The following is a 70,060-nucleotide window of genomic DNA, read 5'->3' as shown; positions in this document are numbered from 1 at the left end:
ACAGCCACCCGGAGCCCATCCCTAGGGATGGAAGCCGGACAATGATCTGCAGAGTAAGAGCAAATGGAAACTTGCTGAAGTTCAGTATTGAGGGAGGGCTGCAAATACTCTTGTCAGTGGAAAGAATTTGTGAGTATGGGGAGGGCCCCTGAGGAAAGACCTCAGCATCTCACAGGGGCATGATAAGCTCGGGGGAATCCTTTGTGCCCTCTCAAGGAATTGTCAGGTGCTATGGAGTCTTCCCAAAGTGCGATAACTCTTTGTGGAGAGCCAGGAAGGTGACTACAGGTGCTGAGTTTGCCTCCTTCCTGTATGTGTATCTCTGTTCTCATAGTTGGCCAACATGTGCGCGCTCTCTCTTTCTGTCTCTCCTTGCATAGAACATGGGCAATGGTGGATGCTCACAGTCTAGGGCTGGAGAGCCTGCATCCCACTGGGGCATTGGGAGGGGGAAGAGAAGCATGATGGGTACTAGATCCTCCATTGGTAGTGGTGGGGGTGACTGTAGGAGTTGACTCTGACTCGGTTCATCAAGTGGGGCTGATGTACGGTGGGTGGGAGAGGGAGGGCGGCATCTCACACACCAATAGAACTTTGGGCAGTGACGGCCCCTGTGATGGGTTGGATCACAGACACCCCCCTGGGAGCTGCCAACTGATGTGCCAAGTTACCTCTGCCCCTGCTTTCCCTGCTAGCTCAGGACTCTAGCACCCTCTCTTGCTGAGCCAGATACTCCCATCTACTCCAACATAGACCCAGGGTCTGAATTACTTGCCCCAAAGCTGCAGGTTTACCTGAAAACAGCTCACAGAAGTGTGCTTGTCTTTAGCACTCAGATGCCCAGCTTTAGCACTCAGATGTACAAACACAAATAAGTCCGTTTTACCCTGCATAAAGCTTATACAGAGTAAACTCATAAATAGTTCATCCTCTATAACACTGATAGAGAGAGATGCACAGCTGTTTGCCCCCCCTCCAGATTAACTCTGGGTTAATTAATAAGTAAAAAGTGATTTTATCAATACGGAAAGTAGGATTTAAGTGGTTCCAAATAGTAACAGACAGAACAAAGTGAGTCACCAAGCGAATTAAAAAGCGCAAATCTATGTCTAATCAAACTGAACACAGATAATCTCACCCTCAGAGATGCTTCAGTAAGTTTTTTTTCCTCAGACTGGACCCCATCCAGGCTTGGGCACAATTCTTTCCCTGGTACAGCTCTTGTTCCAGCTCAGGTGGTAGCTAGGGGATTCTTCATGACTCCATGGAGCTATAAAGGTGTAATGGGAGATGGGAGAACAACCACCTACACAACACTGCAGATTCCGATGATAACTTCTGTTTTTCCCTCTTCTGTTGTGCTTAGTACCACGGAGAAAGAAGTGAAGGGTAAGAGCCCACCCCCGTTGTGAGATGGAAAGCACCAAGAGCCGGGAGACCACAAGCGTTGTCGATGCCAGCCTATGGCGATGCCGTCGATCTGGAAGTGGAGCAGCCGTCACCATCAGTGAGAAGTGTCTGGTTTGGGGAGGACTCCGGTAACGGCCCACCTGCCTCCAGGCTGAGACTTGTCATTAGCTGGGGCTCAGTTTGTAGGAAAAGATTCCTGACCTGCTGTGGTTACGAGGGAGACAAGGTCCCCATTTTCAGGGGCTGGTCTTTTCTCTGTCCACAAACAGTGTGTCCTACGCAGCAGAAGGTTGGATCGAGGAGGATGACTCCAGCTGTTGAATTTCTTGACTCCATCCCCCATTTTTCTCTCTCTCTCCCCTAATGTGTTGGCCAACACACTCTGTCTGTCTGTCTCCCTTCGTAGGACACGGGCAGGTGTGTTAGGTGTGCATCCCCACAGGCTAGGTCTTGTGAGCTATGAACAAGTAGGGGACCGAAATGATGCAGGGCAGTGGGCGCTAGAGTGAAGCGGTGACTGTGGGTGTTGACTGAGTCTCTGCTCTAGTGGGGCTGATGTGGATGGGATGGGAGAGGGAGGCAGGGATGAGGGCAAGATTTCACGCATCAATTGTATTTTGTGTAGCGATGGCTGTTGCTTGGCTTATTTGCTGCACTTGCAGAGAAATCTTCGGGAGCAGCAGCAGGAGGAGAAATTAGCAGACACGGACCTGAGCAGCCTGGACATCCTTCTAAGCACAGATTAACAGTCCTCAGCTTTCTGCCTTCCACGTAACTAGCTGTGAGTAAGCAGTCGGTGCTTCGAATTGCTCATCTTTTGTTGCTCCAGCTTTGTTCCTGGTTGGGTACATGGCTCTATGGGGTTAAGAGGAGAGAAAGGCACAGGTCTCCTGTGCAGAGTGGCTGTTTTGAGTGTACGTGCAACAGGCTGCTTTCTAGTGGTGGTCCTGAAGGTGTAACGGAAGAAGGGTTATGGGTGGAGGTCTGGGGTGCGGTAAATGGGAGAAGAACTTATGTGATGTTGCCAACTGAGATGCTAACTCGTTTGTTTCTCCTCCACCCCCTTGTGCTGGGTTCAGGACCAAGAGAAAAGAAGTGGAGGGTCAGCGTCGGCTCATCTCATGATATGGAAAGCGAGTGAGAGCAGCGAGCCTGTGAGCATTGTTCATGCCAGGCAAGAGCCGTCAAGCTGGGAGCGGAGCAGAGGCCACTGTCACTGAGATAAGTGTCTGGTTTGGTGATTGCTCTGCTCACGGCTCAGCTCCTGGTAGGGACGCCCCATTAGCAAGATCTGGGTTTGTAAGAAAAGGTTCCTAACTAGTGGTTATGAAGGAGACAAGGTCCCCATTTTCTGGGGCTGGTAATTTCTCTGGCCAGGAGGGGTGTGTCCTCTGCAGCAGAAGGTTGGATCCAGGGGGATGACTCCAGCTCGTGAGTTTCTTGACTCCCTCCCATGTTTTTTTCTCTCTCTCTCTCCTCTAATGTGTTGGCCAACACACACTCTGTCTGTCTGTCTCTCTCACTCTGTCTCTGTCCTTGCTTCTTCTTGTGCTGTCTTCCTTCATAGGACATGGATGGGAGTGCTAGGTATGCATCCCCACAGGCTAGATCTCAGGAGCTATGAACAAATAGGAGGAGATGAAAATCATGCGGGGCAGTGGGCGCTAGAGTGGAGCGGTGTCTGTGGATGTTGACTCAGTCTCTGTTCATGGAGTCGAGCGGATGTAGATGGGATGGGAGAGGGAGGCAGGGATGAGGGCAAGATTAAATGCACCAGTAGTGCTGTGTGTAGTGATGGTACTTGCTTGGCTTTATTAGTTTCCAGAGGAATCATCCAGGAGCCCTCGCTGGACGAGAATATGCAGAAGTGGATGTGAGCAGCCTGGGCATCCTTCTAAGGAGACATGAATAGTCCTCCGCTTCCTGCCTCCCGCTTAACTGGCTGTGAGTAAGAGGTCAGTGCTTTGAAATCCTCATCTGTACTCACTGTAGTATTCTTCACAGCACGTGTGCTTCCTCATTGGGTATGGGGCTCCGTGGTATTGAGGCTGGGGAGGGGCCAGAGTCTGCTGTGCAGAGTGACTATGTCGGGTGCCGTTGCAAGGGGTGCTTTTGGTTGCAATGCTAAAGGTATAACGGGAAGAGGGTTGAGGGCAGAGCCATGCCATGCGGGAGAGTTGAAAGGAAGAGCCTAGAAGACATTATGAACTAAGGTGGTAACTGATCTGTTTTCTCCCCTTGTGCTGGGTTTAGTACCAAGGGAAAATAAGTCACGTGCCAGAATCTACTGCCCTCATGCGATGGAAAGTGAAGGAGAGCGATGACACTGCGAGTATTGTCAATGCCACGCAAAAGCTGTCCAACTGGGAGCGGAACAGCTGCCACTCTCAATGCGATAAGTGTCTGTTTTGGTGATTGCTCTGCTCACGGCCCTCCCTGCTCCTGGTAGGGACACCACATTAGCTGGGGCTGGGTTTGTAAGAAAATGTTCTTGACTAGCTGTAGTTACGAAGGGCACAAGGTCCCCATTTTCAGAGGCTGCTCAGTTCTCTGGCCAGGAGCGGCGAGTTCTCTGCAGCAGAAGGTTGGATCCAGGAGGATGAGTGCAGGTGGTGAGTTGCTTGCCTTCATCCTGTGTTTTTCTCTTTCTCTTCTAATGTTTTGGCGAACTCTCTCTCCCTGTGTGTGTGTGTGTCTCTCTCTCTCTCTCTCTCTCTCTCTGTCCTTGCCTCTCCTTGTGCCGTTTCCCTTCATAGGACATGGGCAGTGGTGCTAGCTGTGCATCCCCGCAGGCTAGCTCTCAGGAACCATGAAGAAGTAGGAGGGGATGAAAATCATGCTGGACAGTGGGTGCAAGAGTGGAGCGGTGACTGTCAGTGTGTACTCGGTCTGTATTCATTGAGTGGATTTCACGCAGCAATAGAGCTGTATGTAGTGATGTCTCATGCTTGGCTTTTGCAGCTGCGCTTCTAGAGGAAGCATGGAGGAGCAGCAGCCGAAGGAGAAGGTGGCAGACGTGGACCTGAGCAGTTTGGGCATTCTTCTAAGCAGAGATTAACAGTCCTCAGCTTTCTGCCTTGCACATAACTGGCTGTGAGTAAGCGATACTGTATTCAAAGCACTGAACTCCTCACTTAAAGTCACCCCGGTTAACGTTGTTACGTTGCTGATCAATTAGGGAACATGCTCGTGTAACATTGGGCAATGCTCCCTTATAACGTTGCTTAGCCGCTGCCTGGTTTATCCAGTCCTTGCAGGAAGAGCAGCCCGTTTCAGCTAGCTGGTGGGGGCTTGGAACCAGGGTGGACCGGCAGCCCCCCATCAGCTCCCCGCCCTGCTAAGTTCCCTGTGCGGCAGCCACCCAGCAGGCTATCAATTGCCGGCAGTTCAGCTGTCCCTTCCCCCCCACTGCCATGTGCTGCTCCTGCCCTCTGCCTTGGAGCTTCTCCCCGGAGGCTCCTGCTTGCTGTGCAGGGGAGAGGAGAAAGGGGGGCTAATGTCAGGGTGTCCCCCTCCCCCTACTCCTGCCCCCCACTTACCCCTTCTCCATCTAGAGCAGGGTGGGGACAGGACAGGGCTCAGGGTGGAAAGAGTCTGTTGCCCGCAGCTGCTGTCTCAACTTCCTGACCTACTTAAAAAGGCAATGTCCTTAAAGTGGTGTCAGCGCACTTGAAGGGGCGATGTGCATCTCTCGCTCTCTCCCCCCCCCCCACACACACACAGGGTGTGTCTCTGTCTCTCTCTGCGATGCTGTCTGCCCTCCCTCCCTCCATTCGTGCTGCCTTGTAGAGTGTGAGGTTACATTAACAACAATGCGTTAATCCTTGAGGGCTCAGCTGAGTGCTAGTTCATCATTTAGCAGTAAGGCATTCTCTGGGAAATATCCCACCCTCTGACTGCACCACCTCAACCAAGCTTCACAATCATCATTACTGGTTACAGTATTAAATTGTTTGTTTAAAACTTACACTTTTATTTTCTCCTCTTTATTTGCTCTAGTATTGTTCACAGGCCGTGTGCTTCCTCGTTGGGTACAGGACTCTGTGGTATTAAGGCTGGGGAGTGGCCAGAGTCTGCTGTTCAGAGTGACTGTCGGATGCTGTTGCAAGGGCTGCTTTTTGGCTGAAATGCTAAAGGTGTCATGGGAAGAGGGTGGAGCGCTGCCGTGTGGGAGAGGTGAAAAGAAGAGCTAATGCGATGTTGCCCGCTTAGATGGTAAGTTATTTTTTCCCCTTGCGCTGGCTTTAGTACCAAGGGAAAAGAAATCAGGCATCAGAGTCTACTCCCTTCACACATTGGAAAGTGATCGGACCGCGAGAGCTATTGCTGCTATGGAAAAGCCGTCCAACTGGGAGTGGGAACAGCTGCTACTCTCAATGATAAGTGTCCGTTTTGGTGATTGCTCTGCTCATGGCCCCGTTGCTTCTGGTAGCGATGCTCCGTTAGCTGGGGCTGGGTTTGTAAGAAAAGGTTCCCGACTAGTGGTTATGAGGGAGACAAGGTCCCCATTTCCAGGGGCTGCTCAGTTCTCTGGCCAGGAGCAGTGTGTCCTCTGCAGCAGAAGGTTAGATCCAGGAGAATGGCTGGCTGCAGGTGGAGAGTTGCTTGCCTTCCTCCTGTGTCTCTCTCTCTCTCTCCCTCTCTCTGTTCTCTAGTATGTTGGCCAACACACACCCTGTCTATATCCTTACCTTTCCTTATGCTGTCTCCCTTCTTAGGACACAGGCAGGCCTGTGAGGTGTGCATCCCCACAGGTTAGGTCTTGGAAGCCGTGGAGTAGTAGGAAGGGATGAAAACCATGTTGGGCAGTAGGTGCTAAAGTGGAGCGGTGACTGTTGGTGTTAACTCGGTCTCTGTTCGTCAAGTGGGGCCGATGCAGATGGGATGGAAGAGGGAGGCAGGGATGAGGCCAAGATTTCAAGCACCAATAGAGCTGTGTGTAGTTATGGCTCATGCTTGGCTTTTGCAGCTGCGCTTGCAGAGGAATTGTCCAGGAGCCCCAGCCCAAGGAGAAACTGGCAGAAGTGGATCTGAGCAGCCTGGACATCCTTCTAAGGAGACATGAACAGTCCTCAGCTTTCTGCCTTCTGAACAACTGCCTGTGAGTAAGCGGTCAGTGCTTTCAATTCCTTATTTGTACTTGCTGTAGTTTTCTTCACAGGCCATGTGCTTCCTCGTTGGGTACCGGGCACAGTGGTATTAAGGCTGGGGAAGGGACAGGAGTCTCCTGAGGAAAGTGACCATTTTGGGTGCAGTTACAATGGGTCCCTTCTAGTTGCAGGTGTGAAGTAGTAACGGGAGATGGTTTGAGGGCGGAGCTGTGGGATACAGGAGATGTGAAATGAAGAGACTGTGCAACATTGCAGACCGAGATGCTGTTGTTGTTTTTCTTTTTCTCCCCTCTGCTGGGTTTAGTACCAAGGAAAAAGAAGTCACACGTCAGAGTCTACTGCCCTCATGCGATGGCAAGTGAGTGAGAGCAGCGAGCCTGTGAGCATTGTTCAGGCCAGGCAAGAGCCGTACATCTGGGAGCCGAGGAGATGCTACTGTCGGTGAGATAAGTGTCTGTTTTGCTGAGGGTTCTGCTCACGGCCTATCTGACTCCAGGTAGAGACACCCTGTTAGCTCGGGCTGGGTTTGTAAGAAAAGGTTCCTGACTAGCTGTGGATACGAGGGAGACAAGGTCCCCGTTTTCAGGGGCTGCTCATTTTTCCATCCACAAGCAGTGTGTCCTCCGCAAGAGAAGGTTGGATCCAGGGGGATGCCTCGAGCTGGCGAGTTCCTTCCCCTCCTCCTGCGTTTCTCTTTCTCTCTCTTTTCTGTACTGTGTTGGCCAACACACACTCTCTTTCTCTCTGTCTGTGCCCTTGCCTCTCCTGTGCTTTCTCCCTTTATAGGACACGGATAGGTGTGGATCCCCACAGGCTAGGTCTCGGGAGCCAGGAAGAAGTAGGAGGGGATGAAAATTATGTGGGGTTGTGGGTGCGAGAGTGGAGACAGATATTGTAAAATATCTAGCATGGTAGCATGTTGGACAGTGATGGCTCTTCCATAGGTGGTTTGCTGTTCTTGCAGAGGCCCGCTCAAGGCCAGTGGAGCCGCCCCAGACAGAGGAGAAGCATCTGGAGGAACCAGACCTGCACAATCTAGATGTTTTTCACTTGGCAGTGGAGCTAAGGAGTGCTCTCGTGATATTCGAGGAGCAGGTGTGTGTTTTTGTGAAATCTCTCTCTATCCAGTATCTGCTGTGATAGACCGAGGCCAGGGAACAGCAGAGTAGTAGAAGGGAGATAAACCTGCCTCTGGATAAGTAGTTTTCTGTTCCCTGAGTGACCAGAGCAGGGGCTGCTCCAGGCTAATGAGAACACCTGACTCCAATTAACCTGCTAAGAGTCAGGTGAGGCTGTTAAGCATGTGACTCTAATTAAGCAGTCAGTGTTTGGAATCCCTCATCTGTAGTCGCTTCAGTTTGTGCTAAAGCTGTAATTGGAGGAGGGTTGAGGATGGAGCCCTGGGGTGCAGTAGATGCGAGAAGAAGAAACTATGCGTGTTGCTGACTGAGATGGTAACTGATTTGTTTTCCCCCCTTGTGCTGGATTTAGTACCAAGGGAAAAGAAGTGGAGGGTCAGAGTCCGCTCCCCTCATGCGATGGAAAGCAAGTAAGACCGGAGAGACAGCGAACATTACTGATGCCAGGCAAGAGCCGTCCAGCTTGGAGCCGAGCAGCCGTCACCGTCAGTGAGATAAGTGTCTTGTTAGGTGAGGGCTCTGCTCACTTCCCACTTGGCTTCAGGTACGGATGCCCAGTTAGCTACGGCTGGGTGTGTAACAAAATGTTCTTGACGAGCTGTGGATATGTGGGAGACAAGGTCCCCATTTTCAGCATCAGCTCATTTCTCTGTTCACAAGCGGTGTGTCCTCTGCAGAAAAGCTTGGATCCAGGAGCATGATTCCAGGTGGCGAGTTGCTTGCCTTCCTCCCATGTTAATCTCTCTCTCTCTTCTCTAGTGTTGGCCAACACACTCTGTCAGTCTGTCCTTGCCTCTCCTTCTGCTGTCTCTCTTCATGGCACACAGGCAGGTGAGCTAGCTGTGCGTCCGCAGAGGCCAGGTTTCGGTAAGCCTGGCGAAGTAGGAGGGGATGAAAATAATGCAGGGCAGTGGGTGTGAGAGTGGAGCGGTGATTGTCGCTATTAACTCGGTCTCTGTTCATCAAGTGGGGCCGATGCAGACGGAATGGAAGAGGGAGGCAGGAATGAGGGCAAGATTTCAAGCATCAACAGAGCTTTGTGTAGTGATGGCTCATGCTTGGTATTTGCAGCTGCTCTTGCAGAGGAATTGTCCAGGAGCCCTAGCTGGAGGAGGAAGAGGCAGAAGTGGACCTGAGCAGCTTGGACATCCTTTTAAGCAGACACGAACAGTCCTCAGCTTTCTGTCTCCTGCATAACTGGCTGTGAGTACGTGGTCTGTACTTTGAATTCCTTCTCTGTAATTGCTGTCATAAGGCCATGTGCTTCCTCGTTGGGTACGTGACTATTTTAAGTGTAGGTGCAACAGGCTCATTTTTCGCTGTAGTGCTAAAGGTGTGATGGAAAAAGTTGAGGGCGGAGCAACAGGCTGCTTTCTAGTGGTGGTCCTGAAGGTGTAACGGAAGAAGGGTTATGGGTGGAGGTCTGGGGTGCGGTAAATGGGAGAAGAACTTATGTGATGTTGCCAACTGAGATGCTAACTCATTTGTTTCTCCTCCACCCCCTTGTGCTGGGTTCAGGACCAAGAGAAAAGAAGTGGAGGGTCAGCGTCGGCTCACCTCGCATTACGGAAAGCGAGTGAGAGCGACGAGATTGCAAGCATTTTGGATGCCAGGCAAGAGCCGTCCAGCTGGGAGTGGAGCAGCCGCCACTGTCAATGAGATAAGTATCTGTTTTGGTGATTGCTCTGCTCGCTGCCCACCTGAATCCAGATACAAATGCCCCATTAGCTGGGACTGGGTTTGTAACAAAATATTCCTGACTAGGTGTGGTTCTGAAGGAGACAAGGTCCCCATTTTTAGGGGCTGCTCATTTCTTTGTTCACAAGAGCTGTGTCCTCTGCAGAAAAAGTTGGATCCAGGAGGTTGATTCCAGGTGGCGAGTTGCTTGCCTTCCTCCTGTGTTTTTTTTTCTCTCTCCCTTCTCCAGTACGTTGGCCAACACACACCCTTTCTCTTTCTGTCCTTGCTTTTCCTTGTGCTGTCTCCGTTCGTACGACACGAGCACGTGTGCTCGGTGTGCACCCCCACAGGGTAGGTCTCGGGAGCCATGATGAAGTAGGAGGGGACGAAAATTGTGCAAGGTAGTGGGCGCGGGAGTGGAGGGGTGACTGTCAGTGTTAATTTGGTCTCTGTTCATCAAGTGGGGCAGATGTAGATGGGCTGGAAGAGGGAGGCAGGGATGAGGGCAAGATTTCAAGCATCAATAGAGATGTGTGTAGTGATGGCTCATGCTTGGCATTTGCAGATCCATTTCCAGAGGAATTTCCCAGGAGCCGTAGCCGGAGGAGAGGTTGGCAGATGTGGACATGAGGAAACTGAACATCCTTCTGAGCAGACACGAACAGTCCTTGGCTTTCTGCTTCCCACAGAACTGGCTGTGAGTTAGCTGTCGGTGCTTTGAATTCCTCATCTGTTCTTGCTGTACTTTTCTTCACATGCCATGTGCTTCCTCGTTGGGCATGAGGCTCTTTGGCATTAAGGTGGGGGAAGGGCCAAGAGTCTCCTGAGCAAAGTGACTATTTTGGGTGCAGTTACAATGGGTCCCTTCTTAGTTGCAAGTGTAAAGTAGTGATGGGAGATGGGTTGAGGGCAGAACCGTGGGATACAGGAGCTGTGAAATGAAGAGACTACGTGACATTGCAGACGGAGATGCTGTTTTCTTTTTTTGCTTTTCTCCCCTCTGCTGGGTTTAGTACCAAGGAAAAAAAGTCACACGTCGGAGTCTACTGCCCTCATGCGATGGACAGTGAGTGAGAGCAGCGAGCCTGTGAGCATTGTTCATGCCAGGCAAGAGCCGTCCATCTGGGAGCCGAGCAGAGGCCACTGTCACTGAGATAAGTGTCTGGTTTGGTGATTGCTCTGCTCACAGCTCAGCTCCTGGTAGGGACACCCCATTAGCAAGGTCTGGGTTTGTAAGAAAAGGTTCCTAACTAGTGGTTATGAAGGAGACAAGGTCCCCATTTTAAGGGACTGGTAATTTCTCTGGCCAGGAGGGGTGTGTCCTCTGCAGCAGAAGGTTGGATCCAGGGGGAAGACTCCAGCTCTTGAGTTTCTTGACTCCCTCCCATGTTTTTTTCTCTCTCTCTCTCCTCTAATGTGTTGGCCAACACACACTCTGTCTCTGTCTCTCACTCTCTCTGTCCTTGCTTCTTCTTGTGCTGTCTCCCTTCATAGGACACGGATAGGAGTGCTAGGTGTGCATCCCCACAGGCTAGATCTCGGGAGCTATGAACAAATAGGAGGAGATGAAAATCATGCAGGGTATTGGGCGCTAGAGTGGAGCGGTGTCTGTGGATGTTGACTCAGTCTCTGTTCATCGAGCGGATGTAGATGGGATGGGAGAGGGAAGCAGGGATGAGGGCAAGATTAAATGCACCAGTAGTGCTGTGTGTAGTGATGGTACTTACTTGACTTCATTAGTTTGCAGAGGAATCATCCAGGAGCCCTCACCGAACGAGAATATACAGAAGTGGATGTGAGCAGCCTGGACATCCTTCTGAGGAGACCTCAACAGTCCTCAGGCTTCTGCCTTCTGCCTAACTGGCTGTGAGTAAGCAGTGAGTGCTTGGAATTTTTTTACTCACTGTAATTTTCTTCATAGGCCATTTCCTTCCTTGTTTGGTATGGGGCACTGTGGGATTAAGGCAGCGGAAGAGACCAGAGTCATACTTGCCAACTTTCACTGGGTACATAAGAACCCTGAATTCACAATATTCCAAAAATCAAGCTAATCCTATTTCAAATAAGGCCAAAACAAGCCAATTCCTAAGAACCCCAGCACTCAATGACTAGATCTCTCCTGGCGTGCAGTCTGGGACTGTGGTGGGTCCGCTGTGCACCCCTGACTCTCTCTCCCCCCTTTGCCCCTGCTTGCCGGAAGTAGCAAGTTACAACGAGCAATAAGCTACAGGCCAAAACCAAGCCCGATTTGTATGTTTTATTTTCCCCCTTGAGATTTGGTGTGTGTGACCAGAGTCTGCTGTGCAAAGTGACTATTTCGGGTGTCGTTGCAAGGGGTGCTTTCTACTTGCAGTCCTACCCAGGGGTGGCTCTATAAAATATGGCGCCCCAAGCAGGGCGCCGCGCTGCGCCGCCCTTCCCCGGTCCCGTGGCCGGGGCAGAAGTGTCTGTGGCGGGTGTGGTGGTCCCACGGCTCCGGTGGAGCATCCGCAGTCATGCCTGCGGGAGCTCAAGCGGACCCGCCGGAAGAGGGGACCCGCTGCAGTCATGCCTGCGGCAGGTCTGCTCGTCCCGGGCTCCGGTGGACCTCCCGCCGGAGCCAAATGCCGCCCTGCCCCAACAACGCCGCCCTATGCGCCTGCTTGGCGCGCTGGGCTCTGGAGCCGGCCCTGGTCCTACCGGTGTAATGGGAATAGGGTTGAGGGCGGAGCCCCACTGTGTGTGCAGGAGGGGAAAATAAGAGCCTACCCAAAGTTTCTCTCTCTCTTCTCTAGTGTGTTGGCCAACACTCTTTCTCAATCTGTCCTTGCTTTTCCTTGTGCTGTCTCCCTTCTTAGGATACTGGCAGGCGAGCTAGGTGTGCACCCCCACAGGTTGTGTCTTGGGAGCCATAAAGAAGTAGGAGGGGATGAAAATCATGCGGGGCAGTCGGTGCGTGACTGGAGCGATGACTGTTGGTGTTGTGGGGCTAAGACAGATCGAAAGCGACGCAGGGAAGAGGGCCTTAATTGGGCTCTATGTAGTGCAGGAGTTCTCAAACTGGAATTTAGGTCCTGTCAGGGGGCTGCAAGGTTGTTATTTGGGGGGTTGTGAAATGTCATCCTCCATCCTAAACATCACTTTGCTTCCAGCATTTATAATGGTGTTGAATATACAAAAAGTGTTTTTAATTTATAAGGGGAGGGTCGCACTCAGAAGCTTGCTATGTAAAAGGGATCATCAGTACAAAAGGTTGAGAACCACTGGTGTAGTGATAGTTCTTGCTTGCCTTTATTAGTTTGCAGAGGAATTGTCCAGGAGTCTCAGCTGGAGAAGAAGCTGGCAGAAGTGGACCTGAACTGCCTGGACATCCTTCTAAGGAGACATGAACAGTCCTCAGCTTTCTGCATTCTGGATAACTGGCTATGAGTAAGAAGTCAGTGTTTTCAATTCCTTATCTGTACTCACTCTTGTTTCCTTATAGGCCGTGTGCTTCCTCGTTGGGTACGAGGCTCTTTGGGATTAAGGCTGGGGAAGGGACAAGAGTCTCCTGAGCAAAGTGACTATTTTGGGTGCAGTTAAAATGGGTCCCTTCTAATTGCAGCTGTAAAGTAGTAATGGGAGATGGGTTGAGGGCGGAGCTGTGGGATACGGGAGATGTGAAATGAAGAGACTACGTGATATTGCAGACGGAGATGGTAATTTTATTTTTTTTTCTTCCTTTTACTTCTTCCTTGGTACTAAACCCAGCAGTCACACATCAGAGTCTACTGCTGTCATGCGATGGAAAGTGAGTGAGAGCAGCGAGCCTGTGAGCATTGTTCATGCCAGGCAACAGCCGTCAATGTGGGGGTCGAGCAGACGCCACTGTCAGTGATATAAGTATCTGTTTTGCTGAGGGTTCTGCTCACGGCCCATATCAGTTTCTTGCCTTTCTCTGTGTTTCTCTTACTCTCTTCTCTAGTGTGTTGGCCAACACTCTCTGTCTCTGTCCTTGCCTCTCCTTGTGCTGTCTCCCTTCATAGGACACGGGCAGGAGTGCTAGGTGTGCATCCCCACAGGCTAGGTCTCAGGAGCTATGAAGAAGTAGGAGGGGATGAAAATCATGCAGGGTAGTGGGCGCTAGAGTGGAGCGGTGACCGTCAGTGTTGACTCAGTCTCTGTTCATCTAATCGGGCTGATGTAGATGAGATGGGAGAGGGAGGCAGGGATGAGGGCATTCATAGAGCTCTGTGTAGTGACAGTTCTTGCTTGGCTTTATTAGTTTGCAGAGGAATCGTCCAGGAGCCCCAGCCGGATGAGAATGTCAGAAGTGGACCTGAGCAGCCTGGACATCCTTCTAAGGAAACAAGAATAGTTCTCAGGTTTCTGCCTTCTGCATAACTGGCTGTGAGTAAGGGCTCAGTGCTTTGAACTCACAGAGTCATCTGTACTCACTGTAGTATTCTTCACTGACGGTGTGGTTTCTTGTTGGGTACAGGGCTCTGTGGGATTAAGGGTGAGGAGGGGCCAGAGTCTGCTGTGCAGAGTGACTCTGTTGGGTGTTGTTGTAAGAGGTGCTTTCTACTTGTAGTCCTAAAGGTGTAATGGGTAGAGGGCAGAACCCCGCCGTGCGTGAGAGGGGAAAAGAAGAGCCTAAGAGACATTTCTGACTGAGACGGTAGCTTATTTGTTTTATCCCCTGGTTTTAGTACCAAGCAAAAAGACGTCACATGTCAAAGTCTACTGCCCTTATGAGTGAGAGTGACGAGACTGCGAGCGTTGTTGGTGCCAGGCAGGAGCCGTCCATCTGGGAGCGGAACAACTGCTACTATCACTGAGATAAGTATCTGTTTTGCTGAGGGTTCTGCTCACGGCCCACCTGGCTACAGGTAGAGACACCCCGTTAGGTGGAGTGGGTTTGTAAGAAAAGGTTCCTGACTAGCTGTGGTTTTGAGGGAGACACAGTCCCCATTTTCAGGGGCTGATGATTTCTCTGGCCAGGATCGGTGTGTCCTCAGCAGGAGAAGGTTAGATCCATGAGGGATGACTCCAGGTGGTGAGTTGCTTGCCTTCCTCCTCTGTTTCTCTCTGTCTTCTCTACTCTACTCTACTGTGTTGGCCAACACACACTCTCTCTCTCGGCTGTCTCCCTTCATAGGGCACGGGCAAGAGTGCTATGTGTGCATCCCCTCAGGCTAGGTCTCGGGAGCTATGAACAAGTAGGAGGGGACGGAAATCATGCATCGTAGTGGGTGCTAGAGTGGAGGGGTGACTGTGGATGTTGACTCTCTCTCTTCAAGTGGGCCTGATGTAGATAGGCAGGGATGAGGGCAAGATTACCTGCACCAATTGAATTTTGTGTAGTGATGTCTCTTGCTTCGCTCATTTCCTGCGCTTGCAGAGGAATTGTCCAGGAGCAGCAGCTGAAGGAGAAAGTGGCAGACGCGGACCTGAGGAGCCTGGACATCCTTCTAAGCAGACATGAATGGTCCTCAGATTTCTGCCTCCCGCACAACTGGCTGTGAGTAAGCGGTCAGTGCTTGGAATCCCTCATCTGTACTGGCTCCGGTTTTGTTCAGAGGCTCTGAATTTCTTCATTGGACACGGTGCTCTGTGGGATTCAGACGAGGAAAAGGCACAAGTCTCCTGTGCAGAGTGAGTATCTTGGATGTAGGTGCAGTGGGGTGCTTTTTAGTTGTAGTGCTAAAGCTGTAATGGGAGGAGGGTTGAGGGCGGAGCCCTGAGGTGTGGTAGATGGGAGAAGAAGAACCTATGTACGTTGCAGACTGAGATGCTAACTGATTTGTTTTTCCCCCTAGTGCTGGGTTTAGTACCAAGTGCAGAGTCAGAGTCCACTCCGCACATGCCATGGAAAGGGAGCGAGAACTGGGAGATTCTAAGCATTGTTGATGCCAGGGAAGAGCCATCCAGCTGGGAGCGGAACAAGGACCACTCTCCGTGAGATAAGTGTCTTGTTAGGTGAAGGCTCTGCTGTGGTTATGAGGGAGACAAGGTCCCTATTTTCAGGGGCTGCTCAGTCCTCTGGCCAGTACCGGTGAGTCCTCTGCAGCGGAAGGTTGGATCCAGGAGGATGACTCCAGGTGACAAGTTGCTTGCCTTCCTCCCGTGTTTCTCATTTTCTCGCTCTGTCTCTTTAGTGTGTTGGCCAACGCTCTCTCTTAATCTGTCCTTTCCTTTTCTTGTGCCATCTCCCTTCTTAGGACACAGGCAGGCCTGCGAGGTGTGCATCTCCACAGGTTAGGTCTTGAAAGCCCTGGAGTAGTAGGAGGGGACGAAAACCATGCGGGGTAGTGGGTGCGAGAGTGGAGCAGTGACTGTCAGTGTTGAATCGGTCTCTGTTCAAGTGGGGCTGATGTAGATGGGTGGAAGAGGGAGGCAGGATTGAGGGCAACATTTCAAGCACCATTAGAACTGTGTGTAGAGATGGCGCATGCTTGGCTTTTGCAGCTGCGTTTCCAGAGGAATTGTCCAGGAGCTCGAGCCGGAGGAGAAACTGGCAGAGGTGGATCTGAGCAGCTTGGACACGGTTCTAACCAGACAGGAACAGTCCTCAGCTTTCTGCCTTCTGAACAACTGGCTGTGAGTAAGCGGTCAGTGCTTTAAATTCCTTCTCTGTACTCGCTGTAGTTTACTTCACAGGCCTTGTGCTTCCTCGCTGGGTACAGGACACTGTGGTATTAAGGCTGGGGAAGGGACAAGAGTCTCCTGAGCAAAGTGACTATTTTGGGTGCAGTTACAATGGATCCCTTCTAGTTGCAGATGTAAAGTAGTAATAGGAGATGGTTTGATGGCGGAGCCGTGGGATATGTGAGATGAAGAGACTACGTGACATTGCCGATGGAGATGCTAATTTGTTTGTTTCTCTCTCCTCTGCTGGGTTTAGTACCAAGGAAAAATAAGTCACATGTCAGAGTCTACTGCCCTCATGCGATGGAAAGTGAGTGAGAGCAGCGAGCCTGTGAGCATTGTTCATGCCAGGCAAGAGCCGTTCATTTGGGAGCCAAGCAAATGCCACTGTCAGTGAGATAAGTGTCTGTTTTGCTGAGGGTTCTGTTAACAGCCCATCTGACTCCAGGTACAGACACCCTGTTAGCTGCGGCTGGTTTGTCAGAAGAGTTTCCTGACTAGCTGGGGATACAAGGGAGACAAGGTCCCCATTTTCAGGGGCTTGTCATTGCTCTGTTCACAAGCAGCGTGTCCTCCGCAGGAGAAGGTTGGATCGAGGAGGATGACTCCAGATGGTGAGTTACTTGCCTTTCTCCTGTGTTTTTCTCTCTCTCTCTCTCTCTCTCTCTCTCTCTCTCTCTCTCTCTCTTCTCTAGTGTGTTGGCCAACACTCTCTTTCTCTCTCTGTCTCTGTCCTTGCCTCTCCTTGTGTCGTCTCCCTTCATAGAACAGGGGCAGGAGTGCTAGGTGTGCATCCCCACAGGCTTGGTCTCGGGAGCTATGAACAAGTAGGAGGGGATGAAAATCATGCAGGATAGTGGGCGCTAGAGTGGGGCAGTGTCTGTGGATGTTGACTCAGTCTCTGTTCATTGAGTCCGGCGAATATAGATGGAATGGGAGAGGGAGGCAGGGATGAAGACATTAATAGAGCTCTGTGTAATGATGGTCCTTGCTTGGCTTTATTAGTTTGCAGAGGAATTGTCCAGGAGCCCTCGCCCGAGGAGAATATGTAGAAGTGGATCTGAGAAGCCTGGACATCCGTCTAAGGAGACATGAATAGTCCTCGTGTTTCTGCATAACAGGCTGTTCCTCATCTGTACTTGCTGTAGTTTTCTTCATAGGCCGTGTGCTTCCTCCTTGGGTACGGGGCTCTGTGGCTGCGGAGGGGCCAGAATCTGCTCTGCAGAGTGACTATGTGGGGTGCCATTAAGAGGGCCAATGCAGAGAGGAGAAAAGGGGCCTGAACCCTGATTACAGGGCGGTCACCCTTTCTTTAGTAAAATACTCCTCCTTTAAGGTTGGTGTGGGTGGGGCGGCAAGTCCCCAATGTGAAAAGATCTGGAAATGAACAGGTAAGGGAGGGATCCTGCTGAGTGTCTCCTTTCCGATCAATCCTCCATCTCTCAGCGACACCCTTCCGGACTTACCTTCCTACCTCACCAAGAAAATAACTTGGTGCTCCCTAACCTTTACCAGAAAAGACCCCTCTTCCTTGTGACGCAATCCTGTTAGTAGGGTTAGGTGCACCCACGTGCTGGCTCTGAATACCACCGCATGTGATTACAACACCTGAACATCAACACATTTCAGAAAGGACCGCCACATCCCTTCGGACGTAGCCCTAGGAATCTCCTCTGTCTATCTCCAAAGAGACACAAGGCCTGGAATTTGGACACAGCTGAGGGAGCTGTCCGAATGTCTACAGTTGAACACTCATCAGTGCGACGGTGTCTTTCTTGTGCACAAGAAAACAAAGGGTCAAAGTTGTGGTTGGTTGAGCGGTGTAAATTGGGCAGGGCAAAAGGACTTGAGGAAGGATGAGGTGGAAGTGAGGGTGTGAAAGGAGCCCCCACCACCTCACCTGTTCATTTCCAGACGGTGTGACGTTTGCATGGTTGGGCCATTTCTTGGCTTTTTTGAGAAATGGGGTGAATTTTCCCACGGCTTCCACCATCCCCCACAGCTGCCCCTTCGCCACACTATGTTGCATCTGACCTGGATAGGTCGCAAGTAAGATTTCACTTCAAATCTCAAAAAAGTCCAGTAGAAATAATTGTGGGGGAATTTCCTGTCACTAAGAGAAACGGAAGCTCAAGCCTTCTCAAGGGGTGGGGTGTCGCTCAGCCACAGGCACAAAAAGGCTCCCCTAGTTTAAGCGTGCGAGGGATAAGACCTTACACCCTGGTTACAGGGCAGTCATTTTGCCGGGCGTGTCAAAGTGACCTGTGGTTTAATTTGCTTGGCAAAGGAGACCCAAACCTTCCTTTCAGGGTGGTCCTTAAGCCAGGGGCGTTCGAATGGGGCAGAGAGAAAAGCGCCGTAAAGGAGAGACCTCCGTTCCCTCAGGAGAGCGTGGTCTCATTGCCCAGCAAGTGCCAGCGGCCCAAGAGAAGCTAGAAAGGGGAGACCTGCACCCTTCTCACAGGGATTGGTCAGTGGCAAAGAGAGTTTTAAAGGCTAGGTCCTAAGTAGCTCAAAGCCACCGAGACTTTGTGGTGATCTGCGTGTAATGTAATATCTCATTGTAAGGCGACGGGGCCAGCAAGAGTTAATTAACTCACAAACTGACCTTGACCCATGGCCGAACTTTAAAGACTGGTTACGAAGATCTGTAAAGGAATAGAGGTTTGAAATGCAGCCTGCATTTTTAGAGATAGAAGGGTAAATGTTAGCTCGGGTCTTGTCTATTGCTATAGCTGTGATTCAAAGATCAAAAAAGCAATATTAACATTTAGGAAGACACGGAGTGAGATCGCGTTATTGTCTATATCGGGGATGGCAACCTTTCACAAGTGGTGTGCTGAGTCTTCATTTATTCACTCTAAGGTTTCGCATGCCAGTAATAAATTTTAATGTTTTTCAGAAGGTCTCTTTAGTTTCTATGTCTATTTTACATTACAACACTAGTTAAACATTTTGAAAACCTTGTTTATATATTATATAAGTAGCTTCATTTAAAATGAAATTAAAATGTTGATCTTACATCGCTGGCCTGCTCCACCCGCTGCTGGTCTGGGGTTCTGTTCCATTAGGCCGCCAGCAGGCTGTGCGGGGCCCTGCCTACATACAGCGAGTAGCTACCTTCTCCCTGGTTCTGGCCCATTCTCTTCCTCTCTCTGCACTGAGCTGAGGGTGGGAGTGGACCGAGCACAGGGCTGGGGCTGAAGGGTCTGGCCCAGGAGCTAGAATGAGGGAGGGGGCTCAGGGTTGGGGCAGGAGGTCCGGGTGTGGGGGCACTTACCTGGGCAGCTCCCATTTGGTGTGAGGGGTGCAGGTGGGAATGTGAGTGGGGGTGCAGGAGTGCCCGTTTGGTGCTCAGGGTGGGGGTGGGGATGTGCAGGGGTGCAAGATTCAGGGCAGAGGACTGGGGCCATGTGAGGGGGTGCAGGTGTCAGGGTGGGGGGCCTGGGTATGTGTGGGGGTGCCAGAGTCAGGGCTGGGGTCGGGGGTGTGTGTGAAGGAGTCAACAGAGGGCTGGGTGTGTATGAGGGAGCTACAGGGCTCAGGGCAGGGGCCTGGGTTTGTGTGTGTGAGGGGGGGTGTCAGGGATCAGGGCAGAGGGCTGGGTGACTGCCCCCCTCAGAACCTCCAACCCCCTCTGCTCCTTGTCCCCTGACTACCCACTGACTACCCGCTCCTGGGACCTCTGCCCCTAACTACCCCCCAGAACCCTATCCCCTATCTAAGCCTCCATGTTCTTGTCCCCTGACTGCCCCCCTAGGAGCCTACCCCCTACCTGTCCCCTGACTGCCCCAACCCTTATCCACACCCCGAGACAGACCCCTGGACTCCCACGCCCCATCCAACTACTCCCCACCCCCGACAGGACCCCCAGCACTCCCGAACTGTACAACCCTCCCCCTGCTCCCTGCCTGCCGCAACCCCCTCCACACCCCGCCTCCTGATAGCCCCCCTCAAAACTCCTGACTCATCCAACCCCCAGCTCCTTGTCCCCTGACCACGTCCTCTAGAGACCCCCCCACCCTAACTGTCCCCTGACCCCCATCCAGCCCCCACCCCCTGACAGACCCTGGAATTCCCATGCCCCATCCACCCCCATGTTCCCTGTCTGCTTCCTCCAGAGACCCCCACCCCTAGCCACCCCCCCAGGATCCCACCCCCTATCCAACCAACCCTGCTCCCTGTTCCCTGACTGCCCCCACCCCTTACCAAAGCCCCCCCAGATCCCCTTACCATAAGCCTCCAAGCAGAGCCAGCCTATGCTGCCCCATGGGAGTGCACAGCCCCGCCCCTCAGAGTGCTGCACGCACGGGGGCAGGGCTCTGGATGAGTGGGGAGCGTCTTTGCCTCCCTGCAGAGCCAAACGCTGCCCCACAGGAGCGCGCAGCCCCGGCCCCAGAGCTCTGCACGTGGCGGCAGGGATCCGGGGGAGGGGCCGGTGGCTTGCTGCACTCGGCCCGGTGCTCCAGCCCGGGAGCGCGGACCTTGCGCCTTGCCATGCTGGCAGGATTTTGAATGGGACCCTGGAATCCTGGCAGGCAGCCGCGTACCATTCAAAATCGGCTCCCGTGACGTCTTTGGCACGCGGCTGCTGGAGGTTGCTGACCTCTGACCTAGTGTCTCTGTGGCTCCATGAGGGAAATAACTAATGAGATCGTGTGGCCATGTGGGGTAAGGCACAGACCATTTCTCACGGAGCAACAGTGACACCGTGTGGCCACGCAGGGTATTGCACAGAGCATGTCTATCAGAGGAACAGTGACAGCATTACCATACGTGGCCACATGGTGTCACTGTTGCTCCGTATAGGAAATGCTCTATGCATTACCCTGCATGGCCACACGGTGTCACTGTTCTGAGAGAAATGCTCTATGCATTACCCTGCATGGCCACACGGTGTCACTGTTCTGAGAGAAATGCTCTGTGCATTAACCTGCATGGCCACATGGTGTCACTGTAGCTGCACGTAGGAACTGCTCTGTGCATTACCCGTCGTGGCCACACGGTGTCACTGTTGCTCCGTATAGGAAATGCTCTGTGCATTACCCTGCATGGCCACACGGTGTCACTGGTCCTATGAGAGAAATGCTCTGTGCATTACCCTGCGTGGCCACATGGTGTCACTGTAGCTACATGCAGAAACTGTTCTGTGCATTACCCTTTGTGGCCACACAATGTCACTGTAGCTCCATGCAGGATCTGTTCTGTGCATTACCCTGCATGGCCACACGGTGTCACTGTTCCTCTGAGAGAAATGCTTTGTGCATTACCCTGAGTGGCCACATGGTGTCACTGTAGCTGCACGCAGGAACTGCTCTGTGCATTACCCGTCGTGGCCACACGGTGTCACTGTTGCTCCGTATAGGAAATGCTCGATGCATTACCCTGCATGGCCACACGGTGTCACTGTTCCTCTGAGAGAAATGCTCTGTGCATTACACTGCGTGGCCACATGGTGTCACTGTAGCTATATGCAGGAACTGTTCTGGGCATTACCCGTTGTGGCCACAAGGTGTCACTGTTGCTCTGTATAGGAAATGCTCCATGCATTACCCTGCATGGCCACACGGTGTCACTGTTCCTCTGAGAGAAATGCTCTGTGCATTACCCGTCGTGGCCACACGGTGTCACTGTTGCTCCTTATAGGAAATGCTCGATGCATTACCCTGCATGGCCACACGGTGTCACTGTTCCTAGGAGAGAAATGCTCTGAGCATTACCCAGCATGGCCACACAGTGTCACTGTTGCTCCGCATAGGAAATACTCTATGCATTACCCTCCATGGCCACACGGTGTCACTGTTCCTCGGAGAGAAATGCTCTGTACATTACTCTGCGTGGCCACATGGTGTCACTGTAGCTACATGCAGGAACTGTTCTGTGCATTACCGTGCGTGGCCAAACGGTGTCACTGTTGCTCCGTGAAAAGTGCTTTGTGCATTCCCCTGCGTGGCCACACGATGTCACTGTTCCTCTGAGAGAAATGCTCTGTGCATTACCCTGTGTGGCCACACGGTGTCACTGTTCGTCTGAGATAAATGCTCTGTGCATTACCCTGCGTGGCCACATGGTGTCACTGTTGCTCCGTGAAAAATGCTTTGTGCATTCCCGTGCGTGCCCACACGATGTCACTGATCCTCTGAGAGAAATACTCTGCGCATTCCCCTGCGTGGCCACACGATGTCACTGTTCCTCTGAGAGAAATGCTCTGTGCATTACCCTGCGTGGCCACACGATGTCACTGTTCCTCAGAGAGAACTACTCTGTGCATTACCCTGCGTGGCCACATGGTGTCACTGTTCCTCTGAGAGAAATACTCTGTGCATTACCCTCCGAGGCCACATGGTGTCACTGTAGCTGCACGCAGGAACTGCTCTTTGAATTACCCTGCGTGGACACATGGTGTCACTGTTGCTCCTTATAGGAAATGCTCTATGCATTACCCTGCATGGCCACACGGTGTCACTGTACCTCTGAGAGAAATGCTTTGTGCATTCCCTTGCGTGGCCACACGATGTCACTGTTCCTCTGAGAGAAATGCTCTGTGCATTACCCTCCGTGGCCACACGGTGTCACTGTTCCTCGGAGAGAAATGCTCTGTGCATTACCCTGCGTGTCCACATGGTGTCACTGTTGCTCCATGCAGGATCTGTTCTCTGCATTACCCTGCGTCGCCACACGGTGTCACTGTTCCTCTGAGATAAATGCTCTGTGCATTACCCGTCGTGGCCACACGGTGTCACTGTTGCTCCGTATAGGAAATGTTCTTTGCATTACCCTGCGTGGACACACGGTGTCACTGTTGCTCCGTATACGAAATACTCTATGCATTACCCTGCATGGCCACACGATGTCACTGTTCCTCTGAGAGAAATGCTCTGTGCATTACCCTGCATGGCCACACGGTGTCACTGTACCTCGGAGAGAAATGCTCTGTGCATTACCCTGCGTGTCCACATGGTGTCACTGTTGCTCCATGCAGGATCTGTTCTGTGCATTACCCTGCGTGGCCACACGGTGTCACTGTTCCTCTGAGATAAATGCTCTCTGAATTACCCTGCGTGGCCATACGGTGTCACTGTAGCTGCACGCAGGAACTGCTCTTTGCATTACCTTACGTGGCCACACGGTGTCACTGTACCTCTGAGAGAAATGCTCTGTGCATTACCCTGCATGGCCACATGGTGTCGGTGTAGCTGCACGTAGGAACTGTTCTGTGCATTACCCGTTGTGGCCACACGGTGTCACTGTTGCTCCGTATAGGAAATGCTCTATGCATTACCCTGCATGGCCACACGGTGTCACTGTTCCTCTGAGAGAAATGCTCTGTGCATTACCCAGCGTGGCCACACGGTGTCACTGTTGCTCCGCATAGGAAATACTCTATGCATAACCCTGCATGGCCACACGGTGTCACTGTTCCTCTGAGGGAAATGCTCTGTGCATTACCCTGCATGGCCACATGGTGTCACTGTTGCTCCGTGAAAAGTGCTTTGTGCATTCCTTTACATGGCCACACGATGTCACTGTTCCTCTGAGAGAAATGCTCTGTGCATTACCCTCCGTGGCCACACGGTGTCACTGTTCCTCGGAGATAAATGCTCTGTGCATTACCCGTCGTGGCCACATGGTGTCACTGTTGCTCCGTATAGGAAATGCTCGATGCATAACTCTGCATGGCCACACGGTGTCATTGTTCCTCTGAGAGAAATGCTCTGTGCATTACCCTGCGTGGCAACACGGTGTTACTGTTGCTCCGTGAAAAGTGCTTTGTGCATTCCCTTGCGTGGCCACACGATGTCACTGTTCCTCTGGGAGAAATGCTCTGTGCATGACCCTCCGTGGCCAGACGGTGTCACTGTTCCTCGGAGAGAAATGCTCTGTGCATTACCCTGCGTGGCCACATGGTGTCACTGTTGCGCCGTGAAAAGTGCTTTGTGCATTCCCCTGCGTGGCCACACGATGTCACTGTCCTCTGAGAGAACTACACTGTGCATTACCCTGCGTGGCCACATGGTGTCACTGTTGCTCCATGCAGGATTTGTTCTGTGCATTACCCTCCGAGGCCACACGGTGTCACTGTTCCTCTGAGAGAAATACTCTGTGCATTACCCTGCGTGGCCACATGGTGTCACTGTAGCTGCACGTAGGAACTGTTCTGTGCATTACCCGTTGTGGCCACACGGTGTCACTGTTCCACTGAGAGAAATGCTCTGTGCATTACCCTGCGTGGCCACATGGTGTCACTGTTGCTCCATGCAGGAACTGTTCTGTGCATTACCCTGCGTGGCCACACGGTGTCACTGTTGCTCTGTGAAAAGTGCTTTGTGCATTCCCTTGCGTGGCCACACGATGTCACTGTTCCTCTGAGTGAAATGCTCTGTGCATTACCACCCGTGGCCACACGGTTTCACTGTTCCTCGGAAAGAAATGCTCTGTGCATTACCCTGTGTGGCCACATGGTGTCACTGTAGCTGCACGTAGGAACTGATCTGTGCATTACCCGTTGTGGCCACACGGTGTCACTGTTGCTCCGTATAGGAAATGCTCTATGCATTACCCTGCATGGCCACACGGTGTCACTGTTCCTCTGAGAGAAATGCTCTGTGCATTACCCTCCGTGGCCACATGGTGTCACTGTAGCTACGCATAGGAAATACTCTATGCATTACCCTGCATGGCCACACGGTGTCACTGTTCCTCTGAGAGATATACTCTGTGCATTACCCTCCGTGGCCACATGGTGTCACTGTAGCTACGTGCAGGAACTGTTCTCTGTATTAGCCTGCGTGGCCACATGGGGTCACTGTTCCTCTGAGAGAAATGCTCTGTGCCTTACCGTGCATGACCAAACGGTGTCACTGTTGCTCTGTGAAAAGTGCTTTGTGCATTACCCTGCGTGGCCACACTATGTCACTGTTCCTCTGAGAGAAATACTCTGTGCATTACCCTGCGTGGCCACATGGTGTCACTGTTGCTCCATGCAGGATCTGTTCTGTGCATTACCCTGCGTGGCCACACGGTGTCACTGTTCCTCGGAGAGAAATGCTCTGTGCATTACCCTGCGTGGCCACATGGTGTCACTGTTGCTCCGTGAAAAGTGCTTTGTGCATTCCCCTGCGTGGCCACACGATGTCACTGTTCCTCTGGGAGAAATGCTCTGTGCATTACCCTGCGTGGCCACACGATGTCACTGTCCTCTGAGAGAACTACACTGTGCATTAACCTGCGTGGCCACATGGTGTCACTGTTGCTCCATGCAGGATTTGTTCTGTGCATTACCCTCCGAGGCCACACGTTGTCACTGTTCCTCTGAGAGAAATACTCTGTGCATTACCCTGCGTGGCCACATGGTGTCACTGTTGCTCCGTATAGGAAATGCTCGATGCATTACCCTGTATGGCCACACGGTGTCACTGTTCCACTGAGAGAAATGCTCTGTGCATTACCCTGCGTGGCCACATGGTGTCACTGTTGCTCCATGCAGGAACTGTTCTCTGCATTACCCTGCGTGGCCACACAGTGTCACTTTTGCTCTGTGAAAAGTGCTTTGTGCATTCCCTTGCGTGGCCACACGATGTCACTGTTCCTCTGAGAGAAATGCTCTGTGCATTACCCTCCGTGGCCACACGGTGTCACTGTTCCTCGGAGAGAAATGCTCTGTGCATTACCCTGCGTGGCCACATGGTGTCACTGTAGCTGCACGCAGTAACTGCTCTGTGCATTACCCTGCGTGGACACATGGTGTCACTGTAGCTGCATGCAGGAACTGCTCTGCATTACCTGTCGTGGCCACACGGTGTCACTGTTTCTTTGAGAGAAATGCTCTGTACATTACCCTGCATTATCACACGGTGTCACTGTTTCTTGGAGTGAAATGCTCTGTGCATTACCCTGCGTGGCCACATGGTGTCACTGTAGCTACATGCAGGAACTGTTCTCTGCATTACCATACTTGGCCACATGGTGTCACTGTTCCTCTGAGATAAATGCTCTGTGCATTACCCTGCGTGGCCACATGGTGTTACTGTAGCTGCACGCAGGAACTGTTCTTTGCATTACCGTGCGTGGACACACGGTGTCACAGTTGCTCCGTATAGGAAATGCTCGATGCATTACCCTGCATGGCCACACGGTGTCACTGTTCCTCTGAGAGAAATGCTCTGTGCATTACCCTGCGTGGCCACACGGTGTCACTGTTCCTCGGAGAGAAATGCTCTGTGCATTACCCTGCGTGGCCACATGGTGTCACTGTAGCTGCACGCAGTAACTGCTCTGTGCATTACCCTGCGTGGACACATGGTGTTACTGTAGCTGCATGCAGGAACTGCTCTGCATTACCTGTCGTGGCCACACGGTGTCACTGTTTCTTTGAGAGAAATGCTCTGTACATTACCCTGCATTATCACACGGTGTCACTGTTTCTCGGAGTGAAATGCTCTGTGCATTACCCTGCGTGGCCACATGGTGTCACTGTAGCTACATGCAGGATTTGTTCTGTGCATTACCCTCCGAGGCCACACGTTGTCACTGTTCCTCTGAGAGAAATACTCTGTGCATTACCCTGCGTGGCCACATGGTGTCACTGTTGCTCCGTATAGGAAATGCTCGATGCATTTCCCTGTATGGCCACACGGTGTCACTGTTCCACTGAGAGAAATGCTCTGTGCATTACCCTGCGTGGCCACATGGTGTCACTGTTGCTCCATGCAGGAACTGTTCTCTGCATTACCCTGCGTGGCCACACAGTGTCACTTTTGCTCTGTGAAAAGTGCTTTGTGCATTCCCTTGCGTGGCCACACGATGTCACTGTTCCTCTGAGAGAAATGCTCTGTGCATTACCCTCCGTGGCCACACGGTGTCACTGTTCCTCGGAGAGAAATGCTCTGTGCATTACCCTGCGTGGCCACATGGTGTCACTGTAGCTGCACGCAGTAACTGCTCTGTGCATTACCCTGCGTGGACACATGGTGTCACTGTAGCTGCATGCAGGAACTGCTCTGCATTACCTGTCGTGGCCACACGGTGTCACTGTTTCTTTGAGAGAAATGCTCTGTACATTACCCTGCATTATCACACGGTGTCACTGTTTCTCGGAGTGAAATGCTCTGTGCATTACCCTGCGTGGCCACATGGTGTCACTGTAGCTACATGCAGGAACTGTTCTCTGCATTACCATACTTGGCCACATGGTGTCACTGTTCCTCTGAGATAAATGCTCTGTGCATTACCCTGCGTGGCCACATGGTGTTACTGTAGCTGCACGCAGGAACTGTTCTTTGCATTACCGTGCGTGGACACACGGTGTCACAGTTGCTCCGTATAGGAAATGCTCGATGCATTACCCTGCATGGCCACACGGTGTCACTGTTCCTCTGAGAGAAATGCTCTGTGCATTACCCTGCGTGGCCACACGGTGTCACTGTTCCTCGGAGAGAAATGCTCTGTGCATTACCCTGCGTGGCCACATGGTGTCACTGTAGCTGCACGCAGTAACTGCTCTGTGCATTACCCTGCGTGGACACATGGTGTTACTGTAGCTGCATGCAGGAACTGCTCTGCATTACCTGTCGTGGCCACACGGTGTCACTGTTTCTTTGAGAGAAATGCTCTGTACATTACCCTGCATTATCACACGGTGTCACTGTTTCTCGGAGTGAAATGCTCTGTGCATTACCCTGCGTGGCCACATGGTGTCACTGTAGCTACATGCAGGAACTGTTCTCTGCATTACCATACTTGGCCACACGGTGTCACTGTTGCTCCGTATAGGAAATGCTCGATGCATTACCCTGCATGGCCACACGGTGTCACTGTACCTCTGAGAGAAATGCTCTGTGCATTACCCTGCGTGGCCACATGGTGTCGCTGTAGCTGCACGTAGGAACTGTTCTGTGCATTACCCGTTGTGGCCACACGGTGTCACTGTTGCTCCGTATAGGAAATGCTCTATGCATTACCCTGCATGGCCACACGGTGTCACTGTTCCTCTGAGAGAAATGCTCTGTGCATTACCCAGCGTGGCCACACGGTGTCACTGTTGCTCCGCATAGGAAATGCATATAGTATTACCCTGCATGGCCACACAGTGTCACTGTTCCTCTGAGGGAAATGCTCTGTGCATTACCCTGCGTGGCCACATGGTGTCACTGTTGCTCCGTGAAAAGTGCTTTGCGCATTCCTTTACGTGGCCACACGATGTCACTGTTCCTCTGAGAGAAATGCTCTGTGCATTACCCTCCGTGGCCACACGGTGTCACTGTTCCTCGGAGAGAAATGCTCTGTGCATTACCCGTCGTGGCCACATGGTGTCACTGTTGCTCCGTATAGGAAATGCTCGATGCATAACCCTGCGTGGCCATACGGTGTCACTGTTGCTCAGTATAAGAAATGCTCTATGCATTACCCTGCATGGCCACATGGTGTCACTGTTGCTCCATGCAGGAACTGTTCTGTGCATTACCCGTTGTGGCCACACGGTGTCACTGTTCCTCTGAGAGATATACTCTGTGCATTACCCTCCGTGGCCACATGGTGTCACTGTAGCTACGTGCAGGAACTGTTCTCTGTATTAGCCTGCGTGGCCACATGGGGTCACTGTTCCTCTGAGAGAAATACTCTGTGCATTACCCTGCGTGGCCACATGGTGTAACTGTTGCTCCATGCAGGATCTGTTCTGTGCATTACCCTGCGTGGCCACACGGTGTCACTGTTCCTCGGAGAGAAATGCTCTGTGCATTACCCTGCGTGGCCACATGGTGTCACTGTTGCTCCGTGAAAAGTGCTTTGTGCATTCCCCTGCGTGGCCACACGATGTCACTGTTCCTCTGGGAGAAATGCTCTGTGCATTACCGTGCGTGGCCAAACGGTGTCACTGTCCTCTGAGAGAACTACACTGTGCAATACCCTGCGTGGCCACATGGTGTCACTGTTGCTCCATGCAGGATCTGTTCTGTGCCTTACCCTGCGTGGCCACACGGTGTCACTGTTCCTCGGAGAGAAATGCTCTGTGCATTACCCTGCGTGGCCACATGGTGTCACTGTTGCTCCGTATAGGAAATGCTCGATGCATTACCCTGCGTGGCCACACGGTGTCACTTTTGCTCTGTGAAAAGTGCTTTGTGCATTCCCTTGCATGGCCACACGATGTCACTGTTCCTCTGAGAGAAATGCTCTGTGCATTACCCTCCGTGGCCACACGGTGTCACTGTTCCTCGGAGAGATATGCTCTGTGCATTACCCTGCGTGGCCACATGGTGTCACTGTAGCTACATGCAGGAACTGTTCTCTGCATTACCATACTTGGCCACACGGTGTCACTGTTCCTCTGAGATAAATGCTCTGTGCATTACCCTGCGTGGCCACATGGTGTCACTGTAGCTGCACGCAGGAACTGTTCTTTGCATTACCGTGCGTGGACACACGGTGTCACTGTTGCTCCGTATAGGAAATGCTCGATGCATTACCCTGCATGCCCACACGGTGTCACTGTACCTCTGAGAGAAATGCTCTGTGCATTACCCAGCGTGGCCACACGGTGTCACTGTTCCTCGGAGAGAAATGCTCTGTGCATTACCGTGCGTGGCCACATGGTGTCACTGTAGCTGCACGCAGGAACTGTTCTTTGCATTACCCTGCATGGCCACACGGTGTCACTGTACCTCTGAGAGAAATGCTCTGTGCATTACCCAGCGTGGCCACACGGTGTCACTGTACCTCTGAGAGAAATGCTCTGTGCATTACCCAGCGTGGCCACACGGTGTCACTGTTCCTCAGAGAGAAATGCTCTGTGCATTTCCCTGCGTGGCCACATGGTGTCACTGTAGCTACATGCAGGAACTGCTCTGTGCATTACCGTGCATGGCCAAACGGTGTCACTGTTGCTCCGTGCAGGATTTGTTCTCTGTATTAGCCTGCATGGCCACATGGTGTCACTGTTCCTCTGAGAGAAATGCTATGTGCATTACCCTGCGTGGCCACATGGTGTCACTGTTCCTCTGAGAACATAAGAACATAAGAAAGGTGGTACCGGGTCAGACCAAAGGTCCATCTAGCCCAGTATCTGTCTACCAACAGTGGCCAATGCCAGGTGCCCCTGAGGGAGTGAACCTAACAGGCAATGATCAAGTGATCTCTCTCCTGCCATCCATCTCCATCCTCTGACGAACAGAGGCTAGGGACACCATTCTTACCCAGAGAGAAATGCTCTGTGCATTACTGTGCGTGGCCAAACGGTGTCACTGTTGCTCCGTGAAAAGTGCTTTGTGCATTAACCTGCGTGGCCACATGGTGTCACTGTAGCTACATGCAGGAACTGCTCTGTGCATTACCGTGCATGGCCAAACGGTGTCACTGTTGCTCCGTGCAGGATTTGTTCTCTGTATTAGCCTGCATGGCCACATGGTGTCACTGTTCCTCGGAGAGAAATGCTCTGTGCATTACCGTGCGTGGCCACATGGTGTCACTGTAGCTGCACGAAGGAACTGTTCTGTGCATTACCCGTCGTGGCCACACGGTGTCACTGTTCCTCTGAGAGAAATGCTCTGTGCATTACCCAGCGTGGCTAGACGATGTCACTGTTCCTCTGAGAGAAATGCTCTGTGCATTACCCTGCATGGCCACACGATGTCACTGTTCCTCTGAGAGAAATACTCTGTGCATTACCCTGCGTATCCACATGGTGTCACTGTTGCTCCATGCAGGATCTGTTCTGTGCATTACCCTGCGTGGCCACACGGTGTCACTGTTCCTCTGAGAGAAATTCTCTGTGCATTACCCTGCGTGGCTACATGGTGTCACTGTAGCTGCACGCAGGAACTGCTCTGTGCATTACCCTGCGTGGACACATGGTGTCACTGTAGCTACACGCAGGAACTGCTCTGTGCCTTACACGTCATGGCCACACGGTGTCACTGTTCCTCTGAGAAAAATGCTCTGTGCATTACCCTGCATGGCCACACGATGTCACTGTTGCTCCATGCAGGAATTGTTCTGTGCATTACCCTGTGTTACCACACGGTGTCACTGTTTCTCGGAGTGAAATGCTCTGTGCATTACCCTGCGTGGCCACATGGTGTCACTGTAGCAGCACGCAGGAACTGCTCTGTGCATTACCCTGCGTGGGCACATGGTGTCACTGTTCCTCTGAGAGAAATGCTCTGTGCATTACCCTGCGTGGCCACACGATGTCATAAGAACATAAGAACATAAGAAAGGCCATAACGGGTCAGACCAAAGGTCCATCTAGCCCAGTATCTGTCTACCAACAGTGGCCAATGCCAGGTGCCCCTGAGGGAGTGAACCTAACAGGCAATGATCAAGTGATCTCTCTCCTGCCATCCTTCTCCGTCCTCTGAGGAACAGAGGCTAGGGACACCATTCTTACCCATCCTGGCTAGTAGCCATTTATGGACTTAGCCACCATGAACTTATCCAGTCCCCTTTTAAACATTGTTATAGTCCTAGCCTTCACAACCTCCTCAGGTAAGGAGTTCCACAAGTTGACTGTGCGCTGCGTGAAGAAGAACTTCCTTTTATTTGTTTTAAACCTGCTGCCTATTAATTTCATTTGGTGAGCCCTAGTTCTTGTATTATGGGAATAAGTAAATAACTTTTCCTTATCCACTTTCTCAACATCACTCATGATTTTATATACCTCTATCATGTCCCCCCTTAGTCTTCTCTTTTCCAAACTGAAGAGTCCTAGCCTCTTTAATCTTTCCTCATATGGGACCCTCTCTAAACCCCTAATCATTTTAGTTGCTCTTTTCTGAACCTTTTCTAGTGCTAGAATATCTTTTTTGAGGTGAGGAGACCACATCTGTACACAGTATTCGAGATGTGGGCGTACCATGGATTTATATAAGGGCAATAATATATTCTCAGTCTTATTCTCTATCCCCTTTTTAATGATTCCTAACATCCTGTTTGCTTTTTTGACCGCCTCTGCACGCTGCATGGACATCTTCAGAGAACTATCCACGATAACTCCAAGATCTTTTTCCTGACTCATTGTAGCTAAATTAGCCCCCATCATATTGTATGTATAGTTGGGGTTATTTTTTCCAATGTGTATTACTTTACATTTATCCACATTAAATTTCATTTGCCATTTTGTTGCCCAATCGCTTAGTTTTGTGAGATCTTTTTGAAGTTCTTCACAATCTGCTTTGGTCTTAGCTATCTTGAGCAGTTTAGTATCATCTGCAAACTTTGCCACCTCACTGTTTACCCCTTTCTCCAGATCATTTATGAATAAATTGAATAGGATTGGTCCTAGGACTGACCCTTGGGGAACACCACTAGTTACCCCTCTCCATTCTGAGAATTTACCATTAATTCCTACCCTTTGTTTCCTGTCCTTTAACCAGTTCTCAATCCATGAAAGGACCTTCCCTTTTATCCCATGACTGCTTAATTTACGTAAGAGCCTTTGGTGATGGATCTTGTCAAAGGCTTTCTGCAAATCTAAGTACACTATGTCCACCGGATCCCCCTTGTCCACATGTTTGTTGACCCCTTCAAAGAACTCTAACAGATTAGTAAGACACAATTTCCCTTTACAGAAACCATGTTGACTATTGCTCAAGAGTTTATGTTTTTCTATGTGTCTGACAATTTTATTCTTTACTATTGTTTCAACTAATTTGCCCGGTACCGACGTTAGACTTGCCGGTCTGTAATTGCCGGGATCACCCCTAGAGCCCTTTTTAAATATTGGCGTTACATTAGCTAACTTCCAGTCATTGGGTACTGAAGCCGATTTAAAGGACAGGTTACAAACCTTAGTTAATAGTTCCGCAACTTCACATTTGAGTTCTTTCAAAACTCTTGGGTGAATGCCATCTGGTCCCGGTGACATGTTAATGTTGAGTTTATCAATTAATTCCAAAACCTCCTCTAGTGATACTTCAATCTGTGACAGTTTCTCAGATTTGTCACCTACAAAAGCCAGCTCAGGTTTGGGAATCTCCCTAACATCCTCAGCCGTGAAGACTGAAGCAAAGAATCCATTTAGTTTCTCCGCAATTACTTTATCATCTTTAAGCGCTCCTTTTGTATTTTCATCGTCAAGGGGCCCCACTGGTTGTTTAGCAGGCTTCCTGCTTCTGATGTACTTCAAAGGTAATAACAAAATGTTTTTTGAGTTTTTGGCTAGCCGTTCTTCAAACTCCTCTTTGGCTTTTCTTATTACACTCTTGCACTTAATTTGGCAGTGTTTGTGCTCCTTTCTATTTGCCTCACTAGGATTTGACTTCCACTTTTTAAAGGAAGTCTTTTTATCTCTCACTGCTTCTTTTACATGGTTGTTAAGCCACGGTGGCTCTTTTTTAGTTTTTCTTAATTTGGGGTATACATTGAAGTTGGGCCTCTATTATGGTGTCTTTAAAAAGGGCCCACATGACTTGCAGGGATTTCACTTTAGTCACTGTACCTTTTAACTTTTGTCTAACTAACCCCCTCATTTTTGTATAGTTCCCCCTTTTGAAATTAAAGGCCACAGTGTTGGGCAGTTGAGATGTTCTTCCCACCACAGGGATGTTGAATGCTATTGTATTATGGTCACTATTTCCAAGCGGTCCTGCTATAGTTACCTCTTGGACCAGCTCCTGTGCTCCACTCTAGATTTAATCCTGAGTCACCTCTCCCCTTGTGGGTTCCCGTACCAGCTGCTCCATGAAGCAGTCATTTAAAGTATCGAGAAATTTTATCTCTGCATTTCTTCCTGAAGTGAAATGTTCCCAGTCAATATGGGGATAATTGAAATCCCCCACTATTATTAGGTTCTTTATTTTGATAGCCTCTCTAATTTCCCTTAGCATTTCATCATCACTGTCACTGTAGCTCCATGCAGGAACTGTTCAGTGCATTACCCTATGTGGCCACACGGTGTCACTGTTCCTCTGAGAGAAATGCTCTGTGCATTACCCTGCGTGGCCACACGATGTCACTGTTCCTCTGAGAGAGATACTCTGTGCATTACCCTGCGTGGCCACATGGTGTCACTGTTGCGCCATGAGAAATCCCATGTGCATTACCTTCTTGGCCACATGGTGTCACTCTTGCTCCATGAGGAATACTCTGTGCATTACCCTGCGTGGCCACACGGTGTCACTGTAGCTGCACGCAGGAACTGTTGTGTGCATTACCCTTCGTGGCCACATGATGTCACTGTAGCTCCATTCAGGAAATGTTCTGTGCATTACCCTGCGTGGCCACATGGTGTCACTGTTGCACCATGAGAAATCCCATGTGCATTACCCTGTGTGGCCACACGGTGTCACTCTTGCTCCATGAGGAATAATCTGTGCATTACCCTGCGTGGCCACATGGTGTCACTGTGGCTCCATGCAGGGACTGTTCTGTGCATTACTCTGGGTGGCCACATGGTGTCACTGTTCCTCTGAGAGAAAGGGTCTGTGCCTTACCCTGCGTGGCCACACAGTGTCACAGTAGCTCAACGCAGGAAATGCTCTGTGCATTACCCGGCGTGGCCATATGGTGTCACTGTTTGTCTGATCGAAATGGTCTGTGCATTACCGTTCGTGGCCACACGGTGTCACTGCAGCCGTCACTGGGGCTTAGGAGGTTCCAGGGGCCCTCCCAGCCCTGTTTCCAGAATGTAGGCATCCTGATGGGGCTTAGGGGGTTTGGAGGGGCCCCCCAGCACTCTCTCCCCTGCTGCAAGTGTCCTGGGGGGCCTTAGGGGGTTGCGGAGGGGCCCCAGGCCTCTCTCCAGGCTGTAGGGGTCCCAGGGGTCTTAGGGGTTTCCGGGGATCCCCCCTGCCCTCTCTCCAGTCTCTTGGGGTCCCAGGGGTGTTTAGGCAGTTCGGGGGGCCCCCCAGCCCTCTCAACAGGCTGTAGGGGTCCTAGGGGTATTATGGGGTTCTGGGGGGGTCTCCAGCCCACTCTCTAGGCTGTAGGTGTCCTGGGGGTGCTTAGGGGGTTCTGGGGGACTCCCCAGTCCTCTCTCCTGGCTGTAGGGGTCCCAGGGGGCTGAGGGGGTTCTGGGGGGGCTCCCAGCCCCCACTCCAGGCTGTAGGGGTCCAGGGTGGGCCCCCAGCACCCTCTCCAGGCTGTAGGGATCCCAGGGGGGCTTAGGGTTTTCTGGGGGCCCCCAGCCCTCTTTCCAGGCTGTAGGGTCCTGGGAGGGCTTAGGGGGTTCTGGGAGTCCCCCCAGATGTCTCTCCAGGCTGTAGGGGTCTCGGGGGGGATCAGGGGTTCAGGGGGGCTCTCTAGATCTCTGTCCAGGCTATAGGGGTCCCGGGGGGCTTAGGGGATTCCAGGGGTGTCCCCAGCCCTCTCTCCAGGCTGTAGGGTTCTGGGGGGGCTTAGGGCATTCTGGGGGGGGGCAGGCCTCTCTCCAGGCTGTAGGGGTCCCGGGGGGGGCTTAGGGGGGTTTGGGGGTCCCTCAAACCCTGTCTCCAGGCTGTAGGTGTCCCAGGGGGGTTAGGTGGTTAGGGGGTTCGGTGGGGCCCCCTAGCCCTCTCTCCAGGCTGTAGGTGTCCCAGGGAGGCTTAGGGGGTTCGGGGGGCACCCAGACCTCTCTCCAGCCTGTAGGGGTCCCGGGGGGTCTTAGGGGGTTCGTGGACCCCCCCGGCCCTCTCTCCAGGCTTCAGGGGTGTCCAGGAGGGATTTAGGGGGTTCGTGGGGGGCACAGATACCTCTCTCTAGGCTGTAGGGGTCCTGGGGGGCTTAGGGGGTTCGTGGGTGGCACAGATAACTACGTCTAGGCTGGAGGCATCCCTTGGGGTTTAGGGGGTTTCTGAGGTGTACAGATACCAGCCTCCAGGCTTTAGGGGTCCCAGGTGGTCTTAGGGGATTCGTGGGGTGCAGAGATACCTACGCCAAGGCTGGATGGGTCCCGAGGGGATTAGTGGGTTTGGGGCTGGGCCCAGATACTTATATTCAGGCTGTAGACGTTCCTGGGGGGATTAGGGGTTTAGTGGGGACACAGATACCTACATCCAGGGTGCAGTGTTCCCTGGGGGTTTATGGGGTTTGTGGGGGGCACAGATACCTACATCCATGGTGGTGTGGTCCCTGGGAGGCTTAGGGGGTTGTGGGTGGCAGAAATACCTTCGTCCAGGCTAGATGGGTCCCGCGGGGATTAGGGGTTTGTGGGAGGCACAGATACCTATGTAAGCAGAGTCAGGATGAGCTCTACCCTGACATCTGGTGGTGAATTATGGCGAGTGTGGAAAATAATTTCAGGGGCTGATGGTGTTTGCATAGGCACAGCCCACGGCATCCTGGGATGGTTCCTTTGGCAGCTATGGGATCCCCAGTTTCTTTGTTGTTAGGGCGGCAGAAGGGGAGTGTTGTCACCCTGACTGTGTGGATGAGGAACTGTGAAACTGCTTTGTGACAGGGAATCTCACCATCAATTGAGTGGCACTCGCTAGACAAGGGAGTGGGCTCCTTGGGTGAGCCAGAAACACCAATTGCACTTGTTTTTTCTTTCCGGTGTTGAATACCAGAGCTGATTTTGGATTCTCTTAAGAATCTAAGTTCTAGGTTCCTGAACTGAAATCACTAAAGAGCTGAAATTCCTAAAGAGCTGTTCTAAGTAGTGGGGGAGCCTGAAACTATATTGCAGAGCAGCTGGCAGAGTGGAGCAGTTTGTAGGACAGTTGGAGCAGATCACAGGATGGCTGGTGGAGCAGGGCAGCTGGCAGAGTGGAGCAGTTTGTGGGACAGTTGGAGCAGATCACAGGATGGCTGGTGGAGCAGAGCAGCTGGCAGAGCGGAGCAGTTTGTGGGACGGGTGGAGCGGATCACAGGACGGCTGGTGGAGCAGGGCAGCTGGCAGAGAGGAGCAGTTTGTGGGACAGTTGGAGCAGATCACAGGGCGGCTGGTGGAGCAGGGCAGCTGGCAGAGAGGAGCAGTTTGTGGGACAGTTGGAGCAGATCACAGGGCGGCTGGTGGAGGAGAGCAGCTGGCAGAGCGGAGCAGTTTGTGGGACGGCTGGAGTGGATCGAGGGACGGCTGGTAGAGCAGAGGAGCTGGCAGAGCGGAGCAGTTTGTGGGACGGCTGGAGTGGATTGAGGGACGGCTGGTGGAGCAGAGCAGCCGGTGGAGCAGAGGTGAGCAGTTCGTGGGGAAGGCGGAAGCAGAATCCCAGGGAGAGGTAGGCCAGTCAGCCCTGGACCACGTAAGGTTCCCCTTTCTACCCAGGCTGGCAGGGGGGAAACACCTGCAGAGAGACTCTGGGGCTGTGGGACTTTGGTTGATTTTTGGGTTGCTGGACTCGGGATATTTGAGGCATTGGACTTTGGAGTCTTGGGGTGATTTGGGGGTTGCTGGACTCAAGAGCCCAGGGAAAAGGACTCGGCCTAGTTGAGGTGTTTTCCCAATTTAATGCTTTGTTGTTTCTCTCATGTTATTAAACATTTTCTGCTACACTGAGACTCTGTGCTTGTGGGAGGGGAACTATTGCCTCTTTGAGGCGCCCAGAGGGGGGTGTGTGTAAGATTTTCCAGGTCACTGGGTGGGAGCTCGAGCTGGTTTGCATTACGTTGTAAGGAAGGGATCCCTATGTATTGAACCCGGCCCTTGCTGCTCTCAATTCAGCCTGGCAGAAGGGTTACAACTACATCCAGGCTGGAGGGTCCTAGGGGAGCTTATGGGGTTTGGGGTGGCACAGATACCTACATCCCAGGCTGGAGGGGTCCCTGGGGGGCTTAGGGGGTTTGTGGGGGGCTCAGATACCTGCATCCTGGCTGTAGGGGTCCCGGGTGTGCTTATGGAGTTCGGGGGTGCACAGGTACCTCTGTCCAGGCTGTAGGGGTCCCAGAGCGGGGGCTTAGGGTTTCGGGAGGGGGCACAGATTCCTATCTCCAGGCATTAGACGTCCTTGGGGGGCTTAGAGGATTCGTGGGGGGCACAGATACCTACATCCAAGCTGTAGGGTTTCCTCTGGGGTTTAGAGTGTTGGTGGGGAGCACATATTCCTACATCCAGGCTGCAGGGGTCCCTTGGGGGCTTAGGTGATTTGTGCGGGGCACCAATACCTACATCCAGTCTGTAGGGGCCCCTTGAGGGCTTAGAATCTTTTTTGGGGGCACAGATAGCAACTTCTAGGGTTTAGGCAACCCTGGGGGACTTTGAGAGTTCGTGGAGGGCAGGGGCGGCTCTAGGAATTTGGTTGCCCCAAGCAGTCATGCCTGCAGGAGGTGCACCGGAGCCGTGGGACCAGAGAACCTCCCACATGACTGCATAGGGTCTGCTGGTCCCCCGGCTCTAGTGGGCCTCCCACAGCTGGTGTGGCGGCTCCGGTGGAGTATCCACAGGCATGACTGTGGAAGGTCCGCCGGGCCCGCCTGCCGCCCTCCAGGGAAAATGCCGCCCCACGCGTGCGCTTGGCGCGCTGGGGTCTGGAGCCGGCCCTGGTAGGGGGCAGAAATGCCTATGTCCAGGCTGTAGGGGTCCCAGGGGGCTTCGGGGGTTTGTGGGGGCACAGATACATGAGTCCAGGCTGGAGGGCTCTTGGGAGCCTTAGGGCATTTGTGGGGGGCACAGATACCTACGTCAAGGCTCTGGGGTGGGGCTTAGGGGCTCGTGGGGGGCATATATACCTACATACAAACTGTAGGGATCCCTTGGGGGGAGTCCTAGGGGGTCCGTTAGGAGCACAAATTCCTACGTCTAGGTTCTAGGGGTCGCAGGGGTTCTTAGGGGGCACACATACCTACGTCCAGGCTGTAGGGGAAGCTGGGGGTATTACGGGGGTAGTGCAGGCACAGATACCTACGTACAGAGAAGAGGGGTCCCAGGGGGCTTACGGGGTTTGTGTGGGGGCACAGATACCTACGTACAGTGGTGAGCCGGGGCCGGTTCGCTGGAACAGGTTGCTAAATTTGAAGCGGGTTTAGAACCTGTTGTTAGGGTTACCATACAGCGAGCAGCTGGGGGTGCTGCTGGGAGACAGGACCCCTGGCTCTGTGCAGCTAGAGCCTCCTTTTCCCGAGCGCTCCCTTCCCCCGGTTTGCCTGGCAGCCCCCCGAGCCTCGTCACCCCCGACTTCCTGCCCTCCGAGTCTCCTCTTACCTTGGGCTCTGGCTGGCTGATTGAATCAGACTGCAGCTCTCAGCCTGCCGGAGCTGATTCAATCAGCCTGCGGAGCCCAAGGTAAAACGAGACTGGGAGGGGAGACTGTGGGGGTGACGGGGCTCGGGGGGGGGAGAGGAATTGGGGTGACGAGGTTCGGGGGGCTGCGGGTCAAACCGGGGGAAGGTAGCGCTGGGGCAAAGGACGCTGGGCTCTGCAGCTGTCTCCCAGCAGCAGCCGCCGCCCCCGCTGCAGGGGAATCACACTGCAGCTGGCAGCCTGCGGAGCCCCAGGTGAGACGGGGAGGGGGGAATCAGAGAGTGACGGGCTGGGGAGGGGGAAGGAATTCGGGGGTGACGTGGCTCGTGGGGGGAGGAATTGAGGGGTGACGAGGCGGGGTGGGGGAGAGGGATGGGATCCCAGGGGGAGGGGGGAGTAATTAATAGCAGCTGTTCCCCTAGCAAAACCCTCCCCGCTACGTTCCCTTCCCAGCGTTGCCCCCTTGGCTCCAGTCTGTGGCTCGGGGTTTAAAGCCGATAGGGTCGATCCGGGTCCAGCTCTCTCGGGCACTGGTGGATTCTGCATCTGTTCTGCCGACGGCCCCAGTCTCCAGCTGTTCAACCCTTCACCCGGGGCGGGGGAGGGTTAATAGCGGGGGGGGTCCCAGCCCGAGCCCCCAGCCCCCGCTGCGGGGAGGGACGCAGTGTCTTGTGGGAGTGGCACTGCGCCCCGGCCTACAACTCCCATCAGCCCCCGCGGACCCAGCGGGCGGCGCTTTGGGCGCGACGTGCTGCGCTCGCAGGGCGGGGCCTGGAACGGAAGTGACGTCAGCGGGCTGGGGGACGCTAGTGCAATGGGCGGGAGGCGCCGGGACATGGCCCCCCCCCAGCGACCCCGCCCCCCCCGCGGGGTGTTTGAGACCGGCCCCCCTAAGTGCTTCCACAGCCCCCCCGGCACCACCGCCTCCCCCCCGGCACCTCCAGCCACAGCCTCCCCCGGCGCCTCTTTCCTCCCCCCACGGGCTCCCACAGCCCCCTCCGCCCGGCACCCCCAGCGCGCCTCTCCTCCCCCCCTGCCCAGCCTCAGCCCCCTCCCCACCTCCCCCCCGGCACCTCCAGCCACAGCCTCCCCCGGCGCATCTTTCCTCCCCCCACGGGCTCCCACAGCCCCCCCGCCTCCCCCCAGCGCCTTTCCTCCCCCCCAGCACCCCTCACCCAGCCACAGCCCCCCCGGCGCCTCTTTCCTCCCCCCCACGGGCTCCCACAGCGCCTCTTTCCTCCCCCCCGGCACCCCCATCGCGCCTCTCCTCGCGTAGCCACAGCCCCCTCCCCACCCCCTCCCCCTCTCCCCCGGCACCCCCATAACCCTCCAGCCACAGCCCCCCCATCTCCACCGCTTCCCTCACCCAGCCACAGCCCCCCCGGCTTATCTCCCCCCCCCACGGGCTCCCACAGCCCCCTCCCCACGCCCCAGCACGACTCTCCTCCCCCTCGCCTAGCCACAGCCTCCCCCAGCTTCCCTCACCCAGCCACAGCCCCCCACCCTCCTAGTGCACCTTTCCTCCCCCCCCCGCTCCCACAGCCCCTGCGACCTTCCCCAACCCCCCATGTCCCCCTCCCCGTGCCCCCACACTGCTGTGAGCTTCCCCAGCTCCTCATGGGCCACCCCCTTCCCCACACACCTTCAGTGTGCCACAAGCTTCTCTCCCCCGACGGGACCCCACAGTGCCCCCCGGCACCCCCAAGCGCATCTTTCCTCCCCCCTCCGCCCAGCCACAGCCCTCCCCATCTCCACCGCTTCCCTCACCCAGCCACAGCCCCCCCAGCGTGTCTTTCCTCCCCCCCCCCGGCATCCCCACATCCCCCCCGGCACCCCCAGCACGCCTTTCCTCCCCCCCTTCCCTCACCCAGCCACAGCCCCCCTCCATCCCCACAGCCCCTCTTCCATCCCCACAGCTTCCCTCACCCAGCCACAGCCCCCCACCCTCCTAGCGCACCTTTCCTCCTCTCCCAGGCTCCTACAGCCCCCCGCCCAGCTACAGCCCCTGCAACCTTCCCCAACCCCCCATGTCCCCCCCCCCCGTGCCCCCACACTGCTGTGAGCTTCCCCAGCTCCTCATGGGCCACCCCCTTCCCCACACACCTTCAGTGTGCCACAAGCTTCCCTCCCCCGATGGGCCCCCACGGTGCCCCCCAGCACCCCCATCACCACCAGCGCGCCTTTCCTCCCCCCCCGGCTCCTACAGCCCCCCGCCCAGCCACAGCCCCTGCAACCTTCCCCAACCCCCCATGCCCCCGGACTGCTGTGAGCTTCCCCAGCTCCTCATGGGCCACCACCTTCCCCACACATCTGCAGTGTGCCGCAAGCTTCCCTCCCCCCATGGTACCCCCAGCACACTGAATTTCCCAAGCCCCCTTGGTGCCCCAAGCCCCCCTGCATCCCTAGTGCGCCGCGACCTTCCCCACCCACAACCTCCCCAGCTCCCCGTGACATTCTCTAACCCTCCTCAGCCCCCCACAAACTTCCTCTTCCCTCCCGCACCCCCCAGCCCGCCCCAACCTTCCCCAACCTGCTTCCCTGGTCCCCAACCCACCCACCCCGCCCCCTATGCCTGCAGCCTTCTCTAATCTGAACGCCCGTTCCTCTAGCCGAAACCAGCCCGCGCCCGTCTATCCCCCCATCCGTTGGGCCCCTCAGTTCTTTCTTCTCCCTCCAACACCTCCTAGGCCACCCCAACCTGCACCCCATCCCTACTTTCCCCCGTACATGCCTTCTCCCATAGCCCCCTTCCGCCCCCCTTCCTCCCTCCCCAACACCCCCCAGCCTGCAACAACTTTCCCTAAGCTACACGCCTGTATCCCCCAGTTCATTCCTCCATTCAAGGGACTCCTCAGACCCCATCTCTCTCCAACATCCTTCCAGCTCACCACAACCTGCGCCTCCATCCATGCCTCCACCTGTAGGGACTGCTCAGCGCCCCTTCCTCCCCAACAGCCCCCCCAGTTCATTCCCCCATCCATTGGGCCCCTCAGTCCCCTTTTTTCCTCCCTCCCACCGCAACCTGCACCCCACTCTGTCCCTAGATCTGTGGGACGCCCAGTGCCCTTTTCTCCTTTGTCCAACATTCCCCAACCTGCATCCCCATTCCTCCCTCCACCCATGGGGCCCCTCAGCCCTTCTCTCTCCTTCCTGCCCAACACTCACCCTTCATAGCACACGGGCAGGCGAGCTAGGGGACGAAACCCGTGGGGAGCAGGGGATTGTAGAGTGGAGCGGTGACTGATAGTGTGGGCTCAGTCTCTGTTCCTCGACTGGGGCGGCTGGAGATGGGATGGGAGAGGGAGGCAGGGATGAGGGTGTTAATAGAGCTCTGTGTAGTGATAGTTCCTGCTTGTCTTTATTAGTTTGCAGAGGAATTGTCCAGGAGCTGGAGCCGGAGGAGAAACTGGAAGAAGTGAACCTGAGCAGCCTGGATATCCTTGTAAGCAGAGATGAAGAGTCCTCAGCTTTCTGCCTTCTCCATGACTGGCTGTGAGTGAACAATTATGGCCTCTATCCCTCATCCGTACCACTCAAGTTTTCTTCAGAGGCCGTGAGCCTCCTTGTTGGCCATGGGGCTCTGTGGGATTACGACCAAGGGAAGGGACAACAGTCTCCTCTGCTCAGTGACTGTCTTGGATGCAGGTGCAACAGGCTGCTTAACATATGAACGTAAGAATGGCCAGACTGGGTCAGATCAAAGGTCCATCTAGCCTAGTATGCTGTCTACCGACAGTGGCTAATGTCAGGTGCCCCAGAAGGAATGAACAGAACAGGGAATTACCAAGTGATCCATCCACTGTCACCCATTTCCAGCTCCTGGCAAACAGAGGCCAGGGACACGATCCCTGCTCATCGTGACTCATAGCCGTTGATGGACTCATCCTCCATGAATTGACAGTAACTCTCCACTTAACATCCTCTCGCTTAACAGTGTTTCAATCTTAGGTCCCTGGTCAATTACAGAACATGCTGTATTTAAAGTTGTGCAATGCTTCGCTATAACGGCGTTTGGCTGCCTCCTTTGTCCACAGTCGGCAGCCCCCCATCAGCTCTCCTATGCCCCCACCCCCCCAGCACTTCCCGGCCGCCAGCAGACCCCGCGGATCAGTGCCTTCCCCCACGGCCTCCTGCCTGTGGCAATCAGCTGGCTTGTGGCGTCCGGGGACGGGGAGTGAAGACTCGTTGTGCAGGCTCCCCCTCCCGCCCCTGCTTCCAAATGCCGCAAGCCAGCTGATGGCTGCGGGCAGGAGCGAGGACGCGGTGTATGAAGTAAAGGGGAAGGAGGGGGAAGAAGAGGCAGGTTAAGGGTGGGGGCTTGGGGGAAGAGGCGGCCAAGGGTTGAGGCCCCCGACCCTGGTGCTAGCAGAGAGGGGAAGCTGCCGCTGCTCCTGTGCAACGTGCTTCTGCTAGCCTACAGCACCTTCAGCCTCCTTGCCTGCCTCATTGTCGCCAGTGCCAGTGGGCTGTGCCCGTGTGGGATAAGGTGTGGGCACCCCCCAACTATAGTACTGTCCTGTATGGCAAAAAATAATTCCCTGTAGCGTAACCCCCCATTTACATTCATTCTTATGGGGAAATTGGACTTGCTTAACATCGTTTCACTTAAAGTCGCATTTTTCAAGAACATAATGAGAACGTTAAGTGAGGAGTTACTGTACCTAGTTCTTACTTGAACCCCATTATAGTCTTGGCTTTCACAGCATTCTCTGGCCAGGAGCTCCAAAGGCTGAGTGTGCGTTGCGTGCTTTTTAATTGTATCTATAAAGGTGTAATGGGAGATGGGAGAAGAAGAACCTACACAACACTGCGGATTCTGATGATAAGTTCTGTTTTTCCCTCTTGTGTTGTGCTTAGTACCACGGAGAAAGAAGTGAAGGGTAAGAGCCCACCCCAACTGTGAGATGGAAGGCGCCCAAGAGCCGTGAGACAGTGAGCGTTGTTGATTCCAGGCTATGCAGATGCCATGAAGCTGGGAGTGGAGCAGACGTCACCATCAGCGAGATAAGTGTCTGGTTTCGTGAGGACTCTTGTAACGGTCCACCTGCCTCCAGGCCAGGACTTGTCGTTAGCTGGGGCTGAGTTTGTAGGAAAAGGTTCCTGAATAGCTGTAGTTACGAGGGAGACAAGCTGGGGATGACTCCAGCTGGTGAGTTTCTTGACTTCCTCCCACGTTTTTCTCTCTCTCTCTCTCTCTCTCTCTCTCCTCTAATGTGTTGGCCAACACACTCTCTGTCTGTCTCTGTCCTTGCCTCTCCTTGTCCTGTCTCCTTTCGTAGGACATGGATAGGTGTGGTAGCTGTGCATCCCCACAGGCTAGGTCTTGGGAGCGATGAACAAGTAGGAGGGGACCAAAATCACACAGGGTGGTGGGCGCTAGAGTGCAGCGATGACTGTGGGTGTTGACGGAGTCTCTGCTCTAGTGGGGCTGATGTGGATGACGTGGGACAGGGAGGTAGGGATGAGGGCAAGATTTCATGCACCAGCTGAATTTTGTGTAGTGATGGCTTTTTCTTGGGTTACGTCCTGCGTTTGCAGAGGAATCATCCAGGAGCAGCAGCCGGAGGAGAAATTGGCGGAAGTGGACCTGAGCCACCTGGAAATCCTTCTAAGCAGACATGAACAGTCTTCAGCTTTCTGACTCCCACGTAACTGCCTGTGAGTAAGAGGTCAGGGCTTGTAATTCCTCTTCTGTACTCACTGCAATTTTCTTCACACTCTGTTTGCTTCCTCATTGTCTATGGGGCTCTGTGTGATTAAGGCTTGAAGGGACCAGAGTCTCTGGATCTCTCCTGGCATCTGCAGTCTGGGACTGTGGTGCGCCCACTGTGCACCCCTGACTCTCGCCCCCCTTTGCCTCTGCTTGCTGGAAGCAACAAGCTACAGAAAGCAATAAGTTACAAGCCAAATCATGCTTATCCCCACAGGTGTGGTGTGTGTGACCAGAGTGTGCTGTGCGGAGTGACTGTTTAAGGTGTCATTTCAAGGGTTGCTTTCTACTTGTAGTTCTAAAGGTCTGATGGGATGAGGGTTCAGGGCAGAGCCTCACTGTGTGGGAGAGGCAAAAAGTAGAGCCTCCCCAACATTGCCCACTGAGAAGGTAACTTACTTGTTTTTCCCCTGGTGCTGGGTTTAGTACCAAGGGAAAAGAAGTCATGTGTCACTGTCTACTGCCTTCATGTCATGGAAAGCGAGCGAGAGCGATGGGACCTCAAGAACTACTGATGCCAAGGAAAAGCTGTCCTACTGGGAGTGGAACAGTCACCACTCTCAATGGGATAAGTGTCTGTTTTGGTGATTGCTCTGCTCCCGGCCCACCTTGCTCCTGGTAGGGACGCTCCATTTGCTGGGGCTGTGTTTGTAAGAAAGTGTTTTTGACTAGCTGTGTTTATAAGGGAGACAAGGTCCCCATTTTCAGGGGCTGCTCAGTTCTATGGCCAGTAGCAGTGTGTCCTCTGCATCAGAAGGTGAGATCCAGGGGGATGACTCCAGGTGACGAGTTGCTTCCCTTCCTCCCATGTTTCCCTCCTGTCTGTCTCTTCTGTAGTATTTTGGCCAACACTCTCTTTCTCTCTCTCTGTCTCTGTCCTTGCCTCTCCTTATCCCTTCTCCCTTCATAGCACACGGGCAGGCGTGCTAGGTGTGCATCCCCACAGGCCAGGTCTTGGGAGCTATGAACAAGTAGAAGAGGATGAAAATCGTGCTGGACAGTGGGTGCGAAAGTGGAGCGGTGACTCAGTGTTTACTCGGTCTGTATTCACTGAGTGGATTTTACATACCAATAGAGCTGTATGTAGTGATGTCTCATGCTTGGCTTTTGCAGCTGCGCTTCTAGAGGAATCATGGAGGAGCAGCAGCCGAAGGAGAAGGTGGCAGACGTGGACCTGAGCACTTGGACATTGTTCTAAGCAGAGATTAACAGTCCTCAGCTTTCTGCCTTGCACATAACTGGCTGTGCGTAAGCGATGCTATATTCAAAGCACTGAACTCCTCACTTAAAGTCGCCCCGATTAACGTTGTAACGTTGTTACATTGCTGATCAATTAGGGAACATGCTCGTTTAACATTGCGCAATGCTCCCTGTAGTGAGTCGGTGTGGCTCCCCTCCTGCCCAGCAGAGGGAGTGCCCTCGCAGACACCTAAGTGGGCGGAGCCACCACCACCTGTCCCCGCCCCCCGGAAGTCAAGGGGCGGGACAGGAAGTAGAAAAGCCGGCCGCCAGAGCTCAGTCAGAGCCCGGCCGCCGCAGGGAGCAGACGTGCTGTCGGGAGCTCCTGACTGGGAACTCTCCAGGGCCCGAGGCAGCTGTCCTGATTGGCCAGAGCTTCCTCGCGCCCGCTACAAAGAGGAACCACCGGAGCTTCCCTGGGCCCGGTACTGGGAGGAGCCGCCAGAACTCCCCCGCGCCCACTACGAAGAGGAGCTGTCGGAGCCTCCCTGTCCCTGCTGTTACCCGGAGGAGCCACCCGAGCACGCCTGGCCGGACTTCCCCGAGGAGCTGCCGGACCTGCCACCAAGCCCTGGCCTTGAGGAGCCTATGCTGATTGACTGGCCTGGACCCGGTGCCCTGGACGAGGTAAGCCCTGAGGGGGAAAGTGGAAGTAGCCCGGGGCTGGCCAACCCTTGTCAGGCTGCAGACGCAGAGGTCCCGATGTCAGTGTGTTGCGTTCAGGACCCCACTGACCAGCAGCGGTGACAGCTGCTGCTAGGGCCCCGGGCTAGGACACAGTGGAGTGGGTGGGCCTGTGTCCCCCCTGCCACCCCACTCACGGGTGGCAGTTTTCCCCCTCACCCAATGCTCCGGTCTAGGGACCTGGGCCTATATGACTACCGTTTGTTTGCTGCTGAGCCCCTTGTGCTGGTTGCTGCTGAGCCCCTGCAACCGAGGGCCTGAGCTTCCTAACCCTGTTTACTGTTGTTCAGCCGGTTCCACAGAAGACGTGGAGTGAGTCGGCGTGGCTCCCCTCCTGCCCTCAGGAGGGTCGAGCCCCGGCGCGATAGATTACACTCCCTTATTATGTTGCTTGGCAGCTGCCTGGTTCATCCAGTCCTTCCAGGAAGAGCAGCCCGTTTCAGCTAGCTGGTGGGGGCTTGGAACCAGGGTGGACGGGCAGCTCCCCATCAGCTCCCCGCCCCCCTAAGTTCCCTGTGCTCCGTTAGCTGGGGTTGGGTTTGTAAGAAAAGGTTCCCGACTAGTAGTTACGAGGGAGACAAGGTCTCCATTTTCAGGGGCTGCTCAGTTCTCTGGCCAGGAGCAGTGTGTCCTCTGCAGCAGAAGGTTAGATCCAGGAGAATGGCTGCAGGTGGAGAGTTGCTTGCCTTCCTCCTGTGTTTCTCTGTTCTCTAGTACGTTGGCCAACACACACCCTCTGTATGCTTGCCTTTCTTTATGCTGACTCTCTTCTTAGGACATGGGCAGGTGTGCTAGGTGTGCATCCCCACAGGTTAGGTCTTGAAAGCCCTGGAGGAGTAGGAGGGGACGAAAACCATGTTGGGCAGTAGGTGTTAAAGTGGAGCGGTGACTGTTGGTGTTAACTCGGTCTCTGTTCGTCGAGTGGGGCCGATGTAGATGGGATGGAAGAGGGAGGCAGGGATGAGGCCAAGATTTCAAGCACCAATAGGGCTGTGTGTAGTTATGGCTCATGCTTGGCTTTTGCAGCTGCGCTTGCAGAGGAATTGTCCAGGAGCCCCAGCCCAGGGAGAAACTGGCAGAAGTGGATCTGAGCAGCCTGGACATCCTTCTAAGGAGACATGAACAGTCCTCAGCATTCTGCCTTCTGAACAACTGCCTGTGAGTAAGCGGTCAGTGCTTTCAATTCTTTATCTGTTCTCGCTGTAGTTTTCTTCACAGGCCATGTGCTTCCTTGTTGGGTACCGGGCACAGTGGTATTAAGGCTGGGGAAGGGACAGGAGTCTCCTGAGCAAAGTGACCATTTTGGGTGCAGTTACAATGGGTCCCTTCTAGTTGCAGGTGTAAAGTAGTAACGGGAGATGGTTTGAGGGCGGAGCTGTGGGATACAGGAGATGTGAAATGAAGAGACTATGCGACATTGCAGACCGAGATGCTCTTTTTTTTTTTGCTTTTTCTCCCCTCTGCTGGGTTTAGTACCAAGGAAAAAGAAGTCACACGTCAGAGTCTACTGCCTCATGCGATGGCAAGTGAGTGAGAGCAGCGAGCCTGTGAGCATTGTTCATGCCAGGCAAGAGCCGTACATCTGGGAGCTGAGGAGATGCTACTGTCACTGAGATAAGTGTCTGTTTTGCTGAGGGTTCTGCTCACGGCCGATCTGACTCCAGGTAGAGACACCCTGTTAGCTGGGGCTGGGTTTGTAAGAAAAGGTTCCTGACTAGCTGTGGATACGAGGGAGACAAGGTCCCCGTTTTCAGGGGCTGCTCATTTTTCCATCCACAAGCAGTGTGTCCTCCGCAAGAGAAGGTTGGATCCAGGGGGATGCCTCGAGCTGGCGAGTTCCTTCCCCTCCTCCTGTGTTTCTCTCCCTCCCTCCCTCTCTCTTTTATGTACTGTGTTGGCCAAAACACACTCTCTTTCCCTCTGTCTGTGTCCTTGCCTCTCCCTGTGCTTTCTCCCTTTATAGGACACGGGTAGGTGTGGATCCCCATAGACTGGGTCTCGGGAGCCAGGAAGAAGTAGGAGGGGATGAAAATTATGTGGGGTCATGGGTGCGAGAGTGGAGGCAGGTATTGTAAAATATCTAGCACGGTAGCATGTTGGATAGTGATGGCTCTTCCATGGGTGGTTTGCTGTTCTTGCAGAGGCCTGGTCAAGGCCAATGGAGCCGCCCCAGACAGAGGAGAAGCATCTGGAGGAACCAGACCTGCACAATCTAGATGTTTTTCACTTGGCAGTGGAGCTAAGGAGTGCTCTCGTGATATTCGAGGAGCAGGTGTGTGTTTTTGTGAAATCTCTCTCTATCCAGTATCTGCTGTGATAGACCCAGGCCAGTTGGGAACAGCAGAGTAGTAGAAGGGAGATAAACCTGCCACTGGATAAGTAGTTTTCTGTTCCCTGAGTGACCAGAGCAGGGGCTGCTCCAGGCTAATGAGAACACCTGACTCCAATTAACCTGCTAAGAGTCAGGTGAGGCTGTTAAGCATGTGACTCTAATTAAGCAGTCGGTGTTTGGAATCCCTCATCTGTACTGGCTTCAGTTTTGTTCAGAGGCTGTGAATTTCCTCGTTGAACACGGTGCTCTGTGGGTTTAGTACCAAGGGAAAAGAAGTGGAGGGTCAGAGTCTGCCCCCCTCATGCGATGGAAAGCAAGTAAGAGCGGGGAGACAGTGAACATTACTGATGCCAGGCAAGAGCCGTCCAGCTTGGAGCCGAGTAGCTGTCACTGTCAGTGAGATAAGTGTCTTGTTAGGTGAGGGCTCTGCTCACTTCCCGCTTGGCTTCAGGTACGGATGCCCAGTTAGCTACGGCTCGGTGTGTAACAAAATGAGCTGTGGATATGTGGGAGACAAGGTCCCCATTTTCAGCATCAGCTCATTTCTCCGTTCACAAGCGGTGTGTCCTCTGCAGAAAAGCTTGGATCCAGGAGCATGATTCCAGGTGAGGAGTTGCTTGCCTTCCTCCCGTGTTAATCTCTCTCTCTCTTTTCTCTGTGTTGGCCAACACACTTTCTCTAAATCTGTCCTTGCCTCATTTTGCGTTGTCTTGCTTCATGGCACATGGGCAGGTGTGCTAGGTGTGCTCCCCACAGGCTTGGGTCTCGGGAGTAATGAAGAAATAGGAGGGGACAAAAATTATGTGGGGTAGAAGGGATGAGAGTGGATTGGAGACTGTCGGTTTTGAGTCGATCTGTGTTCATCAGGTGGGGCTGATAAAATGGAATGGCAGAGGGAGCGAGAGATGAGGGCAAGATTTCACACACCTTCACAACTGTGTAATGCTGGATCATGCATGGCTTTTGCAGCTGCGCTGGTACAGGAATTGTCCAGGAACCCTACCCGGAGGAGAGACTCTCAGAAGTGAACCTGATCAGCCTGAACATTCTTCTAAGCAGACATGAACAGTCCTCTGCTTTCTGCCTCCTGCATAAATGGCTATGAGTAAGCACTGTACTTTTATTCACAGGCTGTGTGCTTCCTCATTGGGTACAAGGCTCTGTGGGATTAAGGCTAGGGAGTGGCCAGAGTCTCCTAGAAAGTGACTATTTTGGGTGCCGTTACAATGGGTATCTTTGACTTGCAGTTGTAAAGCAGTAATGGGAGATGGGTTGAGGGTGAAGCCCTGGGATACGGCAGATGGGAAATGAAGAGGCTATGCGACATTGCAGATGGAGATGCTATTTTTTTTTGTTTTTCCCTCCTCTGCTGGATTTGATACCAAAGAAAAAGAAGTCATTTGCCAGTCTACTGCCCTCATGTGATGGAAAGCGAGTGAGAGCGATGAGACCGTGAGCATGGTTGATGCCACGCAAAAGCCGTCCATCTGGCACCAGAAGAGCCGTCGCTGTCAGTGAGATAAGTGTCTGTTTTGGTGAGGGCTCTGCTCATGGCCCACGTTGATGCTGGTAGGGATGCCCCGATAGCTAGGGCTGGGTTTGTAAGAAAAGGTTCCTGACTAGCTGTGGTTGTAAAAGAGACAAGGTTCCCAATTTCAGGGGCTGATGATTCCTCTGGTCAGGAGCAGTGTGACCTACGCAGCAGAAGGTAGCATCTAGAGGATGACTCCAGGTGTCGAGTTACTTGCCTTCCTCCCATGTTTCTCTGTCTTCTCTATTGTGTTGGCCAACACTCTCGCTCTTTCATTCTCCCTTCCTTTCCTTTCCTGGTGCCGTCTCCCTACGTAGGACGCAGGAAAAGGGTGCTAGGTGTGCATCCGCACAGTCTACGTCTTTGGGACCCATGAAAAATTAGGAGGGTATGAAAATCATGCATATTAGTGGGTGCCACAGTGGAGCAGTGCCTGTGGGTGTTGACTTGGTCTTTAATCATCGCCTGGGGCTGATGTAGACCAAATGAGAGAGGGAGGCAGAGATTAGGGCAAGATTTCACATACCTTCAGAGCTTCGTGTAATGCTGACTCACCCTTGGCTTTTGCAACTGCACTGGCAGAGGAATCCTCCAGGAGCGCTGTCTGGAGGAGAGACTCTCAAAAGTGGACCTGAACATCCTTCTAAGAAGACATGACCAGTCCTCAGCTTTCTGCCTCCTGCATAACTGGCTGTGAGTAAGCGGTCGGTGCCAGTGGAATACCTCATCTATACTCGGTGTAGTATTCTTCACAGGCCGTGTGTCTCCTTGTTGGGTGCGGGGCTCTGTGGTATTAAGGCTGGGGAGGGGCCGGAGTCTGGTACGCAGAGTGACTGTTGGATGCTGTTGCAAGGGCTGCTTTTTGGTTGTAATGCTAAAGGTGTAATGGGAAGAGTGTTGAGGGCGGAGCTCCCCCGTGTGGGAGAGGGGAAAAGAAGAGCCAATGTGACATTTGCCTACTGAGATGGTAACTTGTTTGGTTTTTCTCCTTGTGCGGGGTTTAGTACCAAGGGAAAAGAAGTCACGTATCAGTCTACTGTCCTCATGCGAAGGAAAGCGAGACCGACGAGACCGCGATCATTGTCGAAATCAGGCATTAGCTGTACATCTGGGAGCGGAGCAGTCACCGCTGTCAGTGAGATAAATGTCTGGTTTGGTGAGGGATCTGCTCATGGCCCACCTGGCTCCAGGTAGGGATGCCCCATTAGCTGGGGCTGGGTTTGTAAGAAAAGATTCCTGACTAGCTGCTGTTATGAGGGAGACAAGGTCCCCATTTTCAGGGGCTGGTTATTGGTCTATTGACAAGCAGTGTGTCCTCTGCAGCAGAAGGTTGGATCCAGGGGGATGAATCCAGCTGGTGAGTTTCTTGCCTTGCTCTTTCTCTCTCTGTCTCTTCTCTAGTGTGTTGGCCAACACTTTTTCTCTCTCTGTCTATGTCCTTGCATCTCCTTGTGCTGTCTCCCCTCATAGCACACGGGCAGGTGTGTTACATGTGCATCCCCACAGGCTAGGTCTCGGGAGCTATGAACAAGTAAGAGGGGATGAAAATCATGCAGAGTAGTGGGCACTAGAGTGGAGTGTAGACTGTCGATGTTGACTTGGTTACTGTTCATCAAGTGGGGCTGATGTAGATGGGATGGGAGAGGGAGGCGGGCATGAGGGCAAGATTAAATGCACTAATAGAGCTCTGTGTAGTGATGATGGTACTTACTTGACTTTATTAGTTTGCAGAGGAATCATCCAGGAGCCCTCGCCGGACGAGAATATGCAGAAGTGGACCTCAGCAGCCTGGACATCCTTCTAAGGAGACATGAATATTCCTCATCATTCTGCCTTTTGCATAACTGCCTGTGAGTAAGAGATGAGCACTTTCAATTCCTCACCTCTGCTCGCTGTAGTTTTCTTCACAGGCCGTGTGCTTCCTCGTTTGTTATGAGACTCTGGGATTAAGGCTGGGGAAGGGACAAGAATCTCCTGAACAAAGTGACTATTTTGGGACAAAGTGTACTTAGATTTCCAGAAAGCCTTTGATAAGGTCCTTCACCAAAGGCTCTTATGAAAATAAAGTTATCACTGGAAAAGAGTGAAGATCCTTTCGTGGATTGAGAACTGCTTAAAAGACAGGGAACAAAGGGTAGGAATTAATGGTAAATTTTCAGAATGGAGAGGGGTAACTAGTTGTGTTCCCCAAGGGTCAATGCTAGGACAAATCCTATTCAATTTATTCATAAATAATCTGGAGAAAGGTGAGGTGGCAAAGATTGCAGATGATACTAAATTGCTCAAGATAGTTAAATCCAATGAACACTGTGAAGAACTTCAAAAAGTTCCAATAAACGAAGTGATTGGGCAACAAAATGGCAAATGAAATTTCATGTGGATAAATGTGAAGTAATGCACATTGGAAAAAACAACCCCAACTATACATACAATATGATGGGGGCTAATTTAGCTACAACTAATCAGGAAAGAGATCTTAGGGTCATCGTGGATAGTTTTCCGAAGATGTCCACGCAGTGTGCAGCGGCAGTCAAAAAAGCAAACAGGATGTTTGGAATCATTAAAAGAGGAATAGAGAATAAGGCAGAGAATATCTTACTGTCCTTGTATAAATCCATGGTACTCCCACATCTTGAATACTGGGTACAGATGTGGTCTCCTCATCTCAAAAAAGATATACTGGCATTAGAAAAGGTTCAGAGAAGGGCAACTAAAATGATTAGGGGTTCAGAATGGATCCCATATGAGGAGAGATTAAAGAGGCTAGGACTTTGCAGCTTGGAAAAGAGGAGATTAAGGGGGCATATGATAGAGGTATATAAAATCACGAGAGGTGTGGAAAAAGTGAATAAGGAAAAATAAGTTTACTTCCTATAATATAAGAACTAGGGGCCACCAAATGAAATTAATGGGCAGCAGGTTTAAAATAAATAAAAGGAAGTTCTTCTTCACGCAGTGCACAGTCAACCTGTGGAACTCGTGAAGGCCAGGACTATAACAGGGTTTAAAAGAGAACTGGATAAATTCGTAGAGGTTAGGTCCATTAATGGCTATTAGCCAGGATGGGTAAGGAATGATGTCCCTAGCCTCTGTTTTTCAGAGGGTGGAGATGGATGGCAGGAGAGAGATCACTTGATCATTACCCGTTGGGTTAATTCCCTCTGGGGCACCTGGCAATGGCCAGGATACTGGGCTGGATGGATCTTTTGGTCTGAGCCAGTTTGGCCATTCTTATGTTTTTATGGGTGCCTTTACAATGGGTGCCTTCCAGTTGCAATTGTAAAGTAGTAAAGGGAGATGGGTTGAGGGCTGGGATACGGGAGACGTGAAATGAAGAGACTACGTGACATTGCAGTTGGAGATGCTAATTTTTTTTGGTTTCCCTCCCTCTGCTGAGATTAGTACCAAGGAAAAAGAAGTCACGGTCAGAGTCTACTGTCCTCATGCGATGGAAAGTGAGCGAGAGTGACGAGACCACGAGCATTGTCAAAATCAAGCATTAGGCATGCATCTGGGAGCGGAGCAGCTACTGCTGTCAGTGAGATAAGTGTCTGTTCTGGTGAGAGCTCTGCTCACGGCCCACCTGGCTCCAGGTAGGGACGTCTTGTTAGTTGGGCCTGGGTTTGTAACAAAATGTTCATGACTAGCTGTGGTTATGAGGGAGACTGGGTCCCCATTTTCAGGGTCTGCTCATTTCTCTGCTGACAAGCGATGTGTCCTCTGCAGAAAAGATAGGTTCCAGATGGCGAGTTGCTTGCCTTCCTCCCGTGTTTCTCTCTCTCTCTCTTCTCTAGTGTTGGCCAACACACTCTGTCAGTCTGTCCTTGCCTCTTTTTCTGCTGTTTCACTTCATTGCACACAGGCAGGTGAGTTAGCTGTGTATCCCCAGAGGCCAGGTCTCGGGAAGCATGGCGAAGTAGGAGAGGACGAAAATAATGCAGGGAAGTGGGTGTGAGAGTGGAGGCAGGTACTGGAAGGTCTTGTGCACCTGTAGTGTTTTTGGCAGTGATGGCTTTTCCATAGGTGGTTTGCTGTTCTTGCAGAGGGCAGCGGAGCATCTGCAGGAAGCGGACCTGCACAATCTAGCTGTTTCGCTTTGCAGTGCAGCCGAGGAGCGCTCTTGTAATGTTGGAGGAGCAGGTGCGTGTTTTTGTGAAATGATATTTCTCTATCCAGTATCTGCAGAATGAGGTGCCTCGTGGAGAGCAGAGAGATGCTTCTCCTATCCATGGGATGGGTCCTGGGGAAGGTCCAGCTCTGCCTGTGGCTGGCAGTGGTCTGGGATTGTCCCTTTCCTGGAGGGCTGTAGCTCCTTAGGAGTGGTGAGTATTTTAGGCCCTGGGTAAGCTGAAGAAGAATAAAGGAGGGAGCAGCAGCCAGTGACGTGTGTCTCCGTTTTTCTTCCATGCTCAAGTGGTGACCTAGCTTACAAGTGTTCTCTCTCTCTCTCTCTCTCTCTCTCTCTTTCTCTCTCTTTTCAGTCGTACTGAGATTGGTCAGATGAGAGATCGGCCAACCTGTTGCAGAGACCAAGGAAGGAACAGCAACCCGGAGCCCATCCCTAGGGATGGAAGCCGGACAATGATCTGCAGAGTAAGAGCAAATGGAAACTTGCTGAAGTTCAGTATTGAGGGAGGGCTGCAAAAACTCTTGTCAGTGGAAAGAATTTGTGAGTATGGGGAGGGCCCCTGAGGAAAGACCTCAGCATCTCACGGGGGCACGATAAGCTCGGGGGAATCCTTTGTGCCCTCTCAAGGAATTGTCAGGTGCTATGGAGTCTTCCCAAAGTGCGATAACTCTTCGTGGAGAGCCAGGAAGGTGACTACAGGTGCTGAGTTTGCCTCCTTCCTGTACGTGTATCTCGGCTCTCATATGTTGGCCAACATGTGCGCGCTCTCTTTCTGTCTCTATATTTGTCTCCTTGCATAGAACATGGGCAATGGTGGATGTTCACAGTCTAGGGCTGGAGAGCCTGCATCCCACTGGGGCATTGGGAGGGGGAAGAGAAGCATGATGGGTACTAGATCCTCCATTGGTAGTGGTGGGGGTGAGTGTAGGAGTTGACTCTGACTCTGTTCATCAAGTGGGGCTGATGTACGATGGGTGGGAGAGGGAGGGCGGCATCTCACACACCAATAGAACTTTGGGCAGTGACGGCCCCTGTGACGGGTTGGATCACAGACACCCCCCTGGGAGCTGCCAACTGATGTGCCAAGTTACCTCTGCCCCTGCTTTCCCTGCTAGCTCAGGACTCTAGCACCCTCTCTTGCTGAGCCAGATACTCCCATCTGCTCCAACATAGACCCAGGGTCTGAATTACTTGCCCCAAAGCTGCAGGTTTACCTGAAAACAGCTCACAGAAGTGTGCTTGTCTTTAGCTCTCAGATGCCCAACTTTAGCACTCAGATGTACAAACACAAATAAATCCGTTTTACCCTGCATAAAGCTTATACGGAGTAAACTCATAAATTGTTCATCCTCTATAACACTGATAGAGAGAGATGCACAGCTGTTTGCCCCCCCTCCAGATTAACTCTGGGTTAATTAATAAGTAAAAAGTGATTTTATCAATACGGAAAGTAGGATTTAAGTGGTTCCAAATAGTAACAGACAGAACAAAGTGAGTCACCAAGCGAATTAAAAAGCGCAAATCTATGTCTAATCAAACTGAACACAAATAATCTCACCCTCAGAGATGCTTCAGTAAGGTTTTTTCCTCAGACTGGACCCCATCCAGGCTTGGGCACAATTCTTTCCCTGGTACAGCTCTTGTTCCAGCTCAGGTGGTAGCTAGGGGATTCTTCATGACTCCATGGAGCTATGAAGGTGTAATGGGAGGTGGGAGAACAACCACCTACACAACACTGCAGATTCCGATGATAACTTTTGTTTTTCCCTTTTCTGTTGTGCTTAGTACCACGGAGAAAGAAGTGAAGGGTGTAAGAGCCCACCCCCGTTGTGAGATGGAAAGCACCAAGAGCCGTGAGACCACAAGCGTTGTCGATGCCAGCCTATGGCGATGCCGTCAGGCTGGAAGTGGAGCAGCCGTCACCATCAGTGAGATAAGTGTCTGGTTTGGGGAGGACTCCGGTAACGGCCCACCTGCCTCCAGGCTGAGACTTGTCATTAGCTGGGGCTCGGTTTGTAGGAAAAGATTCCTGACCTGCTGTGGTTACGAGGGAGACAAGGTCCCCATTTTCAGGGGCAGGTCTTTTCTCTGTCCACAAACAGTGTGTCCTACGCCGCAGAAGGTTGGATCGAGGAGGATGACTCCAGCTGTTGAGTTTCTTGACTCCATCCCACATTTTTCTCTCTCTCTCCCCTAATGTGTTGGCCAACACACTCTGTCTGTCTGTCCGTCTCTCTCTCTCTCTCTGTCCTTGCCTCTCCTTGTGCTGTCTCCCTTCGTAGGACACGGGCAGGTGTGTTAGGTGTGCATCCCCACAGGCTAGGTCTTGTGAGCTATGAACAAGTAGGGGACCAAAATGATGCAGGGCAATGGGCGCTAGAGTGGAGCGGTGACTGTGGATGTTGACTCAGTCTCTGCTCTAGTGGGGCTGATGGGGATGGGATGGGAGAGGGAGGCAGGGATGAGGGCAAGATTAAATGCACCAGTAGTGCTGTGTGTAGTGATGGTACTTGCTTGGCTTTATTAGTTTCCAGAGGAATCATCCAGGAGCCCTCGCCGGACGAGAATATGCAGAAGTGGATGTGAGCAGCCTGGGCATCCTTCTAAGGAGACATGAATAGTCCTCCGCTTCCTGCCTCCCGCTTAACTGGCTGTGAGTAAGAGGTCAGTGCTTTGAAATCCTCATCTGTACTCACTGTAGTATTCTTCACAGCACGTGTGCTTCCTCATTGGGTATGGGGCTCCGTGGTATTGAGGCTGGGGAGGGGCCAGAGTCTGCTGTGCAGAGTGACTATGTCGGGTGCCGTTGCAAGAGGTGCTTTTGGTTGCAATGCTAAAGATATAACGGGAAGAGGGTTGAGGGCAGAGCCGTGCCATGCGGGAGAGTTGAAAGGAAGAGCCTAGAAGACATTATGAACTAAGGTGGTAACTGATCTGTTTTCTCCCCTTGTGCTGGGTTTAGTACCAAGGGAAAATAAGTCACGTGCCAGAATCTACTGCCCTCATGCGATGGAAAGCGAAGGAGAGCAATGACACTGCGAGTATTGTCGATGCCACGCAAAAGCTGTCCAACTGGGAGCGGAACAGCTGCAACTCTCAATGCGATAAGTGTCTGTTTTGGTGATTGCTCTGCTCACGGCCCTCCCTGCTCCTGGTAGGGACGCCACATTAGCTGGGGCTGGGTTTGTAAGAAAATGTTCTTGACTAGCTGTAGTTACGAAGGGCACAAGGTCCCCATTTTCAGAGGCTGCTCAGTTCTCTGGCCAGGAGCGGTGAGTTCTCTGCAGCAGAAGGTTGGATCCAGGAGAATGGCTGGTTGCAGGTGGTGAGTTGCTTGCCTTCCTCCTGTGTTTTTCTCTTTCTCTTCTAATGTGTTGGCGAACACTCTCTCCCTGTGTGTGTGTGTGTGTGTGTGTGTGTGTCTCTCTCTCTCTCTCCTCTCTCTCCTCTCTCTCTCTGTCCTTGCCTCTCCTTGTGCCGTTTCCCTTCATAGGACATGGGCAGTGGTGCTAGCTGTGCATCCCCGCAGGCTAGGTCTCAGGAACCATGAAGAAGTAGGAGGGGATGAAAATCATGCTGGACAGTGGGTGCAAGAGTGGAGCGGTGACTGTCAGTGTGTACTCGGTCTGTATTCATTGAGTGGATTTCACGCAGCAATAGAGCTGTATGTAGTGATGTCTCATGCTTGGCTTTTGCAGCTGCGCTTCTAGAGGAAGCATGGAGGAGCAGCAGCCGAAGGAGAAGGTGGCAGACGTGGACCTGAGCAGCTTGGGCATTCTTCTAAGCAGAGATTAACAGTCCTCAGCTTTCTGCCTTGCACATAACTGGCTGTGAGTAAGCGATACTGTATTCAAAGCACTGAACTCCTCACTTAAAGTTGCCCCGGTTAACGTTGTTACGTTGCTGATCAGTTAGGGAACATGCTTGTGTAACATTGCGCAATGCTCCCTTATAACGTTGCCTGGCAGCTGCCTGGTTTATCCAGTCCTTGCAGGAAGAGCAGCCGGTTTCAGCTAGCTGGTGGGGGCTTGGAACCAGGGTGGACCGGCAGCCCCCCATCAGCTCCCCGCCCCCCCTAAGTTCCCTGTGCGGCAGCCACCCAGCAGGCTATCAATTGCCAGCAGTTCAGCTGTCCCTTCCCCTCCACTGCCATGTGCTGCTCCTGCCCTCTGCCTTGGAGCTGCTCCCCGGAGCCTCCTGCTTGCTGTGCAGGGGAGAGGGGAAAGGGGGGCTAATGTCAGGGTGTCCCCCTCCCCCTACTCCTGCCCCCCACTTACCCCTTCTCCATCTAGAGCAGGGTGGGGACAGGACAGGGCTCAGGGTGGAGAGAGCCTGCTGCCCGCAGCTGCTGTCTCAACTTCCTGACCTACTGAAAAAGGCAATGTCCTTAAAGTGGTGTCAGCGCACTTGAAGGGGCAATGTGCATCTCTCGCTCTTCCCCCCCCACACACACACACAGGGTGTGTCTCTGTCTCTCTCTGCCATGCTGTCTGCCCTCCCTCCCTACATTCGTGCTGCCTTGTAGAGTGTGAGGTTACATTAACAACAATGCGTTAACCCTTGAGGGCTCACCTGAGTGCTAGTTCATCATTTAGCAGTAAGGCATTCCCTGGAAAATATCCCACCCTCTGACTGCACCACCTCAACCAAGCTTCACAATCATCATTACTGGTTACAGTATTAAATTGTTTGTTTAAAACTTACATTTTTAATTTCTCCTCTTTACTTGCTCTAGTATTGTTCACAGGCCGTGTGCTTCCTCGTTGGGTACAGGACTCTGTGGTATTAAGGCTGGGGAGTGGCCAGAGTCTGCTGTTCAGAGTGACTGTCGGATGCTGTTGCAAGGGCTGAAATGCTAAAGGTGTCATGGGAAGAGGGTGGAGCGCTGCCATGTGGGAGAGGTGAAAAGAAGAGCTAATGCGATGTTGCCCGCTTAAATGGTAAGTTATTTTTTCCCCTTGCGCTGGCTTTAGTACCAAGGGAAAAGAAATCAGGCATCAGAATCTACTTCCTTCATACGTTGGAAAGTGATCGGACCGCGAGAGCTATTGATGCTATGGAAAAGCCGTCCAACTGGGAGTGGGAACAGCTGCTACTCTCAATGATAAGTGTCTGTTTTGGTGATTGCTCTGCTCATGGCCCCCTTGCTTCTGGTAGCAATGCTCCGTTAGCTGGGGCTGGGTTTGTAAGAAAAGGTTCCCGACTAGTGGTTATGAGGGAGACAAGGTCCCCATTTCCAGGGGCTGCTCAGTTCTCTGGCCAGGAGCAGTGTGTCCTCTGCAGCAGAAGGTTAGATCCAGGAGAATGGCTGGTTGCAGGTGGAGAGTTGCTTGCCTTCCTCCTGTGTTTCTCTCTCTCTGTTCTCTAGTATGTTGGCCAACACACACCCTGTCTATATCCTTACCTTTCCTTATGCTGTCTCCCTTCTTAGGACACAGGCAGGCCTGTGAGGTGTGCATCCCCACAGGTTAGGTCTTGGAAGCCCTGGAGTAGTAGGAAGGGATGAAAACCATGTCGGGCAGTAGGTGCTAAAGTGGAGTGGTGACTGTTGGTGTTAACTCGGTCTCTGTTCGTCGAGTGGGGCCGATGCAGATGGGATGGAAGAAGGAGGCAGGGATGAGGCCAAGATTTCAAGCACCAATGGAACTGTGTGTAGTTATGGCTCATGCTTGGCTTTTGCAGCTGTGCTTGCAGAGGAATTGTCCAGGAGCCCCAGCCCAGGGAGAAACTGGCAGAAGTGGATCTGAGCAGCCCCTGGACATCCTTCTAAGGAGACATGAACAGTCCTCAGCTTTCTGCCTTCTGAACAACTGCCTGTGAGTAAGCGGTCAGTGCTTTCAATTCCTTATCTGTACTCGCTGTAGTTTTCTTCACAGGCCATGTGCTTCCTCGTTGGGTACCGGGCACAGTGGTATTAAGGCTGGGGAAGGGACAGGAGTCTCCTGAGCAAAGTGACCATTTTGGGTGCAGTTACAATGGGTCCCTTCTAGTTGCAGGTGTAAAGTAGTAACGGGAGATGGTTTGAGGGCGGAGCTGTGGGATACAGGAGATGTGAAATGAAGAGACTGTGCAACATTGCAGACCGAGATGCTGGTTTTTTTTCTTTTTCTCCCCTCTGCTGGATTTAGTACCAAGGAAAAAGAAGTCACACGTCAGAGTCTACTGCCCTCATGCGATGGCAAGTGAGTGAGAGCAGCGAGCCTGTGAGCATTGTTCAGGCCAGGCAAGAGCCGTACATCTGGGAGCCGAGGAGATGCTACTGTCAGTGAGATAAGTGTCTGTTTTGCTGAGGGTTCTGCTCACGGCCTATCTGACTCCAGGTAGAGACACCCTGTTAGCTGGGGCTGGGTTTGTAAGAAAAGGTTCCTGACTAGCTGTGGATACGAGGGAGACAAGGTCCCCGTTTTCAGGGGCTGCTCATTTTTCCATCCACAAGCAGTGTGTCCTCCGCAAGAGAAGGTTGGATCCAGGGGGATGCCTCGAGCTGGCGAGTTCCTTCCCCTCCTCCTGCGTTTCTCTTTCTCTCTCTTTTCTGTACTGTGTTGGCCAACACACACTCTCTTTCTCTCTGTCTGTGCCCTTGCCTCTCCCTGTGCTTTCTCCCTTTATAGGACACGGGTAGGTGTGGATCCCCACAGGCTAGGTCTCGGGAGCCAGGAAGAAGTAGGAGGGGATGAAAATTATGTGGGGTTCTGGGTGCGAGAGTGGAGACAGATATTGTAAAATATCTAGCACGGTAGCTTGTTGGACAGTGATGGCTCTTCCATAGGTGGTTTGCTGTTCTTGCAGAGGCCCGCTCAAGGCCAATGGAACCGCCCCAGACAGAGGAGAAGCATCTGGAGGAACCAGACCTGCACAATCTAGATGTTTTTCACTTGGCAGTGGAGCTAAGGAGTGCTCTCGTGATATTCGAGGAGCAGGTGTGTGTTTTTGTGAAATCTCTCTCTATCCAGTATCTGCTGTGATAGACCCAGGCCAGGGAACAGCAGAGTAGTAGAAGGGAGATAAACCTGCCTCTGGATAAGTAGTTTTCTGTTCCCTGAGTGACCAGAGCAGGGGCTGCTCCAGGCTAATGAGAACACCTGACTCCAATTAACCTGCTAAGAGTCAGGTGAGGCTGTTAAGCATGTGACTCTAATTAAGCAGTCAGTGTTTGGAATCCCTCATCTGTAGTCGCTTCAGTTTGTGCTAAAGCTGTAATTGGAGGAGGGTTGAGGATGGAGCCCTGGGGTGCAGTAGATGCGAGAAGAAGAAACTGTGCGTGTTGCTGACTTAGATGGTAACTGATTTGTTTTCCCCCCTTGTGCTGGGTTTAGTACCAAGGGAAAAGAAGTGGAGGGTCAGAGTCCGCTCCCCTCGTGCGATGGAAAGCAAGTAAGAGCGGAGAGACAGCGAACATTACTGATGCTAGGCAAGAGCCGTCCAGCTTGGAGCCGAGCAGCCGTCACCGTCAGTGAGATAAGTGTCTTGTTAGGTGAGGGCTCTGCTCACTTCCCACTTGGCTTCAGGTACGGATGCCCAGTTAGCTACGGCTGGGTGTGTAACAAAATGTTCCTGACGAGCTGTGGATATGTGGGAGACAAGGTCCCCATTTTCAGCATCAGCTCATTTCTCTGTTCACAAGCGGTGTGTCCTCTGCAGAAAAGCTTGGATCCAGGAGCATGATTCCAGGTGGCGAGTTGCTTGCCTTCCTCCCGTGTTAATCTCTCTCTCTCTTCTCTAGTGTTGGCCAACACACTCTCTCTCTGTCCTTGCCTCTCATTCTGCTGTCTCTCTTCATGGCACACAGGCAGGTGAGCTAGCTGTGCGTCCCCAGAGGCCAGGTTTCGGTAAGCCTGGCGAAGTAGGAGGGGATGAAAATAATGCAGGGCAGTGGGTGTGAAAGTGGAGCGGTGATTGTCGCTATTAACTCGGTCTCTGTTCATCAAGTGGGGCCGATGCAGACGGAATGGAAGAGGGAGGCAGGAATGAGGGCAAGATTTCAAGCATCAACAGAGCTTTGTGTAGTGATTGCTCATGCTTGGTATTTGCAGCTGCTCTTGCAGAGGAATTGTCCAGGAGCCCTAGCTGGAGGAGGAAGAGGCAGAAGTGGACCTGAGCAGCTTGGACGTCCTTTTAAGCAGACACGAACAGTCCTCAGCTTTCTGTCTCCTGCATAACTGGCTGTGAGTACGTGGTCTGTACTTTGAATTCCTTCTCTGTACTTGCTGTCATAAGGCCATGTGCTTCCTCGTTGGGTACGTGACTATTTTAAGTGTAGGTGCAACAGGCTCATTTTTCGCTGTAGTGCTAAAGGTGTGATGGAAAGAGTTGAGGGCGGAGCAACAGGCTGCTTTCTAGTGGTGGTCCTGAAGGTGTAACGGAAGAAGGGTTATGGGTGGAGGTCTGGGGTGCGGTAAATGGGAGAAGAACTTATGTGATGTTGCCAACTGAGATGCTAACTCGTTTGTTTCTCCTCCACCCCCTTGTGCTGGGTTCAGGACCAAGAGAAAAGAAGTGGAGGGTCAGCGTCGGCTCACCTCACATTACGGAAAGCGAGTGAGAGCGACGAGATTGCAAGCATTTTGGATGCCAGGCAAGAGCCGTCCAGCTGGGAGTGGAGCAGCCGCCACTGTCAATGAGATAAGTATCTGTTTTGGTGATTGCTCTGCTCGCTGCCCACCTGAATCCAGATACAAATGCCCCATTAACTGGGACTGGGTTTGTAACAAAATATTCCTGACTAGGTGTGGTTCTGAAGGAGACAAGGTCCCCATTTTCAGGGGCTGCTCATTTCTTTGTTCACAAGAGCTGTGTCCTCTGCAGAAAAAGTTGGATCCAGGAGGTTGATTCCAGGTGGCGAGTTGCTTGCCTTCCTCCTGTGTTTTTTTTTCTCTCTCCCTTCTCCAGTACGTTGGCCAACACACACCCTTTCTCTTTCTGTCCTTGCTTTTCCTTGTGCTGTCTCCGTTCGTACGACACGAGCACGTGTGCTCGGTGTGCACCCCCACAGGGTAGGTCTCGGGAGCCATGATGAAGTAGGAGGGGACGAAAATTGTGCAAGGTAGCGGGCGCGGGAGTGGAGGGGTGACTGTCAGTGTTAACTTGGTCTCTGTTCATCAAGTGGGGCAGATGTAGATGGGCTGGAAGAGGGAGGCAGGGATGAGGGCAAGATTTCAAGCATCAATAGAGATGTGTGTAGTGATGGCTCATGCTTGGCTTTTGCAGATCCATTTCCAGAGGAATTTCCCAGGAGCCGTAGCCGGAGGAGAGGTTGGCAGATGTGGACATGAGGAAACTGAACATCCTTCTGAGCAGACACGAACAGTCCTTGGCTTTCTGCTTCCCACAGAACTGGCTGTGAGTTAGCTGTCGGTGCTTTGAATTCCTCATCTGTTCTTGCTGTACTTTTCTTCACATGCCATGTGCTTCCTTGTTGGGCATGAGGCTCTTTGGCATTAAGGTGGGGGAAGGGCCAAGAGTCTCCTGAGCAAAGGGACTATTTTGGGTGCAGTTACAATGGGTCCCTTCTAGCTGCAAGTGTAAAGTAGTGATGGGAGATGGGTTGAGGGCAGAACCGTGGGATACAGGAGCTGTGAAATGAAGAGACTACGCGACATTGCAGACGGAGATGCTGTTTTCTTTTTTTGCTTTTCTCCCCTCTGCTGGGTTTAGTACCAAGGAAAAAGAAGTCACACGTCGGAGTCTACTGCCCTCATGCGATGGACAGTGAGTGAGAGCAGCGAGCCTGTGAGCATTGTTCATGCCAGGCAAGAGCCGTCCATCTGGGAGCCGAGCAGAGGCCACTGTCCCTGAGATAAGTGTCTGGTTTGGTGATTGCTCTGCTCACGGCTCAGCTCCTGGTAGGGACACCCCATTAGCAAGGTCTGGGTTTGTAAGAAAAGGTTCCTAACTAGTGGTTATGAAGGAGACAAGGTCCCCATTTTCAGGGACTGGTAATTTCTCTGGCCAGGAGGGGTGTGTCCTCTGCAGCAGAAGGTTGGATCCAGGGGGATGACTCCAGCTTACGAGTTTCTTGACTCCCTCCCGTGTTTTTTACTCTCTCTCTCTCTCTCTCTCTCTCTCTCTCTCTCTAATGTGTTGGCCAACACACTGTCTGTCTCTCTCTCTCTCTCACTCTGTCTTTGTCCTTGCTGCTTCTTGTGCCGTCTCCTGTCATAGGACACGGATAGGAGTGCTAGGTGTGCATCCCCACAGGCTAGATCTCAGGAACTATGAACAAATAGGAGGGGATGAAAATCATGCGGGGCAGTGGGCGCTAGAGTGGAGCGGTGTCTGTGGATGTTGACTCAGTCTCTGTTCATCGAGTCGAGCGGATGTAGATGGGATGGGAGAGGGAGGCAGAGATGAGGGCAAGATTAAATGCGCCAGTAGTGCTGTGTGTAGTGATTGTATTTGCTTGACTTTATTAGTTTGCAGAGGAATCATCCAGGAGCTCTCGCCGGACGAGAATATGCAGAAGTGGACGTGAGCAGCCTGGACATCCTTCTGAGGAGACCTCAACAGTCTTCAGGTTTCTGCCTTCTGCCTAACTGGCTGTGAGTAAGCGGTGAGTGCTTGGAATTCCTCATCTGTACTCACTGTAATTTTCTTCATAGGCCGTTTCCTTCCTTCTTTGGTATGGGGCACTGTGGGATTAAGGCTGGGGAAGAGACCAGAGTCATACTTGCCAACTTTCACTGGGTAGATAAGAACCCTGAATTCACAGTATTCCAAAAATCAAGCTAATCCTATTTCCAATAAGGCCAAAACAAGCCGATTCCTAAGAACCCCAGCACTCAATGACTAGATCTCTCCTGGCGTGCAGTCTGGGACTGTGGTGGGTCCGCTGTGCACCCCTGACTCTCTCCCCCCTTTGCCCCTGCTTCCTGGAAGCAGCAAGCTACAACGAGCAATAAGGTACAGGTCAAAAACAAGCCCAATTTCTATGTTGTATTTTCCCCTTTGAGATTTGGTTTCTGTGACCAAAGTCTGCTGTGCAAAGTGACTATTTCAGGTGTCATTGCAAGGGGTGCTTTCTACTTGTAGTCCTACCGGTGTAATGGGAATAGGGTTGAGGGCGGAGCCCCACTGTGTGCGGGAGGGGAAAATAAGAGCCTACCCAAAGTTGCTGACTGAAAGGGTAACTGATTTGTTTTTCCCCCTTGTGCTGGGTTTAGTAGCAAGAGAAAAGAAGTCACGGGCCAGAGTCTACTGCCCTCGTGCAATGGAAAGAGAGCAAGAGCGATGAGTCTGCAAGCGTTGTTGATGCGAGGCAGAAGGCGTCCATCTGGGAGCGGAACCGCCACTACTCTCAATGAGATAATGTCTTCCTTGGTGATCGCTCTGCTCAAAGCCCATCTTGCTCCCGGTAGGGATGCCCCGTTAGCTGGGACTGGGTTTGTAAGAAAAGGTTCCTGACTAGTTGCGGTTACAAGGGAGACGATAGCCCCATTTTCAGGGGCTGCTCATGTCTCTGGCTAGGACCAGTGTGTCCTCCGCAGCAAATTAGATCCAGTGGGATGACTCCAGCTGGTGAGTTTCTTGACTCCCTCCCACGTTTTTCTCTGTCTCTCTCCTCTAATGTGTTGGCCAACACACACTCTGTCTGTCTGCCTTTCTTTCTCTCTCTCTCTCTCTCTCTCCTTGCCTCCTCTTGTGCTGTCTTCCTTCGTAGGACACGGGCAGGTGTGTTACGTGTGCATCCCCACAGGCTAGGTCTTGTGAGCTATGAACAAGTAGGGGACCGAAATGATGCAGGGCAGTGGGCGCTAGAGTGGAGCGGTGACTGTGGGTGTTGTGGTGCTAAGACAGATCGAAAGTGACGCAGGGAAAAGGGCCTTAATTGGGCTCTATGTAGTGCAGGAGTTCTCAAACTGGGGTTTAGGTCCTGTCAGGGGGCCGCAAGGTTGTTGTTTGGGGGGTTGTGAAATGTCATCCTCCATCCTAAACATCACTTTGCTTCCAGCATTTATAATGGTGTTGAATATACAAAAAGTGTTTTTAATTTATAAGGGGAGGGTCGCACTCAGAAGCTTGCTATGTAAAAGGGACCATCAGTACAAAAGGTTGAGAACCACTGGTGTAGTGATAGTTCTTGGTTGCCTCTATTAGTTTGCAGAGGAATTGTCCAGGAGTCTCAGCTGGAGAAGAAGCTGGCAGAAGTGGACCTGAACTGCCTGGACATCCTTCTAAGGAGACATGAAGAGTCCTCAGCTTTCTGCATTCTGGATAACTGGCTATGAGTAAGAAGTCAGTGTTTTCAATTCCTTATCTGTACTCACTCTTGTTTCCTTCATAGGCCGTGTCCTTCCTCGTTGGGTACGAGGCTCTTTGGGATTAAGGCTGGGGAAGGGACAAGAGTCTCCTGAGCAAAGTGACTATTTTGGGTGCAGTTAAAATGAGTCTCTTCTAGTTGCAGCTGTAAAGAAGTAATGGGAGATGGGTTGAGGGCAGAGCTGTGGGATACGGGAGATGTGAAATGAAGAGACTATGGGACATTGCAGCCGGAGATGGTAATTTTATTTTATTTTTTTCTTCCTTTTACTTCTTCCTTGGTACTAAACCCAGCAGTCACACATCAGAGTCTACTGCCCTCGTGCGATGGAAAGTGAGTGAGAGCAGCGAGCCTGTGAGCATTGTTCATGCCAGGCAACAGCCGTCAATGTGGGGGTCGAGCAGATGCTACTGTCAGTGAGATAAGTGTCTGTTTTGCTGAGGGTTCTGCTCACGGCCCATATCAGTTTCTTGCCTTTCTCTGTGTTTCTCTCTCTCTCTCTCTCTCTTACTCTCTTCTCTAGTGTGTTGGCCAACACTCTCTGTCTCTGTCCTTGCCTCTCCTTGTGCTGTCTCCCTTCATAGGACACGGGCAGGAGTGCTAGGTGTGCATCCCCACAGGCTAGGTCTCAGGCAGGAGCTGTCCATCTGGGAGCAGAACAGCTGCTACTATCACTGAGATAAGTATCTGTTTTGCTGAGGGTTCTGCTCACGGCCCACCTGGCTACCTATAGGTAGAGACACCCCGTTAGGTGGGGCTGGGTTTGTTAGAAAAGGTTCCTGACTAGCTGTGGTTTTGAGGGAGACACGGTCCCCATTTTCAGGGGCTGATCATTTCTCTGGCCAGGATCGGTGTGTCCTTGGCAGGAGAAGGTTAGATCCATGAGGATGACTCCAGGTGGTGAGTTGCTTGCCTTCCTCCTCTGTTTCTCTCTCTGTCTTCTCTACTCTACTGTGTTGGCCAACACACTCTCTCTCTCTTTGCTGTCTTCCTTCATAGGGCACGTGCAGGAGTGCTACGTGTGCATCCCCTCAGGCTAGGTCTCGGGAGCTATGAACAAGTAGGAGGGGACGAAAATCATGCATTGTAGAGGGCGGGTGACTGTGGATGTTGATTGTCTCTCTCCAAGTGGGCTTGATGTAGATAGGATGGGAGAGGGAGGCAGGGATGAGGGCAAGATTACCTGCACCAATTGAATTTTGTGTAGTGATGGCCCTTGCTACGCTCATTTCCTGCGCTTGCAGAGGAATTATCCAGGAGCAGCAGCTGAAGGAGAAAGCGGCAGACGCAGACCTGAGGCGCCTGGACATCCTTCTAAGAAGACATGAATAGTCCTCGGGTTTCTGCATAACTGGCTGTTCCTCATCTGTACTTGCTGTAGTTTTCTTCATAGGCCGTGTGTTTCCTCCTTGGGTACGGGGCTCTGTGGCTGGGGAGGGGCCAGAATCTGCTCTGCAGAGTGACTATGTTGGGTGCCATTAAGAGGGCCAATGTAGACAGGAGAAAAGGGGCCTGAACCCTGATTACAGGGTGGTCACCCTTTCTTTAGTAAAATACGCCTCCTTTAAACTCGGTGTGTGCGGGGGACAGGGGAAAGTCCCCAATTTGAAAAGATCTGGAAATGAACAGGTAAGGGAGGGATCCTGCTGAGTGTCTCCTTTCCGATCAATCCTCCATCTCTCAGCGACACCCTTCCGGACTTACCTTCCTACCTCACCAAGAAAATAACTTGGTGCTCCCTAACCTTTACCAGAAAAGACCCCTCGTCCTTGTGCCACAGTCCTGTTAGTAGGGTTAGGTGCACCCACGTGCTGGCTCTGAATACCACCACATGTGCTTACAACACCTGAACATCAACACATTTCAGAAAGGATAGCCACATCAATCCCTTCGGACATAGACAGAGGAGATTGGAGATAGCCCTAGGAAAGAGACACAAGGCCTGGAATTTGGACACAGCTGAGGGAGCTGTCCGAATGTCTACAGTTGAACACTCATCAGTGCGACGGTGTGTTTCTTGTGCACAAGAAAACACAGGGTCAAAGTTGTGGTTGGTTGAGCGGTGTAAGTTGGGCAGGGGAAAAGGACTTGAGGAAGGATGAGGTGGAAGTGAGGGTCTGAAAGGAGCCCCCCACCTCACCTGTTCATTTCCAGACGGTGTGATGTTTGCATGGGTTGGGCCATTTCTTGGCTTTTTTGAGAAAAGGGGTGACTTTTCCACGGTCTCCACCATCCCCTTACAGCTGCCCCTTCGCCACACCATGTTGCGACCTATCCAGGTCAGATGCAAGTAAGATTTCACTTCAAATCTCAAAAAAGTCCAGTAGAAATAATTGTGGGGGAATTTCCTGTCACTAAGAGAAACGGAAGCTCAAGCCTTCTCAAGCAGTGGGGTGTCACTCAGCCACAGGCACAAAAAGGCTCCCCTAGTTTAAGCGTTGGAGGGATAAGAGCTTACAGCCTGGTTACAGGGCAGTCATTTTGCTGGGCGTGTCAAAGTGACCTGTGGTTTAATTTGCTTGGCAAAGGAGACCCAAACCTTCCTTACAGGGTGGTCCTTAAGCCAGGGGCATTCGAATGGGGCAGAGAGAAAAGCGCTGTAAAGGAGAGACCTCCGTTCCCTCAGGAGAGCGTGGTCTCATTGCCCAGCAAGTGCCAGCGGCCCAAGAGGAGCTAGAAAGGGGAGACCTGCACCCTTCTCACAGGGATTGGTCAGTGGCAAAGAGCATTTTAAAGGCTAGATCCCAAGGAGCTCAAACCCACAGAGACCTTGTGGTGATCTGCATGTAATGTAATATCTCATTGTAAGGTGACGGGGCCTGCAAGAGTTAGTTAACTCACAAACTGACCTTGACCCATGGCCGAACTTTAAAGACTGGTTAGGAAGATCTGTAAAGGAATAGAGGTTTGAAATGCAGCCTGCATTGTTAGAAGGGTAAATGTTAGCTCAGGTCTTGTCTATTGCTATAGCTGTGATTCAAAGATCAAAAAAGCACTATTAACATTTAGGAAGACACTGGAGTGGAATAGCGTTATTGTCTATATCAGGGGTCGGCAACCTTTCACAAGCGGTGGGCCGAGTCTTCATTTATTCACTCTAAAATGTATTACTGGCATGCGAAACCTCAATGTTGTTCAGAA

General features: G+C 52.4%; 4 long non-coding RNA genes across 4 annotated transcripts in view; all 4 read left to right on the top strand.

Annotated features, from left to right (window-relative positions):
* Positions 1-1,790, top strand: part of LOC123371952 — a 2,925-nt gene extending 1,135 nt beyond the window's left edge. Inside the window, exons 2-3 of the long non-coding RNA XR_006580017.1 lie at positions 1-53; positions 1,367-1,790. The exon at positions 1-53 is cut by the window's left edge and continues 59 nt beyond it. This is a non-coding gene — a long non-coding RNA (uncharacterized LOC123371952). The remainder of the gene's footprint in view (positions 54-1,366) is intronic.
* Positions 1,791-4,226: 2,436 nt separating this feature from the next.
* Positions 4,227-6,432, top strand: LOC123371955. Its single transcript, XR_006580019.1, has 3 exons — positions 4,227-4,503; positions 5,422-5,625; positions 6,380-6,432. It is a non-coding gene; the product is annotated as an uncharacterized LOC123371955 (long non-coding RNA).
* Positions 6,433-44,486: 38,054 nt separating this feature from the next.
* LOC123371956 lies at positions 44,487-46,608 on the top strand. The gene is made up of 3 exons (XR_006580020.1): positions 44,487-44,696; positions 45,862-45,992; positions 46,332-46,608. It is a non-coding gene; the product is annotated as an uncharacterized LOC123371956 (long non-coding RNA).
* A 4,507-nt stretch (positions 46,609-51,115) lies between these two features.
* On the top strand, positions 51,116-63,996 carry LOC123371951. Its single transcript, XR_006580016.1, has 6 exons — positions 51,116-51,227; positions 51,539-51,724; positions 52,259-52,384; positions 53,937-54,127; positions 62,697-62,828; positions 63,144-63,996. It is a non-coding gene; the product is annotated as an uncharacterized LOC123371951 (long non-coding RNA).
* Positions 63,997-70,060: the final 6,064 nt, after the last annotated feature.

The sequence above is a fragment of the Mauremys mutica genome, chromosome 5 (assembly GCF_020497125.1).
Source record: "Mauremys mutica isolate MM-2020 ecotype Southern chromosome 5, ASM2049712v1, whole genome shotgun sequence".
In the NCBI taxonomy this organism is placed as follows: Eukaryota; Metazoa; Chordata; order Testudines; family Geoemydidae; genus Mauremys; species Mauremys mutica.
Note: the sequence above shows the minus strand (reverse complement) of the source record. Positions and strands in the feature narration are given on the sequence as shown.